This window comes from Miscanthus floridulus, unplaced genomic scaffold (genome assembly GCF_019320115.1).
Source record: "Miscanthus floridulus cultivar M001 unplaced genomic scaffold, ASM1932011v1 fs_787_1_2, whole genome shotgun sequence".
Classification (NCBI taxonomy): Eukaryota; Viridiplantae; Streptophyta; class Magnoliopsida; order Poales; family Poaceae; genus Miscanthus; species Miscanthus floridulus.
Genome location: NW_027097274.1, coordinates 44,204 through 100,000, shown reverse-complemented (window position 1 = coordinate 100,000; position 55,797 = coordinate 44,204). Strand labels below are relative to the sequence as shown.

At 47.6% G+C, this 55,797-nt stretch overlaps 2 protein-coding genes and 1 long non-coding RNA gene across 5 annotated transcripts; 2 read left to right on the top strand and 1 right to left on the bottom strand.

The window, feature by feature from the left end:
- Positions 1-17,988: 17,988 nt before the first annotated feature.
- On the top strand, positions 17,989-27,905 carry LOC136533118 (probable receptor-like protein kinase At2g42960). 3 transcript variants are annotated; one of them, XM_066525681.1, is made up of 9 exons: positions 17,989-18,128; positions 18,384-19,107; positions 19,228-19,332; positions 20,890-21,012; positions 21,103-21,257; positions 26,544-26,559; positions 26,695-26,824; positions 27,073-27,282; positions 27,372-27,905. In XM_066525681.1, exons 2-9 carry the CDS (start codon positions 18,404-18,406, stop codon positions 27,492-27,494), a joined length of 1,566 nt encoding a protein of 521 aa, XP_066381778.1. In that variant the 5' UTR covers positions 17,989-18,128; positions 18,384-18,403; the 3' UTR covers positions 27,495-27,905. The 3 variants fall into 3 exon arrangements, with proteins under 3 accessions (XP_066381778.1, XP_066381779.1, XP_066381780.1); XM_066525682.1 differs by lacking the exon at positions 26,544-26,559 and having other exon boundaries at positions 21,103-21,264; XM_066525683.1 differs by lacking the exons at positions 21,103-21,257; positions 26,544-26,559.
- Positions 27,906-38,523: 10,618 nt separating this feature from the next.
- On the top strand, positions 38,524-40,492 carry LOC136533121 (uncharacterized). Its single transcript, XM_066525685.1, has 5 exons — positions 38,524-38,566; positions 38,679-39,315; positions 39,350-39,517; positions 39,682-39,763; positions 39,933-40,492. Exons 1-5 carry the CDS (start codon positions 38,524-38,526, stop codon positions 40,125-40,127), a joined length of 1,125 nt encoding a protein of 374 aa, XP_066381782.1. The 3' UTR covers positions 40,128-40,492.
- Positions 40,493-41,306: 814 nt separating this feature from the next.
- On the bottom strand, positions 41,307-44,076 carry LOC136533123 (uncharacterized). Its single transcript, XR_010778403.1, has 3 exons — positions 43,949-44,076; positions 42,239-42,429; positions 41,307-42,135 (listed from the first exon to the last, which is right to left on the bottom strand). It is a non-coding gene; the product is annotated as an uncharacterized lncRNA (long non-coding RNA).
- Between the last annotated feature and the right edge of the window lie 11,721 nt (positions 44,077-55,797).

Below are 55,797 nucleotides of genomic sequence, written 5' to 3'. Positions count from 1 at the left end.
TATCCCATATGCCAGGAAGTCATGCAGGGAGTAGTGGTACCAAACGTGCATTTTGAAGGTTGTCTTTGTAGCTCGATCGTATGTCCATACCCCTTTGTCCCAAGCACGAACCAATTCATCAAACACGGGCTCCATGAACACACTCATATTACTCCCTAGGTGTCCAGGAATTATCAATGACAAGAATACGTTATGTCGTTGAAAGGAGACCCTGGGGGGAGATTAAGGGGGATAACGAAGATAGGCCAACAAGTGTATAGGGCAGTCATCATTCCATAAGGATTGAACCCATCTATTGCCAACATGACACGTACATTACAAGCCTCATCTGCTTTGTCACAATGTTTGTCATTAAAGCGGATCCAAGCTTCACCATCGGATGGATGTACCATCTTGTCAGGATTGTACTGTTTGCCATTTTTGTGCCATGTCACCTATTTTGTGGATTCCTCAATCATGTATATCTGTTGGATCCTCGGTAGGAACAGAAGGTACCATAGGATTTTCACGGGGATCGTAAGTTGCCTCTTCTGGCCATCATCAGAGTCTACCTCTAGGTACTTGGAGGATTTACACTTTGGACAGAACTTTGCATGCTCGTGTTCTTTCCTAAACAGGATGCACCCCTTCGGACAAGCATGTATCTGCTCATACGGCATCTTAAATGCTCGAAGGAGTTTCTGTGACTCGTACATGCTCTTTGGCAGAATGTGGCTGTCGGTGCAGAAAGTGACCAACTAGTAAATATTTGTAGTTTTGTTGTACGTTGTGATCAGAGATGGCCTAGCACTCAATAACATAGGATTTATACTAGTTTAGGCAACATGCCCTACGTCCAGTCCGGGTCGGTCGGTGACTTTATTCCTGAGCCCAGGTGCTCAAAGTCTGTAGTGAGGTTACAAACGAGAAGGAGAAAGAAGGGGGTATACAAGAGGTTCGGATGGCTCCGACCAGAAGGGTTGTGGTCGGAACTTGGTGGTCCTACGGTTGTAAGGGGTTGATGTCGATCTAGTGAGTCTGAGCTTTGTGAAGTCGATCTCCCCTTGTTGGAGGGAGCGCATCCCCTTTTATAGATGAAGGGGATAGCTTTTACAGGTGAGAGGGAGAGAGTACGGATATTTCTAAGCCTTGCTGCCTACGGTGATGAAAACTAGATAATGGTTGAAGCCCCCCAATACTGTCGATGTCGCTGTAGGATGTCAGATGTGCACGGGGGGTCGAGCTATCTTATTCGGGAAGGATGGACACCGGTACCTACAAATACTTCTGGATGCCTAGTGGTATGTGAGGAGCCACGCTATGTTCACCTAGTATGGCAAATCCTAGAGCCCATACCACGATCGATGTCTAGAGACACGTGGGGGGGGGGGCTTACCATATGGGAGTTTCTAGCGGCCCCTATAATACTTTGTGTCAGGGTGGTTGCAAGCACTGTTTTCGTGCAGGGTATGGTCCCTAGTAAAGTGGTTTAACTTGTGAGCCATGCCTTGCCTTTCTCCGCACGTCTTCTGGTTCCTTTCGAACGGGGAGCCCCCGGTCGGATGACTCCAATTGGCTCTCAGTGCGTCGGTTAGAGAAGAGCGGTGAGTAGGCTCCCCACAAGCCCCGGTCATGGGGTCGGAGTTGTGGGGTAGGAGTCGCGGGCAGCATTTTGGGCCAAGCCTTCCGATTGGAGAGACTGCTTGGAGACGGCTAGTGCCTAAAGCGAGTGCTCCGGTCGAAGTGGTGGGCCGAAGATGTTGACGAGCAGGCGCCTGTTCTTAAGGGTAGACCTTCCGGTCGTCGACCAGTCTTCCCTTTTGGCCCGCTGTGTTTTAGTTTTTTGGGCCGGCCCATGAAATATATGTTGTTTTCTTGGGCCAAGCCCGGGCATGGAAGACGGTCCTCGAGGGACCCTGGGTTTATGAACCCGATAGGAGCCCCTGAGCCCCCGGGCGATTTGAGTCAAATCGTCCCAGGGATTTTTTGTCTTGCTGGCGGGTGCGCGCGAGCGCACCCATGGGTGTAGCCCCTGAGCCTCCGAGTGGTTCGGGCGGAACCGGCTAGGGGGTTCTTTGTGTTATGTCTGTGGGTGCACGCGCTTTGAGTTTTAAGACATGATTTTGTTTAACCACGGCGTCGTTGTGCAGCCGAGGTGTTTTTAAGCGCGTGGATTTGATTGAGACAGAACTTATTGATCCCAGTGTCGGTGCGCACCGGGGATCGAGCGAGGAAGTTTAGTTTTGGATGTAACAGAGTTCGATCTTTGGTGTCGGTGTGCGCCGTGGGATCGGGTAAGGTGGAGTCACGAGCAGACCCAGGCGTCGGTGCTCGCCGTGGATCGAGAGAGTTAGTTTTAGTTAGTGAAGCCGTTACGCGAGTTTAGGAGTCATGGTCCCAGGAGCCATAGCCAGATGTCACTGATCCTGTTGACGCGAGTTTAGGAGTCGTGGTCCCAAGAGCCATAGCCAGATGTCGCCTATCCCATCGACGTGAGTTTAGGAGTCGCGGTCCCAAGAGCCATAGCCGGATGTCGCCTATCCCGTCGACACGAGTTTGGAGTCATGGTCCCATGGCATTTAAGCCCCTGAGCCTTGTTGGGCCTTCATGGGGGTTGTGAGTTGTTTTACGCTACCCCATCCGGTTCCTCACAACCAAAGGGGCTGAGTTTCGTCGCCTATCCCGATCGCTCGGGCTCGAAGACTAGCTCGGTGAGCTCGCTAACGGGTGTGATCGAGCGGAATCTGAGTCCGTCATTCGTGATGGGGTCGGCATAGCCCTCTTATGGCATTCCACTACTCCTTTACCTGCAGCCCGACAAATGCCTAGGTCATTCCGGAGACCGACCCTGGTGGCCTAATGGCCTCCCCTCGATAGAGATTCTGTGGGCTTAGCAAGAGGTTTAGGATCGAACGAGAAGGTTGAGATGACCCGGATTGCCAGACTGGGCAAAGGCCGCACTGTGATCATCTACGGTTTTCTCCCCTGGCTCTATTCGGTTGCTCATATTGAATGAGGCAAGCCACCGCTTTGTGGCACAACACGGAGCGTTCTGATGCATTTCACTGCATGTGCGATGCTTAGTTCTCGAGCCCCCGGGCGGTTCATGCCCTAACCGTCCGAGGGATTCAGGCGTATGGAATGAAATGCGCGTATGGATGTATGAATGTTTTAAATTGAAAATAGAGGGGCTTTGATAGTGTTTTACCTTGAAGACTAGAGAGATGGGGTTCGTTGGGCTCTAGTCGGAAATGTCCGTCCGGGACCTGCGCTTGTCAATCGTGGGTTAGCCCTCGTGTGAACAGTTTTGTATTTAATGAATATATGCTTACCTTGATGACCTGAGAGACGGGGTTTGGAGAGCTTTAGTCAGAAATGTCTGATCAGGACCCGTGCTCATCATTCGAGATGGAGTCGGCATGGCCTGCATGGGGCGCCCCTTCGCTTCCTACCTATATCTCAGGTGCTTATCCTGAGTGAATCGATCAACTCAGGAGGCCAGTTGATCTATCCTGGGTGACTCAATCGACTTAGGGAGGTCTGGTTGTCTCTTGGTGGAGATTTCGTGTGGTGGTGCCTGCACGACTGTAGTGACGGAGTTCGAAGAGCTCCAGTTGGAAACGTCCGACCGGTACCTACGCTTGTCAATCGTGGTTTAGCCCTTGTGTGAACTGTTTGTATTAATGAACACATGCTCACCTTAGCGACCTAAGAGACTAGGTTTGAAGAGCTCCAGTCGGAGACGTCCGACCGAGACCTGTATCTCAGGTGTTTATCCTAAGTGAATCGATCGACTCAGGAGGCCGGTTGATCTCACCCGGTGGAGATTTTGCTGTTGGATCTCTCTAGGTATGGCCTGGGGAGACAGGGAGTCATCTGCGTGCGGTGGCGCTTTGGTTTTTGTGCCCGGCACATGGTAGTGGTTGATCCTGTGGTAGTGGTGGGCCATGGCTAGGCCACGTCCCATCTGATTAGGAGCCGTTTCATCGAGTAGGGTACGTCTTATCTGCATTAAATGAAAGAAAGAGAAAGAATCTCTCCCCGTCGTTCCGGCTTCCCTGATCGGTGCATCCCTCCATAACTGCCACTCCCTTTTCCTTAAGTAGGAGAGGGGAGAAGGTTTTCATTCCGCTCTCTTGCCTATTCTTCGTCTGCCACCGCCTTCTCTCCTCCTCTTTGCCATGAGCGTTCCTAAGAGCTACGGAGGTTTCTAGGAAAGAAGGGGAGAGAGCAAGGGAGAAAAGAGGTACTTACAAAATGTTGGACTGGAGGTCGTCCACCATGAGGGCGTCGGTGCTGGAGGCATTTGTTGCGAAGGGGTTCCTGCCGCTGTAGGAGGTGGCGCACTGGAGGGTCCTCGGGAAGGAGTTCCTGCAACCTCGTCCCAATGAGGTGGTGTCTTTCCTTACCTTCCACGAGCGTGGATTGGGATACCCCACGCAGTGGTTCCTACGCAGGCTCCTCAATGAGTGGGGTCTAGAACTGCAGCACCTCAACCCGATGGGGGTGCTGCACATTGCTGGCTTTGTCACCGTCTGCAAGGCTTTCCTCAGGATGGAGCCGCACGTGGACCTCTTCTGGCTCTTCTTCTCCGGGAGAGCCATGGTGGACTGGAGTTCGACCGAGGTCACTCTGGTTAGAGGCTTTGCCCTGCAGCGGAAGCCACGCGTGGGAGGATCGTATCCCACGTACTCCCCATGTGACTCCAACCGGGGATGGCATGGGGAGTGGTTCTACATTAGGAATCCGGTGGGGGCACCGTTTCTAGCGTTTACTAGGGGGAGGCCGGTGAAGCAGAAGAGTTGGTCATGGGGCTATGCCCACACGGAGAGGGACAAGGTGGAGGCCATCGAGGAGGAGCTCTAGAAGCTCATAAGGGATGGCCTTGACGGGGTGCAGGTGTTCCACACCCTTTACCGCCACTGGGTCACGCCGTTGGCGGAGAGGACGCACCCGATGTGGAAGTACGACGGCCGGTCGGACCCCGACCACGCGTCGCCGGAGGAGCTACCAGACAATGAGATCTAGAGTCGCGTCGGCCGAGTGCTGCAACTAAGGCCTAACGATATGGTGGTGGGAAAACCCATACCATTTAATGCCTCGATCGTGCCCTCGCTGGTATGCTCCCTCACTTTGCTTGTGCTTTTTCCTCTGCCCCTCTTCTTTTTTGATTTTGGTTCATTCATTCCGTAGGGGCTTGGGAGGTACAAGTCCTAGCTGCACCTTCCCAAGGGGGCGACAGGCCAGGCCCACTAGGCCACCCAGAAGGAGGCGGCAGATGCCCGGAAGAAGAGAAAACCAAAGAGGTTCAATGAAAGGAAGAGAAGAAGAAGGAGGTCACCCGGCGCGTGAGGGCCGGGGAACGTGCGAGTGACGTCGAGTTAGAACTCAGGTCGGATGATCCTATGGATGTAGACGACATGGCCTTCTTGAAAGCTCTAGTTTGGTTTTGGTGAATTGATGAAACCCTAAGTGCTAACCTAGTTTATCAAGTGATCATGACATAGGTAGCACACTTCAAGTAGAAGAAGCTAATGAAGATCATAGCATGACAATGGTGATGGCATGTCGATGATCAAGGGCTTAAACTTGAAATGAAGAAAGAGAAAAACAAAAAGCTCAAGGCAAAGGTATAAACCATAGGAGCTATTTTGTTTTGGTGATCAAGACACTTAGAGAGTGTGATCACATTTAGGTTTGATAGCCGTACTATTAAGAGGGGTGAAACTCGTATCTGAATGCGGTTATCAAAGTGCCACTAGATGCTCTAACTCATTGCATATGCATTTAGGATCTAGTGGAGTGCTAACACCCTTGATAACATTTGTGAAAATATGCTAACACATGTGCACAAGGTGTTTGCAGGGTTGAGAGTGTGATCACATTCGGCGCTTTTGGAAAAATGAAATGTCTATTTTCTATTGCGCCAGATGCAAAATTCTTGGTGGTTGGCACATTGGAGCAAGGGTGAAGAAGTTAGAGTTGAAATGGAGTTGGTCGAAATGATGCTGGCGTCGGTCTACTGACCGGACGCTGGGTCACTCAGCGACCGGATGCTGAAAGGCTGCGTCCGGTCGAGCCGTCAGACGACACAGTAGGCTAGGGTTGAGCACCAGACGCTGGTCTGTGTCCGGTCAAGGTGGACCGGACGCGTCCGGTCGAAAAAACATGCCTCGGGGAGCTTACTGGAAATGACCGGACGCTGGGGCTTCAGCGTCCGGTCAGTTTTAACCGGAGCGTCCGGTCAGCTTCATAGCTGTTGGAATCTGACGAACAGCGTTTGAAGGCAATGACACATGGCGTCCATCGGGCGACCGGACGCTGAGGGCTAGCGTCCGGTCAGTATGACCGGAGCGTCCGGTCAGAGCGCGTTTTGCCCAGTGAAGGGGTATAACGGCTCTATTTGATTGGGGCTCTATTTATAGCTCCATGGCCGGCTGTGGCTTACATCTTTGGCCATTTTCATTGACATAGCAACCTTGTGAGCTAAGCCAAAGCCCTCCCACTCATCTACATCATTGATTCATCATCATAGTGAGATTGGGAGTGATCCAAGTGCATTGCTTGAGTGATTGCATCTAGAGGCACTTAGTGATCGTGTTTCGCTGCGGATTTTGCTTGTTACTCTTGGTGGTTGCCGCCACCTAGACGACTTGGAGCAGCGAGGATCGTCGAGCGGAGGTGGTGATTGTCTCCGGCTCCGATCGTGGTGATTGTGAGGGGTTCTTGACCTTTCCCCGTCGGAGCGCCAAAAGGTACTCTAGTGGATTGCTCATGGCTTGTGTGATCCTCATCTTGTGTTGGTTGTGCGGCACCCTATTGAGGGTTTGGCGTGTGAAGCCAATTAGCGCGTGAACCTCCAAGTGAGTGAATCGCCACAACGAGGACTAGCTTGCCGGCAAGCAAGTGAACCTTGGTAAAAATCATTGTGTTCATCATTGATTCTGAGGTGATTGGTCATCATTGTTATTCATCTTCGTGGTTGATTGGTTCATTCATCTACACGGCGGTATAACCCTCTTGATCACTCTCTTTACTTTACCGCAAACTAGTTGACAAGCTCTTTAGTGTAGCTAGTTGTGAGAGCTTGCATGCTTGGTTGGTGTGGCTCTTTAGTTAGCCTTTGAGAGCACACTAACATAGGGTAGTGTCATTGCTCTTGTGTGAATTGACACTATCTAAACTAGAATTGTGGTAGGTGGCTTGCATTTTGAGTAGGCTAGCACAACACTTGCTTCGCCTTATAATTGTCTAACCATTTGGTTAAGTGTTGTTGTAGAAATTTTTATTAGGCTATTCACCCCCCCTCTAGCCATTAGGACCTTTCACTTCTCCAACGAGGAGGAGAGTTGGGAGGTCGTTGCGACCTTGGCGGTGCGTCGTGACCCTGTGGCGATGTCTGCTGGTGAGGAGCAGGAGGCCACGCGGTGCACGGAGGTTCCTACATTGAGGAAGCATGCGGCTAGCACAGACACCATTGGCGAGCGAGCGGTGAAGCGGACGCGGTCACCACACCCCTCGATGGCGTTGCCAGTTCCGTCGTTGCCTGTGGCGGACGTGGCCGGACGAGCTAGGCAATCCGAGGGGCGGCCCGGCGAATGTGCGGCGACAAGACCGGTGCCAACACTAAACTTGTGGCTAGAGAAGGCCCCACCTACCGTGGGTGCGGCCGATCAGTCCGGGTGGTTCGAGGGGTAGACTAGCGTTTGGTCGACGTGCGACTCGCAGTCGGGGGATGCCCCGCCCGCTGCTCTAGTTGGGGAGCCCCGAACCGGAGGTTGTAGCGACTCGTAGGCCGGGCAGGAGCGGGTTGGGATGACTCTGACCCCGTCTAAAGTGAGGGGGTGTGGGTCGTAGTCTGGGAGCGGTCCTCGTCCTATGGGCCCGTTGTTGTCGGAGCCTGTCTTCAGAGTAGTGCCACTCGCCACCCGGTATGCTTTCTTTTGTTGCTTCTTCGACTTTTGGTGGTCGAGTCTTTTTGGAGTGTGGCTTACCACGATTTTTGTCAGTGGCCGGGGGATACTGGGGTTGAGCATCGCTCCGGCCTCCGTGTAGGAGGTTTGGAGGCCCACTCTGCAGCGCGTTGTGGCGAGCGAGGGGGGCAACAGGGTGGCAGCGGCGAAACCTTCCCTCCCGGGGGTGGTGTCCCCCAGGGCAGCTACAGGTAACATGATAGCGGCGGTGACATTGTTGGCGGTGATCCCGATGCCGGTGGCGGAGGTAACCCTTGCGGCCCTCCTCCGCCGGTCATGGTGGAGGAGATGGGGGGGCGAGCTCCCCACCGCGTCAGGTGGAGGGCTGCACGCCCCATCCCTACTGTTGGAGCTGAAGTCATAGGAGGAAAGCATGGTCGGAACAGAGTTGGGATGCCAGGCGGCGTCTCATGTGAACATGGTGGTGGAGATCCCATCTAACGATGAGGCGAATACCATGGCGGATCCACCAGTGTCGCCGTGGGAGCTGGCGGTGGTCCGGTTGGAGGCTGGGCCCTCCGGCGGTTCATCGGCGGGTGACTTGGAGTGGCCCTTCCCTAGGGACCCGTCGAAGGCAAGGTTTGTCCTCTAGGATTCCCGGGAGCACCAGCTCTAGGAAATTTTTGGTGGACAAGGGCATGCCCTGGTGTCTGAGCTCACCGAGCTGTCCGTGAAGCTAGAGAGCACCCGAAAGCAGGCTCAGTTTGCTCGGCAGCTGGTTGAGGTCAACCTGCAGCTTGCCATGGAGGTGTGTTTCTGGTACCTCCTTGCCCTTTGAATCTTTCATCGGTTGTTTTTATAACGCCTGTTTTCCACAGGAAATAAGGAAGGTGTCGTCCCACAAGTCTCACTTCCTCCGAGCGAAACACGCCTAGATGGCCGAGCTTGAGCGTAGGGTGGAGTTTGCTTACCGCGAGTCCTAGGTCCGAGGTGGCCGCAGCACAGGCGGAGGAGCAGCGTGCGGCAGAGCGGGCGACTACTTCCGAGCAAGGGCTCGAGGCAGCAAAGGTCTGCTAGGCGGAGACTGAGGCGGGGCTATGCACATCCTTGGTGAGCACCGAGGCAGCGCTCCAAGAGGCCTTGGCAGCCCTTGAGCCAGAGCGAGCCGCCCTGAAGTCAGCATAGAAGGCCCTAGAGGCAGAGTAGAGGGCCTGGTCGGAGGCGGATCAGGAGGTGCTCATGCTCTGGGACCAGGTGATAGGGATGGAGGACGCGAGTGCCCGGCTGCGCGAGCAGGTGGCTCGGCAGGTAGAGGATCTCTCCACCCTTGAGGCCTTTCGCGTCGGTGCATACCTTTTTGTTTTCTTGTGGTGTTGATTCCTTTCCCCCCATCCTGTTTCTGAGCTTGTCGCCCTTCTCGCAGAGCTTGGAGAAAAGGTGAAGGCGCTGGAGTGAGACCTAGAGACGACTAAGGCGAACTTTAGCCGGAATGTCGAGGAGCTGGCCAAGTCCTGTGAAGAGCAACGTGCTCTCGAGGGGGAGCTTGGTTAGATTCACAATGCTACCCAGCTCATCGTCTCAGAAGTCTTCGGGTCAGCGCCAAGTACCAGCGCGCCCACGGTTCAGCTGGTGGAGGTCCCGGACGTGGTCAAGGACCTTGTCAGGAGCGGGCTATTTTATGGAGCATCAGGGGTGCTGACCTCAGTGGCGACGTACCACCCGAACCTGGACTTTGCCACTATCTATGGCGGGTATGCTGAAGGCCTAAGTATGGAGGACTTCTAGTCAATCGGGGTAAGCCTACTGCCGCACGCGCGGTTGGTGTCAGAGCAGGTCTCCACCGAGTGGGTGATGGATGTTCACCGTCAGGACATAGCCCAAAGCATGCATGGAGAGGATGCCTCTGAGCCTGTAGATACCACAGAGCCTGGTTCGGGGGGTAACGTCGCCTCGGTCCTAATTGAGCCAAACATCATGCTGCCGGAGAGCAAGCAGCCCATGCCTTCGTCGGTCGCGCCATCAGCAGATGCCGTCGGGTCGGTTTAATACCTTTTTAAATACAAGTAGTTAGTAAATGTAAGAAGTTTAAGTTCATGGGGGGGGAACCCCTGTGTAAAACATTCATGTGTGTGTTTTAATGACTGCAATCAGTTTTTGTTTTTGTGATGGAGTTGCACCGTTCGGGGAAGCTTGTTCCCTTCTGTTCCTTAGTTCTCCCTTAGCATAATTTTGTTTTAATTTTTTTTCTATCTTGTACCTACTCGTTTGTTCCATAGGTCGCAACTTTGTGAGCCCGGGACATGGCCCGCGAGGCTTGGCCGGTCGTAGCCATAGGAAAAGGCGGGGTGCGATCAATCGGAATGTTCCCAAGCAAAGTTACATAAGGTAAAACAAAGGAACAAACTACCCTTTTGTTCAGGTAGGAAGGAGTTTCTTCATACAAAACCAAAAGAGTACTTAAGGTAAAAACAAAAAACAAAGGGGTAGTAGAGCCCCCAAGTGGAGCCCCCGAGCGCCTCGAGCCAAAAAGTGTTCGGGTTAGGGTGCTCTTATAGGAGCGTTCGCTAAGTAAAGGTAAGACTGAAACTTAGAAAAAGAAGAAAAGACATAGCAGTTCCAAGGTCGTTAGAGAGAGCGTCGTCGTCATTGTCCTTCAGTCGGTAGGCTTTCGGTCGGATCCCTTCATGCTCTAGTCGTATGGATCCTTGTCCACCGCGCCCCCTTCTTCAGTCGCTGCCTCCTCGCCTTTTCTTCCTTTGGCCTACCGGCCTACCTTAGCAGGCGCCTGAGGAGCTAGCAGTCCTTGTAGAGATGGTTGACAGGATAGTTGTGGTTGGTGCACGGGCTCTCCATGAGATCGTGGAAGTGGCCCGGAGGGTTTTGCTAGGGCTGCGTGCCCATGTGATCGACCGCGGCGACCAACGCGAAGTTAGCCGGTTGGCGACGATCCTTTTTGTTCTTTTTTCCCCTCTGCATGGAGGGGCCCTCATCTTGATCCTAGCGCTTGGCCTTACCTTTGTCGTGGCCCCCATTGAAGCACGGTAGAAAAGGCGCTTGCTGGGGGTGTTGGACAAAGGTCCGTGGTTCTAGACTATCAGGGCTGGGACTTTGGTCGACACTGCGTGCATCTTGGTTCGGCCCGAGCCACGCGTAGATAGGTGGTCGGCATGGGGCGGTCATCAAGTCAAGATGAGGAGTGATTGCGGCTTCTTGTGCCGTAATCGGTGGTTGAGACGATGATAGGGTGTAGTGTCCCATCTGCTGCGTCCCTGTTCCCCAGACAGGGAGCGAGGTCACAAGTCGGCGTCGTGATACGGAGTACTCCGCCTGTTGAACAGCGGCGGTCTCTAATAGTGCCCGGAGGTTCTAGTGGATTGCCCGTCCGCAAGGGTCGTTCGGCTTGGGTAGGTCACGCAGGAGCATTGCCGCGGCGGCAACGTTCTAACTGGCCCAAGCAAACTATGGGGGGTCAGTCCCCCAAATCAGAGCGTTGCGTTGGGGCTGACGGGCGCAACCCTGAGCGCCGCTCGCAGGTCTATATGCACGGGGCGCAGTGTGGAGTGCCGAGCGCGTTGGTGCAGTTGGTGGCTAATGAGGCCACTGTCGTCGTAGATCTTCCCCATGCTCATGTCTGAGCTCGGGGGTCACCGCATGAGGGCCCGACAGGGCGTGTGTTCGAAAGGACTCCGTTACCCCTAGCGGCCGTTCTAGTTCGTCCGCCACAGTGTATTCCTAGGACCGACGATGGCTAGGTGCCACGTCGCCGATGCTGGAGCCGTCGCTCTCGACATCGTCATCCATGATGTCGAGGAAATAGGTAGGAGCATAGCTCGCCATCCCCACAAACTCAGACATGAGAGGGTGCGGCGCCAGCACCTTTTGGAGTCCCCAGGCATATGCATCCACAGAATACGCGAGGCCATAGGGGAACCGGCCATATGGCGGCTGCGACGGGGACAACGGTAACCCACCGGATATTTGGCGAAAGATAGAGCGTAGTAAGTAAATAACAACATGTATATTACTCACAGCAGGGTTTGAGCAGAGAGTTTGCTTGGAATGAAGCGCAGATGCTGCGCCATCAAAGTTGCGCGTCCCAGAGTCGATGGAGGACATCCCTTCGATGGGTGCCGGGTCACGAGCTTCCTCGCGGAGGTAGAGTACGCTGAGCCAGTCGGCGATGAAGTCCAGGCTCCCAAAGCGGAAGGCCTGGGATGGCTCGAAGACGGGTGGAACCCGCATCCTGGCGGGCGAGAGTGCAGGGAACTCCAGCGGGCCAAAGCGAATCATATCGCCCGAGCCCACCACGGCAGGTGTGGCAGAAAAATGGGCCATCCGATGATCAAAAGGTGTTGAACGTATAGCGTCTTCGCCATGGATGGCACCAACTGTCGGTGTAGAAAGTGACCAACTAGTAAATATTTGTAGTTTTGCTGTATGTTGTGATCGGAGGTGGCCTAGCACTCAATGACACATAATTTATACTGGTTTAGGCAACGTGCCCTACGTCCAGTCGGGGTCAGTCGGTGACTTTATTCCTAAGCCCAGGTGCTCAAAGTCTGTTGTGGGGTTACAAACAAGAAGGAGAAAGGAGGGGGTATACAAGAGGTTTGGATGGCTCCAACCGGAAGGGTTGCGGTCGGAACTTGGTGGTCCTGTGGTTGTAAGGGGTTGATGTCGATCTAGTGAGTCTGAGCTTTGTGAAGTCAATCTCCCCTCGTTGGAGGGAGCGCATCCCCTTTTATAGATGAAGGGGATGTCTTTTACAGGTGAGAGGGAGAGAGTACAGATATTTCTAAGCCTTGCTGCCTACGGTGATGAAAACTGGATAATGGTTGAAGCCCCCCAATACTATCGATGTCGCTGTAGGACATTAGATGTGCATGGGGGGTCGAGCTATCTTCTTCAGGAAGGATGGATGCGGGTACCTGCAAATGCTTCTAGATGCCTAGTGGCATGTGAGGAGCCGCGCTATGTTCACCCGGTATGGCAAATCCTGGAACTCATACCGCGATCGATGTCCAAAGACACTCGGGGGGGGGGGGGGGGCTTACCATATGGGAGTTTCGAGTGGCCCCTACAATACTTTGTGTCAGGGTGGCTGCAGAGCACTGTTTTGTGTAGGGTATGGTCCCTGGTACAGTGGTTTTGACTTATGAGCCATGCCTTGCCTTTCTCCGCACGTCTTCTGGTTCCTTCTGAACGGGGAGCCCCTGATTAGATGACTCCAGTCGGCTCTTAGTGCGTCGGTCGAAGAAGAGCGGTGAGCAGGCTCCCCACGAGCCCCGGTCGTGGGGTCGGAGTTGTGGGGTCGGAGTCGTGGGCAGCGTTTTGGGCCAAGCCTTCCGATTGGAGAGACTGCTTGGAGACGGCTAGTGCCTGAAGTGAGTGCTCTGGTCAGAGAGGTGGGGCCGAAGAAGTTGACGAGCGGGTGCCTATTCTTAAGGGTAGACCTTTTGGTCGACGACCGGTCTTCCCTTCTGGCCCGCTGTGTTTTAGTTTTTTGGGCCGGCCCATGAAATATATGTTGTTTTCCTAGGCCAAGCCCGGGCGTGGAAGACGGTCCTCGGGGGACCCCGGGTTTATGAACTCGATAGTGGCCCTCCAGAAGCAGGGTCCCAATCACGGCCAACATCTTATCGAAGCTAGGTCAACTCAAGTTTAACTCAGACTTCAACCCCATTAAGCGTCCAATGGCATCCAGTTGAGACACCGTTGACCGATCGTGAAGGGGTTTCTGTGCCGAGTCCATCATGTCGTAGAACGCCTGTGCGGCTACCTCCATCTCCTCCTTCTCACGTCCCTCATCGAACTGTCCTTGGTGAAAGTCATCTAACATGTCTGGTACCCGGCATCAACATCAAAAGCCTCCACCCGTGGTCTCACCACCTCCTCTCTCATACGATGGGCTTCACATGGTGGACCCACCGGGTATAGTCCAGCATAAATCCATTCTTGACAAGATATTTACCCATTTCTACCTTGTTTACCCTCCTCCTATTTCCACATTTGCTGCAGGGACACAAAACTAGGCAATGTCCTTTAGCAGCCTTGCCAAATGCACTGTTCAAGAAAGCATCGGTCTTGTTCATCCATTCCGTGGTGTAATCACTCTGACTTCTTCAGCCCGTGTACATCCACTGATGGTCATCCATCCTCTAACATATGTATCAGCGAGTAATATAACCATCAATTGCATCTACATGGTGTTCCTACTATCTAATAGGTGAGGATAGGTCCTAATCCCACCCGCGGATGCGTAGATGAGGTTAGTTTCCATGCTCTACTCCTATCCGAGATAGAATTTCGGTAGCACCTCTCCGCTATTCTCCAGATACACGTCCTACCAAAGAAGAGTGCGTATCCGGAGAACAACAGGGAGGTGATGCCGAAACTCTGTCTTGGACCAGAGCAGACCATGAAAACTAACCCATCTACGCATCCACGGGCTGTCCAAAAAACGTGGACAATCCAAAACAGATATGGTCATAGATATGCAAAGATCTGCACACCTCCAACCGTATCTCTTTCAAACAGGAGACACCTAACTAGGTTACGCGATCTACGACCATGATATGAAAAGATGGGTTATACCTAGGGTGGCGGCAGAGTCAGGCTAGCGGGGCCATGGCGGGTCGGTGCAGTGGCGAGGCGGCGCGGTGCAGGCAGACCGGCACGGCGACGGGAACTCCAACTCGGCTTCGACAGGCTCTTCTCTATAAAAATGGAACAAAATACTGTCATTTAAAAAAATTCGACAGAACCTCCCCTGCACGGTGAGGTTTCCAAAACCTACAAAAAATAGCGGCACGATGGCCGACAAGCACATATGTCTCAAGAGAAGCCATATAATTTGGATATCAATCCATGCAGAAGAATATATTCAAGTAGTACCACTACTTCTACTACTACTTCCACTATTGCTACTACTACTACCACTACTTCTACTACTACTACCACTAATTCTACTACTACTACTACCACTAGTTGTACTACTACTACCACTACTTCTAATACTACTACTACTACCACTAGCACTACTAGTACAACTAATACTACTACAACTATCACTACCACGACAACAACAAGAGAAGGCATACCTGATGGGCGCCGGGGTAGGGGCGGGTGGCATCGGGGTCGGGCGGCGTCGTGGTCGGAGTCGGGAACGGGGCCGGGGTAGGGCCGGCCGGGTTAGGGCCGGTCTGGGGCGGCCGGGGACAAGGCGCGGGCAGCGTGGGCAGTGCGGATGGCGCTGGCGCGTGGGTGGCGCGGGCAGCGTGGGCGGTGCTGGCGCGCGAGCGGTGGCGGCGTGGGCGCGGTGCGTGGCGCGGGGGCGGGGGCGGCGGGGGCGTGGGCTGGCTGGCTATCGGTTTGACTGCCCGCCGGCCGAATTTGGTTAAGTCCTACAAACGCCCTTTGCCGAGTGCCGGATCAGGGATGCACTTGGCAAAGATTTTATTTTTTTAAAAAAAATTCTTTGCCGAGTGTCCCAGATCTAGCACTCGGCAAAGATTTAAATATTTTTTAAAAATTTCTTTGCCGAGTGTCCCAGATCTGGCACTCGGCAAAATTGTTTTTTTTTGAAAAATACTTTGCCGAGTGCCCCTGGCACGGCACTCGGCAAAGAATTTTTTTTATTTTTTTTAAAAAATACTTTGCCGAGTGCCCCTAGCACGGCACTCGGCAAATATTTAATTTTTTTTAAAAATATCTTTGCCGAGTGCCCTGTGAAAGCACTCGGCAAAGAGATTTTTTTTAAAAAAAAAATCAAAACCCTCTTTGTCGAGTGCCTTATTCATGGCACTCGGTAAAGATCCCCTTTGCTGAGTGCCATGCCCCCTTTAAAAAAAACTTTGCCGAGTGCCGGGGCATGGCACTCGGCAAAGGGGGTCTTTGCCGAGTGCCACGAATAAGGCACTCGGCAAAGAGGGTTTTGATTTTTTTAAAAAATTTCCTCTTTGCCGAGTGCCTTCACAGGGCACTCGGCAAAGACATTTAAAACAAAATTAAATCTTTGCCGAATGCCGTGCCAGGGGCACTCGGCAAAGTATTTTTTAAAAAAAATCTTTGTCGAGTGCCGTGCTAGGGGCACTCGGCAAAGTATTTTTTTTTAAAAAAATAATTTTGCCGAGTGCCAGATCTGGGACACTCGGCAAAGAAATTTTTTAAAAAAATTTAAATCTTTGCTGAGTATCAGATCTGGGACATTCAGCAAAGAAATTTTAAAAAAAATAAAATAAAATCTTTGCCGAGTGCCTAACAGCAGGCACACGGCAAAGAAGGACGTGGCCGACCACCATTACGCGGGTCATCCTATGCCGAGTGCCGCGCTTTTGCCGAGAGTCTGGCACTCGGCAAAGAAGTCCTTTTGCCGAGTGCATTTTTTTTACCGAGTGCAATTCTTTGCCGAGTGCCCGATTTTTAACACTCGACAAAAAATTTTGCACTCGGCAAAGTCTCTGTTTCCAGTAGTGCACATGATTTAACTTAGGACTGCCTTGATACTCAACTTCTCCATATCTCATAACATTTTATGAAAATATTTTATCATGGCTGATTATTAATTAAATACGATTCCATGGACATGTAATCACTCATAGATTAACATATGTTATCATCAATGCGTAACTACATGTTTCATAGCAGAAGTGTCAATTTCTCCACAATATAGTTTGCCACAAAGAAGGATACCATTACTAGCACCCACTCACAAAAGTGCATTAAATGAAAACCTCAACAGAGGAGGTGTTTATGTTAAGTATTTCAGCCACGTAAACCAAACTTCTGTAATTGTTTTGTTCTATTTCTTCGTGTGGTTTAATTTTCGCCACAATACATGTATGTTCGCTTGCTTTTTCAAAAAGTAGTGTTGCCTCATCTCCCCTCCCCCCCCCCCCCCCCCCCCCCCCCCCCCCACCAACGAATTCTAGCATTGTCTTCCCCCCTTCGAAATTGGCTTGCCTATCGTCACCATCTTTTCTCGCCGATACTAACACAACAAAGGGAAGGAGTTTAAAACCTAATATATAGCTTGAAATGGAGGAAGCGAAAGAAGCACACGCAGGGTAGTACAATTAGTACTTGAAGAGTTAAAGGTTACTCTAGATGGTGTGCATGATGCCCTTGAGAAGTTACAAAGTACAACACCAACCTTACTCGCCGGTGGCACTTCTGCTTTTAAGCTACTCTACCTAAAATGGTGTGAGCTAGTATTTTCAAGGACTCCTTTTAATGATCTTATGCGTTTTTCTCTTTTGAGCCTGATTAATTGGATGACTTTCCTTTTTATTTGGTGCCAAAGAAATTAGATCAAATCTTCTTGTTTACTTCTGATTATCTCTGATTAAGTATGCATTAGTCTTGTTCGGCTTACCCCACATTTGACTTGTTTGGCTTTTTTTTAGCCGGAACAGTGTTTTTCTCTCACAACAATTCAGCCGGAACAGTGTTTTTCAGCCAGTTTCAGCAAAGTTTCAGACCAACGAACGGGACCATTGTTATCTCTCCATGCTAAACCGTGTCTCTGTCATCTATGACCCGACTATTACCATCCAACCATTTTGTATCACCCGTGCCTAGCAGTCTGACTTGCCTTGTAATCTTTCTCCAAGTTTAGACTCTAGAGAGAAAAACCCTACCAAAGAAGAGAGCAATGCGCATTTACACCTATTCACACTTCATCAACTGTAAAAGCATATCATTTTCAATCGCTTCAACCGTCAAAAACTCAGAAAAAAATGCTTGATTAATGAAGCTTGATGGATCGAGAGGCACCTCATTTCCAAACTCGTGGATCGTAGGAAGCGTGTTCCGAAGAGATTGAAATTTAGATGGTTTGGAGGAATGCTAAAGAAATTTATGAGAGAAAAATACTATTTCGAATAAAAAAATAAGCGGACCAAAGTCGGGTAAGGGTACGCGAAACCTCAATAACTGAAGTTTGACGAGTCTTGTAATCTGTAGCCGTCGATCTAGGCGTGGGTGGCCCCGACGGGGAGAACTCCGTACGTTGCCACTCCCACTGTGGGGCAACGGCTTGAGGATTTTTGTGAGTCCGCGCTCGCTCCTCCCTCTCTTTTTTGTTTTTTTCCCCTTTCTCCCGTTCACTCTCGCTCGCTCTCTCTTCCTCTTCTAGTGGGGGCTGGCGGCGGCGACTGGGCGAGCCGCGAGCGCGCCGCCCCTTCGCCAGGTCTTCGTCGGCCGCTTCGCTGGCGACCACCGACGAGCATCCACCAGGTACGCGTACGCCCGCCCATTTCCTCCGCTTTCCTTCCTGCCGTGGGAAAAGGAGCACTCGCACTCGCACTCCAAACCTAAATGCGAGCTACTCGTGTTCGGATCTGACCCAATCGCAGCTAATACCTGCTAGCTTCCATTTTTTCTGCGAAATTTATAGGGGTGATAATGCTATGCCGGGTGCGCTTGTATCCATTGTCTTCTTCGGCGGAGTGCGAAGCTGACATCGCATTACCGCTGCTATTGTCTCTGTAGGTTGCTGAGGAATAACGAAGATGTCCGCGGGTGAAATCCTGAGGGCAGAGCTATCTTCCAGGACGCCGCCGTTCGGCCTGCGGCTATGGGTTGTGATTGGCATCTGTATCTGGGCGCTAATCCTGATCGTCCTCGGTTTCATGTGCTTCTGGTCCGTACAACGGAGGAACAAGAAGCCGGGCAACAACAAGCCCTGCTGCGATAAGATTCCGGTGTCCCAAATCCCGGACGTCTCCAAGGAGATTGCGGTGGACGAGGTGCGGGAGCAGCACGCCGCCGTTGTCCACAACCTCCGCGCACAGGAAAGCCATCACGCGCTGGCCGTGCAGGTGCAGGAGAAGCACTACGCCGAGAAGGATTCGGGGAAAATGCTGGCGCACCTGGTTAGGAGCAAGTCGAGCGATGCTGATAATCTGAGCCAGTGCAGCTCCGCGGCGTACCAGTGCGAAAGGGCTGGGAGCTCGTACTCTGGCGACGAAGGTAGCTCGGGCAATGCGAGGAGGCAGTATGCTCAGTATGCGACCATTTCCGCGTCGCCGTTGGTTGGTCTCCCAGAGTTCTCGCACCTGGGTTGGGGCCATTGGTTTACTTTGAGGGATTTGGAGCACTCGACGAATCGGTTTTCTAAGGAGAATGTCATTGGGGAAGGTGGGTATGGAGTTGTTTACCGTGGTCGCCTCATAAATGGTACTGATGTTGCAATAAAGAAGCTCCTTAATAACATGTAAGAACATCTGGAGTTTATTTTTAACCTAAAAGGACACCTTCCATATCGGACTTGTAATATTGTTCTGCCGTATTTGATGGTCTCAGCATACTGATAGTGTTTGATATGTCATTGTAGGGGTCAAGCAGAAAAGGAGTTCAGGGTTGAAGTTGAGGCAATTGGACATGTCAGGCATAAGAATCTTGTCCGCCTTCTTGGATATTGCGTCGAGGGAATACATAGGTGAAGCTGATTTCTGATCAATTGCACTGACTGATGGATAGATTTTGTATCAGCTCGGCTGCCATACATATGTGCCTGAATAAGATGACTACTGATACATATATAATCGCATTCTAGTTTCATGATAAAATCTTGAACTTTAAACCCTGAAAAAAATCTAACAGTTCATCTGACTTTGAGAATGCATCTGCCCTAGTACATTCATTGAACTATTCCAATTTCAGCTCATGATATATTATCCATTAGATCATAATCACCGGGCAATATTGCCTCTATAGCACCATTGGCAAATCATTTTGCCAACATATGGCTGTGCTGGCTCAGATTACTATTTTGGCACAGCTTAATTACCCTGTTTCATTCTGTTATACGTCCCTGTTAAATACTCAGTGCCGTCAAACCCTTTGTCTCCTGCACTTTCTTCCTCCACTCCATCCATGTCCAGTCATTAATCGTAACACAGGGCTTCGTGCGGAAGTAAGTTCTAATTACACCTTGCAAAAGACAATCAGCCATGCATAATTGCATATTGCACATATATAAAAGTAACGACAAAGCAATATTCTACACAACTAGTTTGTACCCATTAGTGCTTTTGTGGAATCTAAATAATTTGAAATGGAATTTTAGATGGGTCTCAAATTGTGCCCATGTGCTTTTCATGTGCCCTGTGGAGTGTGGACACAACAATCCATGAATCTCAGAGAAAATCCAGGAGAACTTCATTGAAGGAAACTAATTTGGTAGATAAGCAAAACAGAAAGTTTACAGGAGAGTTGGGTTGATGCCATATATAACTTTTAATCTGTCATTTCAGATGAAAAGATGCATTTTGTCTGTAGCGCTGTTCTAGGCACTATGAACTCAAACCAACCATTTAATAGGGCACTTGTTATCTGCTTTATCGATGAATCCAGCACTGATGATGTCACATCGCTGGCAGTTTTGGTGTTTGTAGCATGGTTCAAAGGCTTCTAGTGACTAGTGAAGCCTTGCTGGCCATTGCTGCCAGTGAGAGGCATGGACTCCATGAACTAAATTCCACCGTATGTGGGTGATAGGAGTCATTTGTCCAGGCAGGCAGTGTCAAATCCACAAGACCCAGGCCACCCAGTTAATCATATGTACTGCTGCACTGTATTACCTGCTATCACATGTTTACATGATTTTTGGAACTATAAAGTTGTGATACCCTGATTACTATTTCTTTACAAGAAAATTCTCATTTGGTGCTTAAGATATGCATTTTAGTCTTCAACAGTGTTTTTTATTCAGTATATGTGAATTGAAGAGAGCAGGATCATGCTCCTCTCCTTGGTTTTAGCTGCTAATAGCGGGCAACGATGCTTGGTCGTTAGACATTTTTGAATGAGAACACTGGATTTTAGTTTGAGTATTAAAAATAACTTAGATGCTGTTAATGTTTATATGCATTCTCTATCTACATTCAGCACTTCCGGTGGTTAATGTAAACCATGGAAATCTATCTGTTTCATACATCGTATATGGTCTTGTAATCTTTTTGAGTGTTGTCCTCATCATATGCTCTTACTCCAGGATGCTTGTGTATGAGTATGTGAATAATGGAAATTTAGAGCAGTGGCTTCATGGTGCAATGCGTCAGCATGGTGTTCTTACTTGGGAAGCCCGGATGAAAATCGTTCTTGGAATTGCTAAGGCGTAAGAAGTGGACCATTCAATATTTTTCCTCTGTTTTTATGCTTATGCTTTGTTATGTAAGGCATTTTTATAATTAGCAATATACTACAGGCTTGCTTATTTACATGAAGCCATAGAACCAAAAGTTGTGCACCGTGATATCAAATCTAGTAATATCCTAATTGATGAAGAATTCAATGGCAAGCTTTCTGATTTTGGATTGGCCAAGCTCTTGGGTGCAGGGAAGAGCCATATCACAACTCGATGTTGGAGGTACAGAGTGTTTTTACTCAGCCAGGGATTACACACCCAGGCGACTGCTCTTTCATATATAGGAGATAAGTAGCACATTGATTACATTGATGGCTCATTAGAGCATTAACTAAACAGCTAACTGCCTGGGTACTTGCACAGTCACTTGTGCTGCCCAAGGCCTTAATAGCAGAAACATAATTAAGCACAGATAACTAAGTGATAACTGGGAGCAGGACTTAACTTCTACAGTTCTCCCCCTAAGACCTGCTTCCCCCATCCTTGATCTTCATGATCCCAATCTTGCTTCTCATGTCTTCAAACTTGGCCTTGCCTAAGGCCTTAGTCAGAATGTCTGCCAGTTGATCATTTGTGGCGACGAACTCAGTCTTGATGCTGCCTTCTTCAACACAATCTCTGATGAAGTGTTGTTTGATTCTTATATGCTTGCTTCTGTCATGAAAGACAGGGTTCTTTGCAAGTGCTATTGCTGATTTGTTATCCACTCGCAGCTCTACTACTTCCACTTTCTTTCCCAACAATTCAGCAAGTAACCTGGACAGCCACAGAGCTTGTGTTGCAGCAGTAGTCATGGCAACATACTCTGCTTCACAGCTAGATAAGGCAACCACTCTTTGTTTAATGGACTGCCAACTGACCAGATTGTTGCCTAGGAAAAATAGACAACCTGTAGTGCTCTTGCTTGAGTCAATATCTCCAGCCAAGTCTGAGTCACAGTAGCCAATAAATCTGGCTTCACTGGATGCCTTGGTGAAGTGCAGGCCATACTCCAGACTGCCTGCCACATACCGAAGGATACGCTTCACTGCCTGCTGATGCTCTATGGTGGGCCTCTCCAGAAATCTACTCACAAACCCGACTGCAAATGCCAAGTCAGGTCGAGTATGAACCAAATATCGCAGGCTTCCAACCAGCTGCCTGTACTGTGTTGGATCAACTTCCTTGGCTGTACTCTTCTTGCTCAATCTTAGCCTTTCCTCCATAGGAGTGGCTGCTGGGTTGCAGTCCACCATACCACCCAATTCCAGTATCCTTTTGGCATAGTGAGTCTGTCTAAGGGTGATGCCATCGGTGTTCTGCTGTACTTCAATGCCCAGATAGAAGCTTAAGAGCCCGAGGTCACTCATCTCAAATGTTGCTTTCATTTCAGCCTTGAAGCTTTCAACATCCTGCTCTTTGGCCCCTGTGATGATCAAATCATCCACATACACACCGACAAGCAACAGAGAGTTTCCAGAACCTCGCCTATAGATTGCAGCTTCATGGTTGCTTTGTCTGAAACCTTTCTTTTTCAATGTTGAATCAAGCTTTGCATTCCATGCTCTTGGTGCTTGCCGTAGGCCATACAGAGCTTTGCGCAAGCGATACACCTTGTCTTCTTGTCCAGCAACAACAAAGCCAGGCGGCTGATGCACATATACCTCCTCGTTGAGGTCTCCATTCAGAAATGCGGACTTGACGTCCATCTGATGAACAGACCAACCCTCCTGTGCCGCCAGAGCCAACAAGACTCGAACGGATTCCATGCGTGCGACAGGGGCGAAAGCATCATCATAATCCACGCCTTCTTGCTGGACAAAGCCACGAGCGACAAGTCTGGCTTTGTGTTTGATAACATTACCGTGTTCGTCCTTCTTCAATTTGAACACCCACTTCAGGGTGATTGGACGGTGACCAGCAGGAGGCTTCACAAGCTCCCAGGTCTTGTTTCTCTCTACTGATCGCAGCTCTTCTTTCATTGCTGCGCACCACGCTGGATCTCTCTTGGCTTCAGTATGCGAAGTTGGTTCGCCAGAGTGCGTTAGATGCAGCTCTGCGAACAGGCGAGTTGCAGGTGGCGGTGTGGGCTGCTGGCCAATGATATTGCTGACAGTTCTGTAGCGAAGTGGTTCATCCTCGTGATAAGCATCCAGTCGATCATCATCATCCTCCAGAGGCGTGGCATGCTCAATCTGAGAACTTGGTGGCGGTGGTGACACTTCCAGTGCCGCTGGAGCAGAATTAGCTTGAGGATGAGTTGATGCGGAGCCCTCTACTCCTTCAACTCCAATTGGGCTGTTTGATGCGGGTGTTCTTGGTGAATCCGGGAGCAGAGGCGACGACGGCGGTGCTGGTTCGCTCACCTCCTCTGACCAGACATACTCAACTGTGAATTCACTGCTGTTCACAGCTGATGGCCCAGATTCCGGCGAGGACCAATCCCAGCCATGTTCTTCATCAAATACAACATCACGGCTGATCCTGACACGCCCGCTCACAGGCTCAAACACCCTATATGCCTTAGCTCCTTCTGCATAACCAATAAACACGCCGGCCTCGCCGCGGTCATCAAGTTTGCGCAGCTGACTGAGCTTCCTTGTGTATGCCACACACCCAAACACTTTCATGTGTCCCAGAGTTGGTGAACGTCCATGCCAGGCCTCATATGGGGTGATCCCCTTCAACGCACGTGTCGGTGATCGGTTCAGTATGTGGACTGCTGTCATCACAGCCTCCCCCCAAAACCGAGCTGGCAGGCCCCTCTGCTTAAGCAGTGCCCTTGCCATGGCCACTACTGACTGATTGCGCCGTTCAACTACCCCATTCTGCTGAGGTGAGTGAGGAGCACTGAAGTGCCTCTTAATGCCTTGTTCTGCGCAGTAGGTAGCGAAATCAGCAACTGTGAATTCTCCTCCATTATCGGTGCGAAGCACCCTGATTTTCTGACCACTTTCCGCCTCTGCGCTCAGTTTGATGCGCTTGATGGCTTCTGCTGCTGCATCCTTGCTTGGTATGAGCGCTGCCCACATGAAACGGCTAGCGTCATCGACGAGCAGCAGGAAATATCGATTCCCTCCAGGTGTTGCAGGTGTCACTGGTCCGCAAAGATCGCCGTGCACCAGCTCAAGGGGCTGTTTGGCACGGTACTGTGTTGCAGCTGGGAACGGGCGCCTTCTCATTTTGGTGGTGACACAGGTGTCACACACCTGCTCCACATGGTCAATAACCGGGACACCGCGCGCCATCTCCTCCTTCCCAAGTCTGCGGAGTGCATCAAAATTCAAATGCCCCATCCTCTCATGCCACTGCCACGCTACATCTCCTCTGCATGCTGCAAGACAAAGTGGCTGGACTGCATGAAGTTGGAGTGTGTACAATCTGTTAGCCCCTCTCTTCACCTTGGCAATCAAACGGCCAGTGTGTTCCCAGATACGTAACACGTCGTGATATATCTCCACCTTGGAACCAGTCTCGTCAAGCTGACCCAGACTGATAATGGAATTCTTCAGGGCTGGTATATAGTACACACCCTGCAGCACCCTATGCTCACCAGTTCTTCCTTCGAAAGCAATCGAACCGATGCCTTTGATGTCAACCTTGGACGCATCTCCAAATCGGACCGTGCCTCGCACGTCCGTGTTCAAGTCAGAAAAGAGCTCACGCCGTCCAGTCATATGGTGTGTAGCTCCTGAATCAAGGTACCACACATCTGCCTTTTCTTCATCGCCATTGGCACCAAGGAAGGCGCGGGCTTTTGGTTCTTCCAGATTCACCTCTTGAGCAGCATAGGTGTATGCCGGCGCGCACTTATCAAGATCAACGAGCCCATGCGCCAGAAACAGAGCCCCATCATCCTCGCATTCTGCATACTGCACACGGCCATTGTGGCCGCCGTCACCGCCGCCTGCGCCCCCCTCGGCCACCAGCGTGCTGGCCTTGATTGCCACCGCGGCCGCCGCCACGACGGCCTCTGCCCCGTCCGCTGCCACGGTCACCGCCACCATCACGGTCACCATCTCTGTCTCGGCGTGGATGAGGGCAGTCTCTTGCCCAGTGGCCCTCCTGGCCACAATTGTGGCAGGTATCGCCACAGCGTCCACCATCGCGGCCGCCGCCACGGCCCTTTCCTCGCCAGCCGCCGCGACCGCGGCCACCACCGCCGCCTTGGCCGCCGCCGCGCTGATTCTTTGAACTAGAGCCAGCAGAATCATCCCCGCTGCCCTTCTTCTCCTTCTTCCAGCGTGCGCGCCATTGCTCCTCAGTATACATGAGCTTGCCGCCGACGGTGATTGGCTCGGTAGGCGCTTGCTCTTCACGGTCATCAACAGCCTTGAGCCTCCCAGTGGCTTCCTCAAGCGTGAGCATGTCAAAGTCCAGAAACTGCTCAATAGCAACCACAATCTGCGCATACTTCGACGGTACTGTACGCAGATACTTCTCCACCACACGCCTCTCATCGATGTCCTGATCACCATGAAGGACAAGCTGTCGATGCAGAGTTGAGAGGCGGAAGGCAAAATCTTCGACGCTCTCTCCTGGCTTGACACTGATGTTCTCCCAGTCGCGGCGGATGCGTTGCAGCGTCGCGCGGCGGACCCTGTCCACGCCGATGCGCGCAGCAGCTATGGCGTCCCACGCCTCCTTCGCCGTCCGCTTGTCGATGAGCGGAATCCCCATCTCCTTGGGAACCGCTGCGACAATCGCCTCCATAGCCCGCCGGTCGTCGCGGAACGAGACCCGCTCTCCTTCAACTGCGTCCCACAGATCGCGGGCCTGCATTCGCAGTTTCATCTCTTGGCTCCATTCGTGGTAGTTCGTCTTGGACAGCATCGGCCAGTTCGTGCTGCTGCCCGAGTCCCTGTATACGACCCTATCGTACACAGGCGACTCCCGACGCCCGCCACCGCGGCCACGCCTGCGGACTGGCGGAGATGGAGACCTCCGGCGCGGGCTCTTGACCTCCTCCTCTTCTTCTTCATACTCCAGCTCCTCTTCTTCCTTCTCTGCTGCAATCTCCTCCCTCAGCACCCGCGCGGTCCTTGCCGCCTCCTCTGCAGCCGCCGCCGCCTGCCGCGCCGCCTGGACCGCCTGCGCAGCTGCCTCCTCTGCAGCTTTCAAGCGCGCGGCCCGGCCAGAGGAGTCCTCCGCATCGCTGACGCCCTTGGCAGCCTTCCTTCGGCGCTCAGAAGATGTCGAGGCCATGGATAAGAAAGCAGGGAAGAGGGCTCGAGTAGAAGATGAGAGAGAGGTGTCTAACCTAGGCTCTGGTACCAATTGTTGGAGGTACAGAGTGTTTTTACTCAGCCAGGGATTACACACCCAGGCGACTGCTCTTTCATATATAGGAGATAAGTAGCACATTGATTACATTGATGGCTCATTAGAGCATTAACTAAACAGCTAACTGCCTGGGTACTTGCACAGTCACTTGTGCTGCCCAAGGCCTTAATAGCAGAAACATAATTAAGCACAGATAACTAAGTGATAACTGGGAGCAGGACTTAACTTCTACACTCGAGTTATGGGAACTTTCGGGTATGTTGTTTGCTTGATATTCTTTCATTTTGTAGTATCTTGCTTCACTAACTGGAGCATGCGGTATTACAAAGGAAACTTTGTGGTGCGTCACATGGAAAGAACCATTCACCTTTTTTTTTGCTACTGTTTCAGGTATGTGGCCCCTGAATATGCCAACACAGGTCTGTTAAATGAGAGGAGCGATGTCTACAGTTTCGGGGTGCTACTACTGGAATCAGTAACTGGGAGGGATCCAGTTGACTATGGTCGGCCTGCTAATGAGGTGAGTATCTGCTGTCATATCATGCTTGCTGAAACAGCCTGTACCAGACTACCAGAGACCATCTGTTTCACAGAAAAGCAGCATCTACCTACTATGGGCAACAATATATTTCAGTTTTCAAGAGTATGGCTATCTTGCATTTATGCTTAGTATCCCTTGTGGCAAGTGTAATTTTTTTTAATTTTGTAGAAGCAACAATGCCTTGTCAACTCTGATTGTTAATCGGCTACAACATGGGCACTTTGCAGGTGCATCTGGTTGAGTGGCTCAAAATGATGGTTGGCACGAGAAGAGCTGAGGAAGTGGTGGATCCTGACATGGAGTTGAAACCTACCACTCGGGCTCTGAAGCGTGCCCTTCTAGTGGCACTGCGGTGTGTTGACCCAGACTCTGAGAAAAGACCCACTATGGGGCAGGTTGTTCGGATGCTCGAGGCAGAAGATGTCCCGTCGCGGGAGGTTGTACTCATGCTTTAACCCCCCTGATACAAACATACTGCTTTTTTTGTGTGCAATAAGTCTGAATCTTGTGTTTTGATCCTGTGAAGGACCGTCGGAGCCGGAGGGCCCACAGCAGTAACGCAGACAGTGAGTCTAAGGCAAGCTCAAGTGAATTCGAGATAAGCAGTGATCGAAGAGAGTTGGGACCGTCCGCGAGGTTTCAGTCCTAACTCCTGATGAGAGCACAGCAGATCCTCATGGCCAAGAACTCGGTCTTGGACTAGCGGTGAGCATTGGAGGAACGCGGTGTGGGTGGGGCTGGTTGGTAGAGATAGGAAGGACATTGCATTTCTGGAGGTCATTGCATTTTGTACTGTAGAGATTGGAAGTAAATTGCATTTCTGGAGGAGGTAGGTATTATCCTTGGTAGTTTCCAGCTTAGAATGCAGAGTGAGATGGATCCCCTGAGACGAAAGATTCAGACTTGCTGCAGATCTTACTCGGTGTTCTGTTGGTGCGGCAACAGCAGCTTGTACAGACATTTCTTTTCTGTCTTTTGGTTAGGACTTGCCGGCTAGTAGAAAATATGGTCTCTTTCCTAATGTGATGGCTGAGTGACTTGAACCATCAACCTCTTCTAATCTTCTTAGTCCATTGGCCAAGCTAGAATTCTGTGAAGCATCTTTAGCATGGAATCTCACTGATTCAAATCGAATTGATGCTATTTTCTGTGATAATTTCTGGAAAAAGTTCCAAGTAGATTCGAAATTAAATGCAACTAAAAAGATGTAGAGAATCGCTGGCTACTAAAGTTCTGACCACTGGAGGAATTTGAGCAGGATGACAACTACTATACATGGTAAATCCTGGGATCTTGGTCGGCCAGGCAAATCCTGGGATCGTTGGGGTTGCCAAACTGTGATTGTATGCTTATCTACCTGTTCGTTTGGCTGATAAGCCATGAAGCCATGACTGAAAGTACTGTTGGCTGATTTGTTGTGAGAGAAAAATACTGTTCGTTGGTTGAAAAAGTACGGCTTATAAGCCAAGTGAACAGAGCTATGTTCCTTAATTAGCTGGTAGCACTTTTTGATGCACTAATTTGATCTCTTCAATACTTGCCTATATCAATATTAATAGGAGGTTGAATTCTCTCTTTAGATTGCCCACTTGGCTGGAGCAATTGGGCCGTTTTTTAGATGCCATGGTGTCAGGCTTATTAGTGAAATCGGCCCAGCACGTAACTTCATCTTTTGCTTGTCCTTTCGTGTTTCTCGTCTACGTAGGCTCGAGTGTGAGGCGGCGGCTGACAAGACAGTGAAGAAATCAAAATCCGAGGTTACAAGGAATATTGGTGGGACGATCGTGACACATTCTTCTTATTCTTTTTTTTCTTGCACATCACGTGCTTAAGTTAAGAGATCAGAGGTGGGATTAACCTAGCCAAACAAAAAAACTAGGGTATGTTTGGTTCTTGACCTAAAAATTAGTAAAACCAGCCAGGAGGTATGCCAAACCAACCTAGCCCTTTTTCAAAACCGGGCTGACCTATTTTCCAAAAAAGAACAAAAATAAGAAATTCAAAGAGAGGGGATAAGTGAGATGAATTCCACGCAAATTCTCTCTCGGGTCTATCTTTTGCTAAGCACTTTGCAGTTGCACTTAGCTAACCCTAGGAAATGAAAGTGGTGAAAGAGATTGGTTCCTTGGGTAACTAATCCTCTTATTTACGAGGCTATTACATATTAAGAAAGCAATTACTCTCTAGCCTAGCCAAATACCCATACAAGAGCAATATGGTCCAACACTATTAAGCCACGATTTGTAGGTGCGGCTCATGGGCATTAATAGGGGCGGTTTCGCTAGCCGCCCCTACCAAACCGTTGCTACAAATCGTCGATTTTTAGGGGCTGTTCGCCAGCCGTCCCTACAAATAGCAAGTCACGGCATTTTTTTTTGTGCGGAAATCACGTGCTTCGTGGCCGCCGGGAATCAAACACGTGACCTCCCCCTCACGCGGTACTCCTCTAACCACTACACCTCACACTTACTGAAAATAGATTTTCTTTCTTCTCATATTATCCTCAACCGAATTTAAATTAATTGTTTAAGACCCTAAACGAATTCAAATGAAAAAATTATAAACTACAAAGTTGTATAACGTTTCGAGATCTACAACTTTTGATTTTGCTGTTTGTCCATCCGAGGTCGTTTAAAAAATTCGAATATCAAATGTCAGAAATTCAAACATAGTTTCTTTGACTAAGATGATTTCAAATAAAAAAGTTGTTAACTACAAAGTTCTATACTTTTCGAGATCTACAACTTTCGTTTTGGGTGTTTCTCCAACCGAGGTAGTTTGAAAATTTCAAATTTTAATTTTGAGAAATCCAAACGTAGTTTTCCTTGACAAAATTATTTCAAATGAAAAAGTTGTCAACTACAAAGTCCTATAACTTTTAGAAATCTACAACTTTTATTTTGGTCATCTTTTCATATGGCTTTGTTTGAATAATTAAAAATTTGAATTTCAAAAAATGACTACTTCAAACAATATAATTCTTTATTGTTTCTGGGGATGAATTGTTTGTCAAAGCTATAGTTGGGAGGATGACGACAAGGAACCACAGGACCGTTCCGATCCCATCATGTGCTTCTTCTCCTTGTGTTGTCTGTTTTCCTGCATGGATGATGGACATGCAAAGGACAAGTCGGGTGCGCTTTTCTATCTCTTTGCCATGGCCAGTGCCGGTCCTATGATTTATAAGGGTCCTCTGGTGATCTCATCATAATAACCTCTCTTGACCATGTATAAAATTTTATAATATACTCTCTTCGTTTCTTAATATAAGTCATATAGTTTTTAGCACAATATTAACGCACGGCTTGAAAAAGATGTGAGACCGAGAAAAAAAAAAGGAAAATCAGGCCATCTTCTCTCTCCCAATCAAATTGCTTTCTAAATCTAAGGGATTGGTTGGGGCATGTGCTATGTATGGTGGGAAGATTTTTAAACTAATCGGCGTGGGAGCTGATACGTACCTATATTTTGAAATTTTCTTTAGAAATCTATATGGCTTATATTAAGGAACAGAGGGAGTATAAACGCTAATTTTACTTGCAAAACGAAAGCAAATTCAATAACATATTTTTAATTTAATATGTCTGATAATTATCGAGGAACAATGTAGATTAAATAATATATTTGTAGATGTATGATAATTATCGAGGAATAATGTAGATTAAAAAAATATATTCATTTTTCTTTTCTCACCCATGACAAATATTTCCCAGGTAACATTCTAAAACTCTAACACCTAAATTAGAAGAAAAATATGACTATATGAGTACAAAGTATTAGAAGTCTAAAATACTATACAAATAATTAATTTGGATTAAAAATAAAAATAAAAAATACCTTGGGCCTAAACAACTGATCGGTGATCGTAATTCATAAGAAGCCAAGAATTAAGATGTCGTCGTCGTGGAGCCCTGTCTGGTTGCCGTCCTCGTGCGTCGTGTCCGTGTCTCCAGTAGTCTAGCTCTTCGCGACGGCGCGGCTCGACAGCTCCGCGTGTGTAAGGTGCACGTCGTGAATTCACGATCAGAGTGTGATATGTGCAGCATGACTCCTCGCCTCCTCTCTACCCGAGGGCCGTGGGGAAAGAAAACTAGGAAAGAAATGCTGATGTTGTTTTTTTGGACCGCCTGACCAGTTCTATGTCTCCCTTCTCATTAATTTGCTAATACCTAATGGACTATAGGACCTGAGGGTTTATATACCTGGGCATGAGCCCCTCCTTCGTTTGGACCCTTGGTCGTCACACCTCGTGCCCTACCCCTAGAGCTGGCACTGGCCATGGCGTGCATACACATGCAGCTTCACTACGGCCCATCCTAGCTAGATTCCAGTTTAGATGTATATACGACCGATTTTTTTATTTTTTAGTTTTTTTGAAAGTTTTTCATAAATATGCTCCGGGAGGTATGCTTTCAAAATCTAGACCCTTAGCTCGGTGCTATTGTTGGTGGTGCCGATGTTACACATCTCGGCGTCAGAGAATTTGGCACTAAGTTGGGGCGACGTTGGCAACGTAGACACTGACATGGCAGCCAGCTCGACACCGTGAATCTTGACGTCAAATTTGACGCCGTAGATCTTGACACCGCGTTTAACGCCAAAGATCCTGGAGCAGAGCCGGCCTTATAGGTGGTCCGTTTGCTTTCCCTCTTCCTTCTTTCCTTTTTCCTCTCTTCCTTTCTCTCCCACTCTCTCTCGCCCGACACCTATCGCCGCCGGCCCCGCTCGTCCTCGTCGTCCCACGCCCCGACCACTGTCGCTGCTCCCGACCGGTCGTGCGCCCTGCCTCGCCGACCGGTTCGCCGCCTCATCCCGCGCAGACCGACGCGACCGCGCCCGCTCCCCCATCCCCAGGCGCCGCGCGCCGGCCGACCGGCCGCCCCGGTTGCCTCGCCCCGCCCGCCTCGCCGTGGCCGCTGCGCCCTGCCCTGTCCGCCGTCCCCGCCGCGGCCACACATTGCTGCACGTTGCTCGATGAGTGAAGTGAGCGATTCAATCGGCTGCGCCCTACAGAGTACCCCATGTTAGATTGATCTCCCAGCCAATAAGCCCAACGGCCTATTGGGCCTTGGTCACGCGCCCTGATCGGGGGCGCCCAACCCTACATGGTTGGTGGGCCCCCGTCGCACTGTGCTATATAAAGTGGTGGAGGCCGGCGGCTCGAGGTACGAGGTTCACCGTGAGCCGCAAACCCCACCGACAAACCCTAGATAGATCTGAGAGGGCGCGCAGGCAGCGACGGGAAGCTCCACTGACTTCGCCGTCGTCACTGCCATGCCGTCCGTCTGCACTGCATCGACGTCTGTGCCACCTCTACTCCACCTGTCGCTGCCCGTGCGTAGACCTTCATCACCGAACCTGAGATGGCCAGCTCCTGTTCATCTGTGACTCCCTCCGAGGGCTCAGGTTCAACACCAACACCTCTCTCTTTATCTCTCTGTCTCCACCTCTCGGTCTAGATGTACTAGGGCTTATCTAGATTAACTGGTTACCTAGAAGTCCCTCGGTTCTACTCTAGATCGTTTCTATGGATCTTACATTGGTATCAGAGACAGGTTTAGGTATAGATCTGGCTTAACAAATAGGAATCCAGTGTGGATCTAGAATGTAGAAAGGGGCTTTGGCCGACAAAGTGTTCGGTTGAACCCTAACCTCGGATCGAGGTTAGATGAAGGTTCGGATCAAAGAAAATCTAACCCTAACTCTAGAACGGGTTCGGGAAAAGAAAAGAAAAGTTACATCCAAACCCTAGATCGAGTTTTGGGACAGAGATGATAACAAGGTTTCAACTGGAAACCGAACTTCAAACCCGAGAAGAAATCAAATCGGGGAAAAAGAAAAACAGTGGCCATCCCAAACCCTAACCCAAACCCTAATCGGAAAATCGGATGAAATCCGAACAAATGAATCAAAAGAAAGGGGAAGAAAGGAAAGGGGGTGGCCTACCTCGCCGTTGCGCGGCACTGCAGTCACGCCGGCGCGTGGGGAAAAGAAAGGCCGGCCGGGGGCACAGCTCGTCGGGATCCGACCACAGGGGCGCCGCGGCCAGGCCGCTCGACGACGGTGTGCTCACCCGCTGGGGAGCGCGCACGACGGCGAGGGGGCCGGTGACGGCGCCGGGGCTCACTGCTTGCTCTCGCCGTGGTCGCTCGCTCGGTGACTGACTGAGGGAGAGCTGTGAGGCGAGAGAGAAAGAGAGCGGCGAAGACAGAGAGTGGAGAAGGCAGAATGAATTAGGGTTTTCGGCTTCGGAGGTGCGCCGCGTCGTTTTATTCCGAGCGAAACGCCCGCTCGGCCATCCGATGCTGAATGGACGGCCAAGATTGAATGGGCCAGCGCCGCAGCCCAGGCGGGATAGGGCGCGAGGCTGAATTCCCGGCCTAGGCCCAGGTTACGGCCTGGGCGCGGGGGAGCGCGCTGGAAGCCGCCTGCAGCCGTGGGCCGTTTTGCGCTGCTATGGGCCAAAATGGCCGAACACAGTGAAATAGAATTAAAAGATTTTTCCAAAAACTTTTGATGCATATTAGATGAATATGTATTGCATTTTTTATGCAAATTTCTGTACAAAATTTATCAAACGATATTTTTTTGTTCAGTAAATAGTAAAGTTACTTCTGGAAAATAAAATTAAAAGATTTATTAAAGTTTCCGCTGCGTACTTAAAAATTGTTGTTTTCATTATTAAATTTGAATCAACGGGAGAATTTAATTTTAAAACATAGAAATTTTTTACAGTTATTATAATGTTGTTATTATTCTGACCAACGTTGATTAATAGCAATATTATAATATTGATGTTATTATAGTTTTTTTGTTATGCATTATATCTATTTCTGTCCAACGGTGATGTAGATTTAATGTATAAAACAATTGTATGTTTTAATTTTGACCAACGTTAAACTAAGGCATGCAATTGTTGTTGTTATTATTTGTGTTCTCACACTATTTGAATTATGTTTTCAGGAAGATACAACTTGATGAGTTGTATCAAAGAGATCCCTACTCTAAAAGGTGATAACTATATTGAGTGGAAGAAAAAGATAGACCTGGCTTTCATCCTCGCTGAGGTGGACTGGGTTGTCACCACACCATGTCCCAAAGAACCTGTGGCACCGGTGAGGGAGACAGATGAGACTGATGCTGCATGACAGAACAGAGAGCGGGACTTTGCTCCCGTAAAGATGTCTTTTGACCTTGAAAATAGAAAGTGGGTCACAGCCAATAAGAAATGTTTGGCTGTGATAAAGAATACAATTAAGCCTGCAATAGTGGGCTCAATTCCAGACTGTGACACGGTCATAGAGTACCTAGAAAGAATAAAGAGTCAGTTCACTGGCTCTTCAAAGACATATGCAACCTAGCTGATCAAGCAGCTGGTCACAGAAAGGTACTCTAGTGGCGGCAGTGGCATTAGAGAGCACATACTGAGAATGAGCAATCTGGCATCTAAGCTCAAACCAATGGATTTGGCACTCAAGGATGAGTTTCTTATTCATTTGATTTTTGCTTCTTTGCCCAAAGAATTTGACACCTTTGTTGTTAATTACAACATACAGCCTGAAAAATGGGATTTAGAAAAGCTCATAGCCATGTGTGTGCAGAAGGAGGAAAGAATAAAAGTTTCACAGGGTGGTACTGTCAACTACCTAAAAGATAAGAAAAAGAACTATAATAACAGCTCTTCCTCCAAGTCATCTGGAAAGGGTCCCATGCAACAGTCTCAGAGCAAACAATTCCAAGTGGATAAAGACTAGTGTCTCTACTGTAAGAAGACGGGACATTATAAGAAGAATTGTCCTGATTTTCTAAAAATGATTATGAAAAATAAAGGTGAGAACATTATTACGTTTGTAAATGAATCCTTGTATGTAAAGTTTTCAAAATCTACTTGGTGGATTGATTTAGGTGCAACTATTCATGTTGCTAATTCATTACAGGGATTCCGTTCGATGAGAACTTTGCAAAGAAGCGAAAGTTTCATTAAAGTCGTAAATAGAGTACAAGCAGATGTTGAGGCCGTTGGCGATCTTCCGCTAGAGCTTGCTGATGGCTTCATACTTTTTCTTAGAGATGTTCTTTATGCACCTTCTTTGCAAAGAAACTTGATTAGTGTATCAAAGTTGGATCATGATGGTTATGATTGCCATTTTGGAAATGGCAAATGTCAGATATTGTTTAATAATAGATGTATTGGTCTTGCCTTCCGACAAGACGGGCTTTATTTGTTATCACTTCGTGAAAATGTGAATTCCGTATGTGATGTGAATGAGAATGTATCCTCATCAAATAATGCAAACAGAAAACGAAAGAGAGCTCACGATGCGTTGTTGAAATTATGGCACTGTCGTTTAGGCCATATTTCGAGGGGGAGAATAGAAAGACTAGTTAAGAATGATATTCTTCCTCCATTAGAGCTCTCAGATTTAGAACAATGTAGAGATTGCATAAAAGGAAAGTATATAAAGAAAATTAAGAAAGATGTCAAACGAAGCGCAGGAATTCTACAGATTATTCACACAGATATCTATGGTCCTTTTCCTGTAAAGAGTGTGGATGGTTTTGATTCATTCATAACATTCACAGATGATTACTCCTGTTATGGCTACATTTATCCAATTAAAGAAAGAACAGAAGCGTTGGATAAATTCAAAATATTTAAAGCAGAAGTTAAAAATCAGCATGATTTAAAGATTAAGATAGTCAGGTCTGACCGTGGGGGGAGTACTACGGTCGGCATACCCTATATGGACAAGTTTCTAGACCTTTTACAAGGTTCTTACAGGAGAATGGTATAGTCGCCCAGTATTCAACACCGGGCGAACCTCAGCAGAATGGAGTAGCTGAAAGGCGTAACCGTACCCTGATGGATATGGTGCGTAGTATGATAAGTTACTCCACTTTACCGATGAGTCTGTGGATGGAGGCGTTAAAAACCGCCATTTATATTCTCAATAGAGTACCAAGTAAGTCGGTGCCCAAAACACCGTATGAGTTGTGGACAGGAAGAGTACCCTTACTTAACCACTTGCGTGTGTGGGGGAGCCCTGCTGAGGCTAAAGTTTTTAACCCAAATATTGGGAAGCTAAATCCCAAAACAGTAAGTTGCCATTTCATTGGCTACCCAGAAAAGTTAAAAGGTTTTCATTTCTACTGTCCTAACAGACATACAAAGTTTGTGGAAACGAGACACGCTATCTTCCTAGAGGATGAAATGATTAGGGGGAGCATGGTAGCTCGAGAAATTGACCTTGAAGAGAAGCGGGTGTATGCACCCACTCCGATAATTCATGAGTCATTTTTCTCACTATCTGTTGTTGCTGCACCGACAGTATAAGACACTGTGGTGCCAGCACCTGTTGTTATCCCGCCTGTGGCAACAATGAATGATGATGAGGAACTTATTCCTCAGGATCCTATAGAAACTATTGCCACACATGAGGGTGAGCAACAATAGCCTCAAACAGAAAATGTGCCAAATGAGGAGGCCCCTAGAAGGTCTCAAAGAGTTAGAAAATCAGCTATTCCTGCTGATTATGAAGTGTACAACACTGAAGAATTTTAAATGGAGGATGATCCCACCTCATTTGAAGAAGCCATGAAAAGTGATCATTCATCAAAGTGGCTTGAGGCCATAGAAGATGAAATGAGATCAATGAATACAAATAAAGTTTGGGATTTGGAGATAATTCCTAAAGGAGCCAAAATAGTAGGCTGTAAATGGGTCTACAAAATAAAACTTGACTCTCAAGGGAATATAGAGAGATATAAAGCCTGACTTGTGGCAAAAGGCTTTACATAAAGAGAAGGGATTGATTACAATGAGACTTTTTCTCCAGCCTCATGTAAGGATTTCTTCAGAATCATAATGACATTAGTAGCACATTATGATTTAGAATTACATCAGATGGATGTAAAGACGACATTTCTCAACGGAGACTTAGAAGAAAATGTTTACATGGCACAACCGAAAGGTTTTGTCATGGAAGGAAAAGAACGTTTAGAATGCCGCCTAAAGAAATCTATTTATGGATTAAAACAAGCTTCAAAATAGTGGTACTTGAAGTTTGATCAGACAATAAAGAATTTTGGGTTTAAAGATAATGTTGAGAATAATTGTGTCTACACAAAGTTTAAGAATGGGAAGTATATCTTTCTTGTCCTGTATGTGGATGATATCTTACTTGCTAGTAGTGATGTCAGTCTACTACTGGAGACAAAGAAGTTTTTGTCCTCAAAATTTAATATGAAAGATCTTGGTGAAGCTTCGTTCGTTCCAGGTATCGAGATTCATCAAGATAGAAGTAAAGGGGTATTAGGACTGTCACAAAAGACATACATAGAAAAAGTCTTAAAGAAATTCAGTATGCATAAATGTAGTCCCTCACCTGCTTCTATAGTCAAGGGCGACAGATATGGGGATTTTCAATGCCCCAGGAACCAATATGAGATCGATCAAATGAAAGTGGTTCCATATGCTTCAACTGTCGTAAGCTTGCAATATGCTCAAGTGTGTACGCGCCCTGACTTGGCATTTGTTACCGGGTTACTTGGCAGATTCCAGAGCAATCCTAGAATAGAACACTGGAAATTGGTAAAGAAAGTCTTGCGTTATTTGTAAGGAACGAAAGGCCTCATGATGACGTATAGAAGATCTGATTCACTCCATATAGTTGGATATTCAGATTCTGATTATACGGGAGATAATAAAAAATCCACGTCTGGATATGTGTTCACTCTCGCAGGGGGAGCTATTTTATGAAAAAGCTCAAAACAAACCGTCACTACATCGTCCACAATGTATGCCGAGTTTGTAGCGTGTTATGAGGCAACGGGGCAGGTGAACTAGCTAAAGAAGTTCATACCCGGTTTGAAGGTGGTTGACGACATCAATAGACCACTGAAGTTATACTGCGATAATAATCCAGCAGTACAGTATACTCACAACAATAGGTCAAGTGGTGCTGCCAAACACATTGACATAAAGTATTATGTTGTGAAGGATAAAGTCCAGGATCAAATGATAAGTCTTGAGCATATAAGTATCGAAAAGTTGCTCGCGGATCCGCTTACAAAAGACTTACCACCCAACGTGTTCAGAGAACATGTAGCCGACATGGGTTTAAGGGAAAGCCTATGATTCCTGGACTATAAAGGGCCCAAAAGTTAAAGTAACTATTTTAGATCAGAGACGTGTATTGTAGCTGTTAAATCTATCGGCGATTGACCGTGACGATGAAACATACTCTATGCATCATCTGTGAAGAAATGAGTAAGGATAAAAGGATTGAAGTTTAAAGTTTAAAGATAAAAGTAATAGTGTGAGATCAAGGGGGAGAATGTTAGATTGATCTCCCAGCCAATAAGCCTAACGGCCTATTGGGCCTTGGTCACGCGTTCTGATTGGGGGCGCCCAACCCTACATGGTTGGTGGGCCCCCATCGCACTGCGCTATATAAAGTGGTGGAGGCCGGCGACTCGAGGTACGAGGTTCACCGTGAGCCGCAAACCCCACCGACAAACCCTAGACCGATCTGAGAGGGCGCGCAGCCAGCGACGGAAAGCTCCACTGACTTCGCCGTCATCACTGCCACGCCATCTGTCTGTACTGCATCGACGTCTGTGCCACCTCTACTCTACCCATCGCTGGCCGTGCGCAGACCTTTATCACCGAACCTGAGATGGCCGGCTCCTGTTCATCCGCGACTCTCTCCGAGGGCTCAGGTTCAATACCAACACCTCTCTCTTTATCTCTCCATCTCCACCTCTCAGTCTAGATGTACTAGGGCTTATCTACATTAACTGGTTACCTAGAAGTCCCTCAGTTTTACTGTAGATCGTTTCTATGGATCTTACACCCCAAGGACCACCGGTCTGACTCTTCCCGGTCGCAGTCCGACGCCAGCCACGGCAGGGCGGCGCGCAGCCGCAGCTGCGGTGGGAGTGACAGCGATAGCGGCATCGAGAACGGAGCCGGCGCCGGCGGCAACTTCGAGTTCTGCAAGGAGGAGAGGGCGGCCGTGCCGGCTACGACGGTGGCTGTGTCCGCGCCGTTCTTCCGGCAGCAGGTGCCATCCAAGTGGAACGACGCGGAGTAGTGGATCGTGGGGAGCCACGTCGTGCACTCCAACCCCATCTTCTCCAAGAAGCCCGCCGCCATGCCCCGGCGGTCGCGTCGCGCCGGAGTCCGCGACGGTGTCCAGGGCCTGCGGCGCGGCCGTGAGGGCGCTGACCGAGCTGTCGTCCAAGTCCTCGTCACCGTCGTCGTGTGTCCGTGTCGGTGTCGATGCGGGACGTCGGGACGGAGATGACGCCGATCGCGAGCCAGGAGCAGTCGCGCAGCGGCACCCCTGCCGGCGCCGTCACGCCGTCGCTCAGACCGCTCTGCTTGGTGCCGTCCAGCCGCAGGGGCGGCGGCGGCTGCGCGTCGGCGTCGTCGTCGGCCTCCGCGTCGGAACGGGAGCTCCGGCTCATGACGCGGCGCGAGATCGCCGCGCTCGGTCTGCAGCTCGGCAAGATGAACATCGCGTCGTGGGCCAGCAAGGAGGAGAGCCTCCTCGCCGCCGCGTCCCCGGAGAAGGGCGCCGGTGACATGGACGAGGAGATCAAGAGGAAGGCGTTCGAAGCTCGCGCCACGGCGTGGGATGAGTCCAAAAAGTGTAAACTCGCGTCACGGTCAGCAAATTTTTTTTTTCAAAAAATAAAATTCCCCTTGACAAGAATTTTCATTGAAAACGCTTTGAATCTCTGTTGCTGATGCTAACTTGGTAAAGAAATCTCCAGGAATTGATCATATACTAATTGAGTGACTTCTAATTCCTTATCATGTGTATGATCAGTTACCAGAGGAAGGAGGTGAAGATACAGGAGTGGGAAAGCTTAAAGAAATCCAAATTCGAAGCCAAGCTGAGGCAGGCCAAGGTCAGTTCCATTCATTCAATTTTTCTATTTCTGAACTTTTTCGAGTTTCCTTCTTTCAATCAATCTCTGAACAACATTCTCTGTTAGCTGCATTGGTTTGAATTCATGGATGGAGTACTCCTATTCAGCAATTCTCACTCTGATGAGTATATTGGACTGAATGGTTCAGGCACAGGCAGAGCAGATGAAAGCCCGGGCGAAGCAGGACCTGGCCAGGAGGCTGTCGGCACTGAGCCACAAGGTGGAGGGGAAGCAGGCGAGGGTGGAGGCGCGCCGGAGCCGGCAGGCGTCCTGGCTGGCGCGGCAGGTGGAGACCGGCCGTGAGGCATGCCGGCTCCGGCGGTGCTGCGCCTGGTTCCTCTAGTGTAGCTACCACGCTCTGGAACAAGAGCTGACATTCATCTCTGATTCTCTTTTCCAATTCCATAGCTGATGGCAGTATATCAGGGCAATGGCATGGGCTTAATTTGTAAGTACATGAAAATTCATCCTTGGTTCATGTTTATCCCAGTCCCAGGACACTGCTAGCTGCTCGTCGCTGTGGTTTGGATGCCGTCTGCCTTTGTGTAATCCTGAGCTGGTTGTCTAGTTTGGCCTGCAGCCAGCTGATGTTCAGATAATCTACTCTTTAAACCGCCCTACATGTTCAGAAACTAAATGGAACAAGTGTTGTTGCCAAGGATCAGGACAGCCGGTAGTCTGTTGGAGCAGGCTCCATTCTCCACTGCTTGCCTATGTAAATATTAGTGATTCCAGGGCCCATTGATGGTAGAAAATGCAGAATCATACATCTAAACAAACAATTTGAAAAATCAGCTGGCAATGCTTCCTAGCTGAATTCTTGTGGCTTTGACCGGTTGCATGCAAGCATGTCTACTCTCCCTACTTCCATGCATGCTTTGACCTGGTTCCTGCGATCAGCTCCGGAGTTTTTCAGCTTCAGCCTAGCTCTTTGACTGACTGCAGCGTGAGCGCAGGGCAGTGATTAAATCCTTTCACCATCCCCAGTGCGCCATTGCAGTGGCGCGTCGTTGTAACACGCACTCTTCTCGATCTTAATACAATGATACGTAAAACTTTTGCTTATTCCAGAAAAAAAAATGCAGCGTGAGCGCATTCACGTCGGGCCACTGAGAAATGTGGTGCTTGCCCTGTCCGTACAATCTGCGAACTAGATTGTCACCCAAATAGGGAAATAGGGAATGCTCTCATCGACAGAATTGGGATGTACCCAAATGCGGATGTGTAAAAGTTCTGGTGTACATTTCTAGAACCAGGAGGAGACACTGTCAATTCTGAACTCAAACTGAGTTCTAGCAAGCAATCTGGGCTGTAGCCAAATGCTGCAGATGTGTAAAGTTCTGTTTTTAACTGGTGTACATTTCTAGTAGAACCAGGAGAAGCCACTATCAATTCTGGAGCAATCTCACTATTTACAAACACATGTTACTATTTTTTTTAATCCAAGCCATAGTAAAACCATCTAATAAATTACTCTGATTACTAGAAATTTCAGAGATTGACCCTTCAAGTGTTTAGATGATTCCAGCATTCTTAATGGCACATGGGGCTAAGAGGGAGCTTAGGAACCCCTAAAAAGGGTTCCTCTTCTATGCTATACCCTGATTCCATAGAAATCATGGTTTGGTAGACATGAAACTCGCGGATTAACAGGTCAAAGCCTACAGGGTACAGACTACTGAATTACAAACAGGACAAAAAATTTGACTTGTATGGCATGCAGCAAGATCAAACAACCGCAAATTGAGTTGAAAAAAATTAACATAGGCAGCAGTGACAGGTTTCAATAGTTTAGGCGCCACATGGAACCATCTGTTTTAGATATGCGAAGATAATAGAGAGAACTACAGGGCTAGGTCACCTCTACAGTGAGTGCCTGCATTCATACTTTCATAGAGCAATTCTTGCCTGCCATTTAGAGCTTAGGCTATGGCTATCACATAGCTACAGTAGCTATCGTACAACATGTCCATTACCATAATGATACAATGGATCATCTAGCTATATTAACGACTAGGTTATTTCTGACCAACAGGACTTGAGAGAAGATCATAGAAACTGAAACGACTTGTAGATGGCAATCCTCCGGTGCTGAATTGCTGGTTTTGGTTCAGAACTTCAGATTCCGCGGTCTTCATATCAGTCTCAGTAGTCGAGAGGCACCACAGCCCACAGGTGCAATGCTGCTGGTGAGGTTCTGCATGTCGTGGACTGCAGAATAGTCATCGCAGACACTGCTCTGCAGCATCCTCGCTCCAGATGTAGACAGAAGGTCGCCTCCGCCGCGGACCATCTGCTGCACATCTTGTGGAGAGAGGATCTTTATGCACCATACGCTATTCACAAACTCCCTAGAAAAAACATGGGGACCAACGATGATCACGCTGAGTGAAAATTCAGATCGACCAGATAAATATGTATACGCAAAAGGAAGATAGTTCTGCATGCACGTACTGCCACGGGTCGTCGCCGACGAGAAGAATATCATTTTCCCGGTCGACGAATACAAGCTGCCAGCCTGATCTTACAGGGTCCTCCAGTTGGTCTTCAAGACCAAATAACCGCTCGAGCTCGCTACGTAACTCGTAGTAGCTGCTGAATCTGGTGATGTCCAGCGATCTCCGGAGGGACCCTGATTTGTAAACCTAGTGGTGGAACAAAAAGGGAACAGAAGGCGTCAAAAGGATGTGATGCAGCTACGAACTTGAAGAACTTGAAGATCGCTCGACAAGCGTAGAACTTGAAGATTTAATTGACTGCTTTGTGAACCATCAACCCGACAACACACCAAAATGGACCTTTTTACCTCCACAAAACAAAGTGCTCTTGCAGTTACTAACTTGGCAACTTCACATGCCCTTTGATGGCTTTGAAGAAATATAAAGCACAAGTAGGAACACATACCTTCACGAAGGTTCACTACCGGAAACTGGCTTTGCCGTGTGCCACAGACACTCAGCAAAGCCTATAAAACACTCGGCAAAGGCTTTGCCGAGTGTAACAATCGGCAAACAGCACACGTCATCTACAGTGTCGGCAAACGTCTCTTTGCCGAGTGTTTTTCTATCGGGCACTCGACAAATAATTTGCCGAGAGCTGAAACCAACGCTCGGCGAAAAAAGGTAACATTCCACCTTGTGATGGGTTTACACCACAAACATTGTCAAGAGAATTGAAGGTTCCTGATTCAGCCAAACAACTGGAAGTTGCTATGGAGTTTTCTGGTAGCAAATTCATGTCACCATATCTCAACGAAGCTATGGTTGTCGCATCAGTTCCACTACCAACACCGCCACCGTCGTAGCGGGCACGGCCTCCCTCTCCTCCTTGCAGAACTCGAAGTTGCCACCGGCGCCGGCTCGATGCCGCTGTCACTTCCACTCCCACCGCAGCTGCGGCTGCGCGCCACCCTGCCGTGGCTGGCGTCGGAGCACGACCGGGAAGAGTCGGACCGGTGGTCCTTGGGGTACTCTGCGGGGCGTAGGCGATCGAATCGCTCACTTCGCTCATCGAGCAACGTGCAGCAACGTGCGGCCACGGCGGGGACGGCGGACGAGGCGGGGCGCAGCGGCCGCGGCGAGGTGGGCAGGGCGAGGCAGCCGGGGCAGCCGGCCGGCATGCGGCGCCTAGGGATGGGGGAGCAGGGGCGCGGCCGCGCCGGCCTGTGCGGGGCGAGGCGGAGAACCGGTCGGCCGGTCGGGAGCGGCGATGGTGGTCGGGGCGTGGGGCGGCGAGGACGAGCGGCGCCAGCGGCGGGAGGTGTCGGGCGAGAGAGAGAGAGAGAGTAGGAGAGAAAGGAAGAGAGGAAAAAGGAAAGAAGGAAGAGGGAAAGGAAACGACCCACCTGTAAGGCCGGCTCGACGCCAGGATCTTTGGCTCCAAGCTCGGCGCCAAGATCTACGGCGTCAAGCTTGGCGCCAAGATCTACGGCGTCGAACTGGCTGCCATGTCAGCATCCACGCCACAAGCGTGGTCCTGACCTAGGCGCCAAATCCTCTGGCGCCGAGATGTGTAACCTCGGCGCCACCAACGATGACGTCGAGTTAAGGGTCCAGATTTTAAAAGCATACTTCCAGGACATATTTGTAAAAAAACTTAAAAAAAAGACTAAAAAATAAAAAATTCTTTATATACGAGCGGTTGAGCGACTAGGAGGCGACTCACTAGACGAGACGAATTCCGATCAAACCTACGCAGTTTGGAGGCAAGAACTAGCTTCCTGTAGGATTTAGGCTGCGCGTCGACGGCGACACCGACGGCTCATACCGGCCGGCCGGCGAGAGAGGAGAAAGATTGCACCGATCGATCGCAGTTATGCACCAAATCTAAGCGACCATGCATTCCAATGATATTCCATGTGTTACACTGTTGCCTACGTTGGTATGCATCCGCATCATGATTCAATGCGGCAGGTAGTGTATGTACATCCGAGACTTTTTTTTAACTAGCAATCATATCCGTGCGTTGCAACGAGATACATAACTTGTTGCACCCGGTGCCAATAAAAATGAGCTATATCAATAAATTCCAAGGCAATAAATGCTAGTGCAATAAAATATTAATCATGTGTGGAAAATTAACAGGAGATTGACTTAATTTGAAAAGATCACTATTTGTATGTACCTATTTTGAGTTTAAAAATGTAGAAGGCAAGGCACACACTTGTATGCGTGCCACGATGCGAACGGGCTCCAACAACCAGGCCATGACATTAGTGGAGCAAACATATGTATCTGTGTGTTAAAAAAAAACGTACCCAGCGGTTATTCACCTTTTTGTGTGCCATGTATCTTAATTCTGGATCTAAATACTATGCCTATCCAGATGATGCATAACAAACATGTTCAGTATAAAAAAAAATGATACACCATATGCACAAAGGAGCGGTGGAATTAAACTACTCCTGCGCGTACAACATACCACCGGCTGTGCCAATACGAAACGGACTTTCCTGATATGCATACAGCATACCTCCGGCAGCGAGCAAACCCAAAGCCAATCTTATCGCACCTTGCTATGCCTTGCTGTAGTAGCGGCAACCGGTAACACAAGAAGCGTATGCTTTTGTATAGAGGCAACTTCAATGCCTGAGGAGTCCTAACTGATTTCGTTTTGGATTTGATTGATGCACGACTCCTATTGGTCACCTCCACTAGTAAAAAAGGGCTTCTATTCTCGGCTGCCAGCCTCCTTTATTCCCGGTTACGCAGCCGGGAATAAGAGTTCAGGGAATAAAGGGTTAGTAGCCGGGAATAGAAGTGGACATTTAGTCCCGGTTGGTGATACCAATCGGGACTAAAAAGGTAGCCACGCCAGCGCCTGAGCTGGCCCTTTATCCCCGGTTGGTATTATCAACCGGGACTAAAGGGTCCTTTTTTTTTCTTTTCCTGCTTATTTCAATTGATGATTCTTTTTTGTTTTAATTTGGTTTTCAAATACGCATTATTCGCTGCAAAGTAATATACGTATACGCGCGCGTACTGTAAAGTTTTCGCTCGATCAATGCACACAAGCAACACAAGTAAAAGTAAACTAAAACATAATATTATATTTCATCGTCACATGTAAAGTTTGCATTAATTGTACATTTCATCATCACATGTTTTTGGGATCAATATGAAATTTGGCTTTCATCATCACATATTTGGGTCATAGTAAAACTCGCCGCCGGGAGTTAAGAACTGATCATTCAGAAATCCACCTATTGTCTCTTGGATTGCTTTTGAGATGGTGTGTGTCCAGGGTTTTTTCCTTTAACTAACGTCTTCAATTTGAGATATGAGATAAAGAAAAAGTATATTAGTATATATATATATGTATCAAGAATAATGATAAATAAATTGTATCTATCACGAATATATATATATATATAAATATATGTATGAAGAATATATATATATATATATATATATATATATATATATATATATATATATATATATATATATATATATGTGTGTGTGTGTGTGTGTGTGTGTGTGTGTGTACACTTACCCTTTTTTGCTCTAGACTAGTTCTTTTTGAGCACACTCTCATGAACTCGTAAAAATAGTATCCACAGAGATTGGTCCCCTGGGGCTGCAGCAGAACCCACTTTACGAGAAAAAGATTCGTCATCATCCGAGAATAGGGAAATTGAACTAAGATAGGTATATAGTACTTACTTTGTATAGCACTACTTTCAGTGGCACTTTGCGTTTCATATGGTGTTCCTGACAGACCTTTTCCCAACAACTACCAAATAACATAAAAAATATTTGGACCATTAATTTACATGCAGAGAGACTGGAATAGTTTTGCTAGTGAGACTGCAATTATCTCTGAATAATATCTATCATCTCTTGGAACTCTTTTTGCTCTTTTCTCATCGAGTCCCAGATGCCTAGAAGACCTTTCTCCAGATCGAGTTTCATCAATATCTAGTGTTCACTGTCATGTCCATTAGCACTCATTAATTAGCTAACATGCACAGTGGACATATATATATGGATACACGATCGTCGACATTATGAACACTTACCTGAAGTTGTAGGGGAAGAGTATACATTTCTTGTCATATTGCTTCTCTAAGAACATCTTGATATTGGCCTTCGTTTCTGCTTTCCATGTTGGTTGGGGTTTAGGGTTTTTGAATACGATATGTGGATCAATGAAACCAATATCAGTACACCTTCTCTTTTTGCACTCTCCCATCTCAAACCTGCATCATATATAGAGTGAGGATAATAAACACAGACATATACATACGTAGCGACTTATTATTAATTAGTAGAAAGAATCACTTACAGACAATAGCAGCTGATGAGAGTCTTGTCGAGAGAGTTCCGGTGGACTAGTTGGTGTAATTCAGCAAACTCAATGTACATAACGTCATCGTCATGGAACCAATGGTCGTCTTTGATTCTGATAGAAATATAGAACTCTTTCCGGTGACACGCGTCGAGGTACAAGGTGTTTAGCTTGAACAATTGTGTACCCAGTTCATTGATGGTCTTAGGATTCCATAGACTCCTACCATGCTCATATTTCTGCCATTCATCAGCTATCGGCGCACTTTCGAAGAGGAAATCGCCAAGGTCGATACCTCTCATAGCATAAAAGTTAGCAAGTTCCGCCATATCCACTTCTTTATCAGCAGGATATTTCCATCATATCCAGCATATCTATGTTTGAATCATATTCATTAGCAATAACTAGAGGAGGGACTGATTGCAATTCTTGTTCTCCGAGTTGTGCAACAGTTTTCCCTGCTTTAGCAGCTTTCCACGTGGTATCAGAATATAACACAATTGATTTTTTTTCCTAAGGAAAAATTATACATGTATACATTAATTGATATATATATACACACACATTAATTTCATACATATATACATTAATTGATATATATATACACATTTCATACATACATAATTTCATACATATATACATTAATTGATATATATATACACATTTCATACATATATAATTTCATACATATATACATTAATACACATTTCAGTCAATATAATTCATAAATATAATATATATATACCAGCGGTTTAGAATTAATGGAGTGTTGGCGATGGGCGGTGGTGGACAACGGCGCTGGATCGAGGCACGGGGGCTCCTGGCCAGGCGTGGCGTCGTCGGGGCTACTCCGGCGAGGTGTGGGTGGGCGTCGGGATGCCCTCCGGTGAGGAAGAAGGTGCGGCAGTCGGGCCGGGGTGGCCCGAGAAAGCGAAATTGGCGGCGGCGTGGCGCGCGCGTAGCGTCGGGGGCAGCCAGGGGCTCCTCCTTGAGGGGCGTGGCGTCAGGGGCTACTCCGACGAGGTGGGCGGGCATCGGGGTGCCCTCCTGTGAGGAAGGCGGCGTCAGGGGTGGTCGGGAAGGCGAAATTGGCAGGTGGCGTGGCGTGCGCGCGGCGTCGGGGGCGGCCGGGGGCTCCTCGGTGAGGGGCGCGGCGACGGGGCTACTCCGACGAGGTGGGTGAGCCTCAGGGTGCCCTCCGGTGAGGAAGGCAGCGTCGGGGGTGGCCGGAGAGGCGAATCGGCGGTGACAGAGCTCTGGGGACGCGCTGAAGATGAAGACGATCGATGAGGAGAAAGAGAGAAGGGAGGCGACAGTATATAGGAGAGGGACCTTTAGTCCCGGCTCCATCCACCGCCTGAGACTAAAGCACCTTTAGTCCCGGCTCCTGCCACCAGCCGGGACTAAAGGGGGACCTTTAGTCCTGGCGGTTGGAAGGAGCCAGGACTAAATGATTTTTTGGCAGGCCGCCAAATGCAGCCCACCTTTAGTCCCAGCTGGTGGCAGGAGCCGGGACTAAAGGTGGGCTACATTTTCATTTCCCGCTAACTTTTAAGCAGATCAATTTATTTTATATATGTTTTGTATTTAAATGTTTAAGTCTTATTATTTGCGCAGTAAATTCAATACTAGGCATAATTTTTTTTAGAAAAAGTAATAAACTTTATTTTCATTTACTGCACAAAAAAAATATGTGACCTAAACTATTGTGTTTTTTATTATAAATGTTGAACATAATGCAACTAATACTCACTATTTTTGTTAATGCAAAAATGTAGACTTTAATTGAAATTATTAAATTTATTGGTTTTTGACAGGAAATTAGTTTTCACGTAATTGTAATGTAAATCTTTAGGTTCTTCATTAATCATTGTATAATTAATCGGTGAGTTCGGACGGAAATTCAATTAAAGTTAAAAAAGTACTAAACCACCTCAGAAAAATTTCAAACGTGGTGGTGGCTACACACAGGGCATTTGTAGTCTTGAGAAAAAGTTTGAGACCAATCCGGCACCGGAAAGCAAATGGACTTCAGAGTCCCAGAGAACCTAGGTGTATAGATATGGTTCGACTAAAGGTTCTATATACCTCTGTGAAGCACGTCGACTCCGCCTATGTCGAAATGACTTGAAATTTTTTTGGCAGTCATTTACACCCAAAATATGGCCCCACACAAGATCTTAGATTTTTCTGATAATTATTTTTATTATTACATTTTTCTTTGTGCCGCGTGAGACGAAATACAGTGAATTACATATTGAAAACAATATAATTTTGTATCAACCTCCACAAATATTTGTCTCCTAGGGCACAATAGACCATTTGGCAAAGTTTGGCACCATTCCAGATCATTTAGGGGGTGGACCCAGTTCAATGTATAATTAATCGGTGAATTCGCGTGAAAATTCAATTAAAGTGAAAAAAGTACCAAACCACCTCAGAAAAATCTCAAACTTGGTGGTGGCTACACATAAGGCATTTGAAGTCTTGAGAAAAAGTTTCAGCCCAATCCGGCACTAGAAAGCACATGGACCTCAGAATCGCAGAGAACCTAGGTGTATAGATAGGGTTCGACGAAAGGTTCTATATACCTCTGTGAAGCACGTCGACTCCGCCTATGTCGAAATGGCTTAAAATTATTTTGGCTGTCATTTACACCCAAAATATGGCCCCACACAAGATCTTAGGTTTTTCTGATAATTATTTTTATTATTATATTTTTCTTTGTGTCGCGTGAGACGAAATACGGCGAATTACATATTCAAAACAATATAATTTTGCATCAACCTCCACAAATATTTGTTTCCTAGGGCACAAGAGACCATTTGGCAAAGTTTGGCACCATTTCGGATCTTTTCGAGGGTGGACTCAGTTCAACGTATAATTAATCGGTGAAGTCGCGTGGAAATTCAATTAAAGTGAAAAAATTACCAAACCAATTCAGAAAAATCTCGAACTTGGTGGTGGCTTCACACTGGGCATTTGAAACCCTGATAAAAATTATGAGATCAATCAGGCACTAGAAAGCACATGGACCAGAAAATTCAAAGTATAGTTAATAAAAGAATATAATCAATTAAAGGGTCTTTTCTCTTATTAAATAAATGTTTGGGTGTTTTCTTGTCGAGAAAGTGACTTAGTTCAGATGGCTAGCTAGTGCGCTGCGGTTTGGACCTTGGCTATGAGGTCGTGGGTTCAATGCCTGGCTACCCCATTTTTTTTTGTCCAGCGCGACTATATTATTTTATCAAGAAAGATTTTATCCCGGTTATAGCTCAGGGCCGGGACTAAAGGTCATCCTTTAGTCCCGGCTGGATCCTCAAGCCGGGGGTAAAGATTTATTCCCGGTTGGAGGGTCTAGCCGGGACTAAAGGATAACCTTTAGTCCTGGCTCTGCACTATAACCGGGACTAATTGTTGCTTGCCGTCGCCACACACTTGGGGCAGAAACTTTGTATCCTTGTTTGAGGATACAACCAGGAATAATAGTCCCTTTAGTCCCGAACATAAAAATACCGGGACTAAAGGTAAAAATAGAGGCGGGATGAAAGGTCTGTTTTCTAGTAGTGCTCTGTAGGATTCAAATCACACATACCGAACCTTGGTACACATGTGCAAGTTTAAACTGTCATCTACTTAAAACCGATTAGGACTTGGCAGAGTTGGGGACGAACACATCAAATATGACAGAAAATAAATAGGTATAGAAGATAAGATTTTCCCTAATTTCTATTTATATGTTTTTCTATTTGGGTTAGGATCCTATTTAGCTTACTTAGGATCGAGAGATCTATTTAGATTAGGATTAGGATTCCTAACTATCTAGGTTACCTTGAGAATGTGTGTCCAATATGTCATTAAAATAGGAGAGCTGTAGATAGTCTAACAAAGATAGTTTCCACGTTCACGGAGTTAGTTAGGTAAGACGGACTAAAAAATGGGTAGAGAGAAATTTTACCTCTTTAATAGTAGGTATATAGATTTACAATCATATCCGACACACATTTATTTTGTATAGAGAATGTAATTCCGCGTGTTCACGTTATTCATTTTTCACGTTTTTCTAGCCTTTAGATTTAGAATTTTGGAATAGTATGCATCAAAAAAATGGGAAAAATCTACACTTTGATGTAGGTGTAGCCCTGGGCCGGGACACGACAGAATTCCCATTTAAAAGTCTATCAAAAATTCAAAATTGTAAGCCGTTTTGACTTTTCTTAAGTAGAGGGAGAAACTCTTTTTTCTGCACAGGTGCAATTTCCTCCCTATAGAGTAGCATGAAGCCATTGTTTATAACTAGTCGATGAAGTTGGGACTCGTACACGCTTTAAAATTTCAGGAGCCATAAACATTAGAAATGTTCATGCTTTACCTACAACTAAGAAAAGTTACTAATCTTTGCACGCTCCCTCTATTTATTAACACAATACACACACATATATAGATACTCTGTAATCCATATAACCTTTACCACTTGCGTCCAGGTTAGATGCTGGCTTGCTGCGTGCGCTTAATTGGAGTAAGTTAATTGCTGCAGTTCGTTTGTTAGTCAGTAGTGCTAGCGCACGCATTCGAACGTCCTTGCCTGCGCACCGTTCCCGCGCCTGTACTCCACCCCCGTGCCAGCCCGACGTGGCATCTGCGCCTCACCTGGCCTCACTTTTGCGCCCCCGCCAGACCCCTCGCGACCCCTCTAGCAGATGTAGCAGGCGGGCAACATTATAACACGTGCAACACTCGATCTACTTTTGAAATATCTAGATGCAACACTTGCAACATAGGTCTAAAGACAGATGAAACACTTGAAACATGCTTCTGAAACACTTGCAAAAAATACTTAAAAAATGCTTGAAAACCATTACAACCATACACAACATCCAGATAAAACACTTGCAACATATGTGTGAAACATATGCAACATCCAGATAAATACACTTCCAACATACGTCTAAAAACACATATGAAATATTGGAAACAGACGCTTGCAACATACGGGTACAACCATTGCAACATATGCAACATTCTCGATCTACTTTTACAACTTTCGTATGAAACGCTTGCAACATACCTATGAAACATCTGAAACACTCGCAACATATGCTTCCAGTGCAACATCTCCTTGCTTCTTGAGAGAATAGAGGCTCGTCGGCGTGTCGGAGGCAACGACCACTAGTAGAGAAACGACCTTTGATCCCACCTCGAAATTTAGCTTTAGTCCTGGTATTTTTCGCGCTCGGAACTAGAGATACCTTTAGTCCCGGTTTGTAGCTCCAACCTGGACTAAAGGACCCTGCCCAACGGCTACTGCGGCAGGCTTTTGCTGCAGGGGACCTTTAGTCCCGGTTGGAGCTACCAACCAGGACTAAAGGTTAACTTTTACTCCCGGTTGGTCCCTCCAATCGGGAGTAAAAGTCTACTCCCGGCTGGAGGCTCTGTCTAGGACTAGAAATGGACCTTTAGTCCCGGTTTCTGTCTCCAACCGGGACTAAAGGTCTCCTCCTATATAGCCCTTGTCCCTCCCCGAGCCAGAGCCATTTCGAACTCAGTGTTCTTGCTTCATCGCCGGCCTCTCTTCTTCCTCATCACCGGTGTATCACAAGATTTCTTCCATTCCTCCATCGATTCTTTGGTTCCGAAGGTTACTAACTTTATACTCTTATGTTTCATCAGTAGCTTATTTCATTTTGTGGATTAGATATATATGTGATTTTTTTTATGTTAGATTTTTTTATTTGTAAGCCAATTAAGCTCAAAATCACTTTAAAGTTTGCGTATTTGGATGAAGGAAGGTTAAAGTAGTTATTCAAAACTAGTATTGAGTTTTCAATTCTAGGATGCATAGCACACTTCATGGTTTGGAGATATAGAGAATTTTAGAGTTTTTTAATTTTATTTGTTTATAAAATGAGAAATTTATATTATATTAAAAATGAGTATAGAGAGTAGATGGCAACTGCTTCTTTCTGGGTCCTCGGCCTCTCATCGGGTTCCAAAGCGACTGAGGCCGGACCTTCCTCTCATTGCATGCGGCAAGTGTGAGGAGAAGATTGTGATGGAGTATCGGGTGAGGAAGGAGTGTCCCAATAAGGGCCATATCTTCTACAAGTGTCCGGATCGCAATGTGAGTTATTTTGTCGCATTTGATGATTATGGTTAATTTATACTTATTTTCATGATGATTGTGATTAAAGTTCTAATTTTTTGTTTTAATTTTAATGGATGGCATTGGATGTTCAGGCTGGTACTGAGAGGAAGAGTATGTTGAACACGTGCAAAACTCTCTTGCACAGGCGACTACGGCGGCTGATGAGGCAGTGATCCTGCGGAAGAAGCCCATAGATGTTGAACAAACACATGATCTGTCTGTTTTAGTTGGGATTGGTCGCTAAATCCTTATGCTGCTAAAGTGCATTTTAGCTTTAGTTTTTTTAGTGGTAGTTGGGATTATCTACATTGTAGCGAGACTTTCATAAATTAATACCTTGTGTGGTGGCATGCATGTCGTATAATTAACTGATTATGTTTTAGGTTTTAATATGGTATGTATGTCATGTAATGCAGATGAGCCGGCATTGGATGTGCAATGCTGATCGCTGCTCCCAAGAGTTCATTGAGGGTGTGCATTCTTTCTTACGTATGGCCGAGGCAAACAAACGCGATGGTTTCATGTGCTGCCCATGTGTCATATGTAAGAATTTGAAAGAATATACTAGCTCAAGGAGTCTTCATTCACACTTGTTGAAGTCAGGTTTTATGCCAAACTATATTTGTTGGACGAAGCACGGAGAAACCGGGGTTGTAATGGAAGAAGGTAAAGAAGAACAATGGGACGATGATGACATTATTGCTGAATATGGTGCCTTCAATGATACTGCAATGGGGGAAGCTGAAGAAGAGGTAGTGGCAGAAGATGAGCCCGCTGATGATCTTGGTCAGGCCATTCGTGACGCACAAAGAGAATGCAAAAGTGAAAAGGAGAAGATCAAGTTCGAGCGCATGCTAGAGGATCACAAGAAATTGCTATACCCAACTTGTGATGCGGGTCAGAAAAAGTTGGGTACCACACTGGAATTGCTATAATGGAAGGCAAAGAATGGTGTATCTGACAAGGGATTTGGGGAGTTACTGAAAATCTAAAAGAAGATGCTTCCAAAGGATAATGAAGTGCCCGTCCCTACGTATGAAGCAAAATAGGTAGGCTGCCCTTTGGGATTAGAAATCTAGAAGATACATGCATGTCCTAATGACTGCATCCTCTACCGTGGCGAGGAGTATGAGAAGTTAGATGCATGCCCGGTATGTTATGCATCGCGGTATAAGATCAGGCGAGATGACCCTGGTGATGTTGAGGGCGAACATCCCACAAAGAAAATCCCTGCCAAGATTATGTGGTATGCTCCTATAATACCACGCTTGAAACGTCTGTTCAGAAACAAAGACCATGCAAAGTTATTACGATGGCACAAAGAAGACCGTAAGGTAGACAATATGTTGAGACACTCTGCTGATGGGTCCCAGTGGAGAGCAATCAATAGAGAATTCCCGAAGTTTGCAAATGATGCAAGAAACTTAAGGTTTGCTTTAAGTACCGATGGTATGAATCCTTTCGGAGAGCAGAGCAGTAGTCATAGCATCTGGCCTGTTACTCTATGTATCTACAACCTACCTCCCTGGTTATGCATGAAGTGTAAGTTTATTATAATGCCAGTGCTCATCCAAGGTCCAAGGCAACCTGGCAACGACATCGATGTGTACCTGAGGCCACTAGTTGAAGAACTTCTACTTTTGTGGAACAAACCAGGTGTACGTGTGTGGGATGAGCACAAACAGGAGCACTTTGACCTGCGAGCATTGTTGTTCGTAACAATCAATGATTGGCCTGCTTTAAGTAATCTTTCAGGACAATCAAACAAGGGATATAATGCATGCACGCACTGTTTCGATGACATTAAAGGTATATTCTTGAAAAAATATCGAAAGGTCGTGTACCTTGGCCATCGTCGATTTCTTCCTGCGAATCACCCCCTAAGAAAGAAAGGCAAGCATTTTAAAGGTAAGGCATACCACCAGTCCAAGCCGGGCAACCGAACTGGTGAGGATGTACTCAATATGGTCAAGGATGTGAAAGTAGTATTTGGAAAGGCACATGGCAGCGAACCTGTTCTGAATGACGCCGACAGTCACGCACCCATGTGGAAGAAGAAGTCCATATTTTGGGAGCTACCCTATTGGCAAGTCCTAGAGGTCTGTAGCGCGATCGACGTGATGCACCTGACGAAGGATCTTTGTGTGAACCTGCTTGGCTTCATGGGTGTGTATGGGAAGCCTAAGGACAGACTTGAAGCACGATAGGACCTACGATGTTTGAAAGAACAAGACAACCTATATCCAAAGAAGACAGATGATGGACGCCATTACTTAAGTCCTACCAGCTACACTCTTAGCAAAGAAGAGAAGGAAAGCATGTTTGAATGCCTAGCAAGCATCAAGGTACCATCTGGATTCTCCTCAAATATAAAGGGTATAATAAATATGCCAGAGAAGAAATTCCTAAACTTACACTACTACACAAACTTTAATGGAGGCGGGTGTTTTTGATTTTCCGCAGCGGGCAAAGCCGTCCGCCATGGCCTAGAGGCCACGGTAAATCGTGGCTTAACCGCGGCGGGCGGCTTTGCCCGCCGCGGTTAACCGATTTACCACGGCGGGCGGTGTAACGTGCCCGCCGCGGTAAACATACTTTTACCACGGCGGTCACGTTGAACCGCCCGCCGCGGTAAATTATTTTACCGCGGCGGACACGGTACAGAGCCTGCCGCGGTTATGTTCGTTAGCCGTGGCGGGCATTATTATTTGCCCGCCTCGGTAAATTATTTCCTGAATTGAAAAAAATACAGCAGCCATATAATTAAATTCAAATTCAAATTCAAATTCAAATTCAAATCACATCCAGATTTCACAGATTAAACTTAAAAAGTATGCAGTCATTACACATGAGATAATATACATATATATACATTCACTTAGTCGTTCTTGTCATCGTTAATTCATTACATTTACATATTAAAGTCGTTATACATGCCCTAAGGAGTAATCTTGCGGACGCATCATCTTGGGCCATTTCCTCAGCCTCTCGTACTCCGGTAAAATCGCTAGCTGGCTGTTCTCATTGAAGAACGTGCTCCCTTCAAGCACGCATTTGTCTAAGACAAACTTACATATGT

Bases quoted from the DNA above. Each gene is read 5' to 3' on its own strand.
- LOC136533118 (XM_066525681.1), top strand. From the start codon at position 18,404: ATGTCCGCGGGTGAAATCCTGAGGGCAGAGCTATCTTCCAGGACGCCG. The intron at 19,108-19,227 runs GTAAGAACATCT...ATGTCATTGTAG, and splicing joins AAGAAGCTCCTTAATAACAT to GGGTCAAGCAGAAAAGGAGT. The intron at 21,013-21,102 runs GTAAGAAGTGGA...AATATACTACAG, and splicing joins GTTCTTGGAATTGCTAAGGC to GCTTGCTTATTTACATGAAG.
- LOC136533121 (XM_066525685.1), top strand. From the start codon at position 38,524: ATGGCCGGCTCCTGTTCATCCGCGACTCTCTCCGAGGGCTCAG. The intron at 39,518-39,681 runs GTCAGCAAATTT...GTGTATGATCAG, and splicing joins AAGTGTAAACTCGCGTCACG to TTACCAGAGGAAGGAGGTGA. The intron at 39,764-39,932 runs GTCAGTTCCATT...TGAATGGTTCAG, and splicing joins CCAAGCTGAGGCAGGCCAAG to GCACAGGCAGAGCAGATGAA.